Source organism: Sander lucioperca, chromosome 19 (genome assembly GCF_008315115.2).
Source record: "Sander lucioperca isolate FBNREF2018 chromosome 19, SLUC_FBN_1.2, whole genome shotgun sequence".
Lineage (NCBI taxonomy): Eukaryota > Metazoa > Chordata > Actinopteri > Perciformes > Percidae > Sander > Sander lucioperca.
Window position 1 is genome coordinate 25497383 of NC_050191.1, and position 57414 is coordinate 25554796.

Consider the following 57414-nt stretch of genomic DNA (forward strand, 5'->3'; position numbering starts at 1 on the left):
AAACTCTATTATGTACTCTATTGTAGACCTTTATATACTCTATTAATTATGAAAACAAAAGCTCCAGTTGCAGCTGTCGCCGTGGTCCTGCTGCACTCCCTGCTACGCCCTGCAGTGTCCTGCTGCGTCCTGCTACGTCCAGCTATGCTCTGCTGTGCCACGCTACATCCTGTAACGCCCTGCAGTGTCCTGCTATGACATGAACTACTACGACTACTATTTGTAGTCACTCTTCCATTATCTTTATTGTGACTATTATTGCCACTGTTCATCACATCCCCAACCGGCACTGTTAGACACCGCCTACCAAGAGCCTGGGTCTGTCCAAGGTTTCTCCCTAAAAGGAAGTTTTTCCTCACCACTGTTGCACTAAATGCTTGCTCTTGGGGGAATTACTAGAATTAGGGATGTCCCGATCAGGTTTTTTTGCCCCCGAGTCCGAGTCATTTGATTTTGAGTATCTACCAATACCGAGTCCCGATCCGATACTTATATAATAATTCAACTTTATAATACCTCCAGACCGCAGACATACTCGCGCTTTCCGCTTCAAGCTGCTTCCGTGTTCTACTTTGCTGGCATTTAACCAATAGCGTCTCTGCAACAAAGTGATGTCATGCCGCACGCGTTGCTGTTTCTGTGTGGAGTCAAAAGGGTCTAACTCTGGGCCACCGCATAACTATAGATGTGTTAAAAAATAATGAGAATATATATACATATATATCCGAGTCCTGATCGGGAGGTAACGTCCGATTCCGATCGAGTCTGAAACCACGTGATCGGGCCCGATTTCCGATCACGTGATCGGATCTGGACATCCCTAACTAGAATTGTTGGGTCTTTGTAAACTATAGAGTGTGGTCTAGACCTACTCTATCTGTAAAGTGTCTCGAAATAACTCCTGTTATGATTTGATACTATAAATAAAATTGAATTGAATTGAATCCACTGAGAGATACCTCCATGTGATGTCACAACATATATTAGGTGGTCTTCAAAGTTTTTATCAACTCACCGGTGAAACCATCAACTAAAGGGAACTTTTATTGATTATCATTATCTAGAACATGAATTGTCATTAGTTTCTGTTGTTTGGACCAGAGTAACATTGTATTGCTCCTAAATGAATCAGATCATTTGAATTTTTTGACTGCAAACATTATGACTCGTCATAGCAAGAGAAGCACAGATGATCGTGTTTTTAGTTTCACCTGTTGATAAGACAAAATGTCTGCTGTGACAAAGGTGGTCAGTTTGAGAACCACTGATCTGTGATCAGAACAGTTAAAGGATAATACCGCTTTTTTAGAACTACAATTTAATTTTTTTTGTTTGGTCCATCATTTTAATCATTAACAAGAACATTGTCAAGTCTGACAAGGCAAGAAACATGAGCAAGCAGGAAGTGGCTTTGTAAACTGTGATAGATGTTTGGGGAATTATTTTACCTTCATTTTCTCCTCCAAGTTCGTCTAACCTGGAGTTTGTTTCCAACCTGTCTGATCGTCTGACTTCTTCTCACTGAGTATGTTTCCATGCACACCAATATTCCACTATTATTCAGAATTTGACAATATTCCGAATTTGATACAGGACATGTAAACAGCATATTCCGGTTGTATATTCTGAATAAGGCCTTTTTCCGAATATAGCATTTTCCGATTAAGACGTGGGATATTCCGGTATTATTCTGGTTTTAGAGGCAATCTGGGTTTTTACCGCAGTTTACGGCCTCTTGTCTGCAGAGTTGTCAAGTAACGAAGTACAAATACTTTGTCACCTTACTTAAGTAGACATTTTGGGTATCTATACTTTACTGGAGTAATTATTTTACAGCAGACTTTTTACTTCTACTCCTTACATTTTCACACAATTATCTGTACTTTCTACTCCTTACATTTTTAAAAATCGCCTCGTTACTCCTATTTCAGTTCAGCTTGTTTTCATTCCGGCTTGTCATCGTTCAAAAAACACCCCAAAAAACAAAAACCTATTCAGATAGATCGCGCCATCCGGATAGAGTGAATTTGATTGTGGTTGGATGAGAGGTATAAACATATACCATTCCGACACCCTATTGGTTTGTACGCGATCCATCGCACCTGCACACGACACAAATCACACTCACGGTCACACTCCAGCAAGGAACTAGCAGACATTTGTAGCCTAGTACGAACATCTGTGGCATAGACTCAAGAGAACTCGAGCGAAATGTCCCAACCAAGCACCAGCGAGGAGGTTGGTAGCCGGGAAGACCAGCCAACCCTTCTACGTACCTGGAAGAATTTTTCAAAATGGTTGGATGCAAAAACAACTCCATACGAAAACTCGCCGTGTAATTTGAAAAAGCATAATGATATTATTTTTTTACTTTTATACTTTAAGTAGTTTTGAAACCAGTACTTTTACACTTTTACTTGGGTAAAAAGCTTGAGAAACCCTAGTATCTATACTTCTACCTGAGTAATGAATGTGAATACTTTTGACACCTCTGCTTGTATGGCTTATGGTCAGTTCTGTGCGTTGCTATGATTTCTGTACACAAACCAACCAGCCAACGGTTTGCAAGGCTGGAGACCCGATAAGAAGGAGAAACACAGCACTTTTAAACATGTTCAAAGACCTGGATATCTACAGGTTTATGGATATGAGCACACATCGCTACACCGACCTTTTCAAGAAGCTGGTTGAAGGAATGAAAGAGAAGCTGTGTTCACACTCTCCAACAAGTCCGCCAAATCGTATTTTGCACGGTCGGAATATCGTCTTTTCGGAATAAGGGCAAAAAACAGAATATTATGTGCATGTAAACATAGTCAGTGATGTCACTGTGTTCCCAGATCATCTCATTTAGTAACTCGGTGAGGACAAAGTTATTATTACTGATAGAAAAGAGAAGACCCGTCGCACACCAATGTCACGTCAAAATGACGTAGATCTCGCTGGCGCGCCAGGATTTAAAGTGCACAACCAGAGGGCGTGCACCACTCTATTTTTTTCAGCGGTGCACAACAAATGGAAACAGGAAGCCTGAATGAGTTCAAGGGTAACCGGATGCCAGGGCTCTCAGAGTGACTGCAAGTCTCTCTTGTAAACTTACTGGGTTAAGATGAGTTCTTTTATGGTGAATGAAAGGCTTGATCCCACCAAGTAGCTCATCCAATCAAATCGAAACATTGACGTCAATGCTGCTGCCAGTTCTGCCGTTGTTTACCTTTTTCTTCTTCTTCTTCTAGTCCGTAGAAATAGTCGGAAGCCTTTCCTCATTAGCGCCACCTCTGTTCAGGAGAAGACTGCTGTGACGGCGCTCCTATGAAGTCACACTGTCGCGAGACAGGTCGGCTGCGGCGAGTATATCGCACGTTTAAGACCCAAGTAGAGTGTGGAATCTGTTCTAATAGCAGTTTGACGAAATTATCGAAACTCAAAGTTTTTGGTTTAAATATTTATCAGACATGATCTCATGGTCTTCATGAGCGGATGGAGAGAAGTAAATGTCATTATGAGACCCGAATATGGACCTCGGTTACGTGACAAGCAGGCCCACACCTCTGTAGATTTTCCAAAGATTTTAAACAATCGATCCATTCATCCATCTTCTCCAGCCCAAGTAAAAAAAAAAAAAAAACCCAATGCTGATTAATTCAGCAAATTTTCACTCTGGATGACTGCTGGGGAAAAAAAAACAAATAATAATCGGCAGATGTCATTTGGGTCTGGTGAGAAGTGACAGAAGTTAATGAAACTATGTCAGTCAGGATGAGTTAATATTAGGAGCTATGTCGGTAACACTTTACTTGAAGGTATCTACATAAGAGTGACATGACACTGTCATGAACACGACACAGTCATGACACATGAACCCTAACCCTAACTCTAACCCCAACCTAACTTAGGCTGGCTACTCACTGACTGTGTGGCGTTTTCTATGTCTTTACACACCAGAAACGTGTCTGACGCGGCGCTGCTGCTGCTGGCCTTGTCTGTACACATGGATGTTTCCCACTGATAAAATGAAATACCATGTTAAACATAAATATATACTGATCTGATCACAGCAAAGACAATGTCGGCAGTATTGACACAAAGTAGGCTCCAGAATATTTCGTTCTGTATTGACAGGTGCAGTATTAGAAAATGATCTATCTAATCTATATCTGCATTTATATCAAAACCTAGAGACTTTAGAGAACATGTCATTTATTAATATGTATTTGTGTCAAAATGACATATAAACATCTTTTTCTATTCTATTTTACCTGGAAACGCTTCCAACACGCTTGCATGTGGCGTGAAAAATAGGTGTCGGTCCTATTCTAGCATGCACGCGTTTTCTGAGACGTGCGTCTCACGCAGGCAGCGTGCAAGCTCTAACCCATTAACATGGGAGCCGAAATAAAAACGGACACGCCACGCAGCTGACACGCTCACGCCACGCAGGCAGTGTGTAACCGGCCTTATCATGAGAAAAACCGAATGACACTTACTAAAAGAAGCGTTATGTCATGAACGTTTATGACTTGTTTATAATGTTTTATGACACATTCATGACCGTGTCATGTCACTCTTATGTACACTACCGGTCAAAAATTTGGGGTCACTTAGAAATGTCCATTCCATTCCATTATAGACACAATACCAGCTGAGATCAGTTGCATTGTTTTTTTTTTTAACCCGGGCAGCAGTTTTCAGATTACATTATGTGCTTACATAATTTCAAAATGGTTCTCCAATGTTTTCTCAGTTAGCCTTTTAAAATGATATCAGATGAGTAAACAGAAATGTGCCTTTGGAACATTGGATGGTTTCTGATAATGGGCAATGTAGATATTGCATTAAGATCAGCCACCCACTCAGATCAGCTGGTATTGTGTCTATAATGGAGTGGAATGGACCCAAACTTTTGACCGGTAGTTTACTTCAAGTAAAGTGTAACCGTTATGTCCTTTAAAAGTGACAGAAAATGGACTTTTCTATAAGAGCTGTCAGGAGACACAGACAGACAATCAGACAGTGCATGTCTTTATTTCAGAGCTCGCTCAGTCTTACAGGAGCCTCGAAGAAACCTCTGCATGTGTCTGAAGCAACACTACACATGAATACAACTGCAAGCTGGAGGCCACGGGGACAAACACAGAGCCACAAGAATTTCTCATATTTACACATTATTAATTAACCACTCTATCCCTCAGCTCAACTTCCGCTTCCCCGGCTCATGTGTTGTTGGGAGTTGAGCTTCTCCCTGAAATGGCAGCTGGATTTCCCAGCGTGTCTCCAGAAGACGGGCACAAAGCCTCGTTTCTTCTTTGTTATCTGCTGAGTGAAGGCGAGTCATTTTCTAAGTCTTGAGCAGACAACAGCAGCTGGAGACTGAATGGCAAACAGTGAGCCAGAGGGTTTGAGAGGACAGAACAGGGCTTGTGTCTTCTCATGTCAGTGTGTGTCTCTGATGTGCTATTTTCTCTTGGCTTGAAGAGCATGTTCCAGAAGTCCTGGAATGCGAGTTTATTATAAGACAAGAGCTGGTGGCAGGAAGTGAGTCGGCTGGTTATGTCTTCTGGTTTCCCCCGTCTTTGAGCTGTCTTTTTGAGTCTATCGGAGATCCAGGAGATGGACAGAGTTGGGGAGAGGAGTAGTGAGGGACACACACGAAGCATGGAGGGGGGGGCACCACCTTTTCAAAACTCTCCTCTGACTGTGTTAACCCCCCCCACACTTCATCCTGTTTATAGAGCCTGACGCGGGCCTGCAGATCATTGGCCCAGCCGCTGCTGACAAACACCGAACCGCTGCAGGGCGCCCAGCAGGTCCTCGTAGGAGATGTTTCTGTGGGAGGGCAGGGAGCTGAGGACACACACACACACACACACACACACACACACACACACACACACACACTCTTCAAACACAGGAAATATCAAACTGTACACAGCTGAACACATCATCAGACTACTGAGCGCTCCACAGTGCCATCAACTGTTCATGCTGGAAGGGTTTTTTTTTGTACTATCCATATTACAGACCTGAATCTGCACTTATGTAGGGCTGAGTATGGTTCGATACCGGTACCGATATCAGTACCGTGGCTTACGATACTGGTTCCTAAACGATACTTTTTTTGATACCAGCATTTAGAGCTGCAAAGATTTATCGATTAGTTGTCAACTCTTAAATTAATCGCCAACTATTTTGATATTCGATTACCCGGTTTGAGTAATTCTTTTTAAGACAAAAGTAAAAATCCTCCGATTCCAGCTTGTTGAATGTGAATATCTTCTAGTTTCTTCTCTCCTCTGTGACAGTAAACTGAATATCTTTGAGTTGTGGACAAAACAAGACATTTGAGGATGTCATCTTGGGCTTTTTGGGAAACACTGATCCACATTTTAGAGACCAAACAACTAATCGATTAATCGAGAAAAAAAATCAACAGATTACTCGACTATGAAAATAATCGTTAGTTGCAGCCCTACCAACATTGTAAAAAAAAAAGAAAAAAAGAAAAAAAGAAATTACATTACGGCACAAATCTTGATTTATTTTTCAGCCCCGTCTGTGTGTGTAATGTAGAGTTTCTCCTGCGTGTCTCTACGGCGTGTGACGTTAGACAGCCAATCACAGACATTATTAGATCTCGGTAGAAGCATGCTGCGTGCTTATTGGCTCACTCACGCTGATGAGATTTACTGCTTAGGTATTAAACTTGACCGCCGGCTCGCGGTGCTCTGTACCCACTCACGGTCACCTATCCTCGGGTAACTGAACCACCAACTACCGCTGACCTGACGGAGCCCCATGCGGAGCCCCGTAGCCGGTGTCGCGGAGCTCTGAAGTGGCTCAACACATCTACTAACTGCCGCTGATACGACGAGCTGTGACAGAGGTCTTTAGCCGGCGTCACGTAGCTCTGTGGCAGCTTAAACAAATGGCAACCGCCGCTCATTTATTTATTTATTTTATTTTAAGATTATTTTTTGGGGCTTTTCCGCTATTAATGGATAGGACAGCTAGGTGAGAAAGGGGAGAGAGAGGGGGAAGACATGCAGGAAATCGTCACAGATCGGATTTGAACCCTGGACCTCTGCGTCGAGGCATAGACCTCTATGTTTATGTGCGCCTGCTCTACCCACTATTCCAACCCGGCCGCTGCCGCTCATTGTTTTACCGCTATTTACTACAAAAGGAGCTTGCTACAGTTATGCAACATTCACGAGACCACGGAGCGCTAATGTATGTTACTTGGCAACAGGTGAAAATAGGGGCAAGGTTGCGCGACTGAAGTTAAAATTAATTTAACTTTTAAGGCGAGAATTGCCTGTATGTGTGAAAACAGTCTTTTTTTTTTTAATATATACCATAATTATATAATTTTGTTATTCTTTCAGTGGGCTGTCCCCCCCCCCCCAAAAAAAAAAAACAATAGTAGGGGAAACACTGATCTTGGGTATTAAATGACAAGGCAATTCAGTCCGTGCCTAAAAAGTACTGAATTCGTTACCCAGCCCTACTCTTGTGTATGTCATTATATTTAAGTGAGACCTCTAAACACACAGGCAGACGGTAGCTTACATGAACTCCGTGAGTCGTATGTGCCAGGGCAGGAAGCCCAGTGTGCTGTTCACAGGACCAAACTTCACCACCAGCTCAGGGTCGGGGGTGTTCTTGGACTCTGGAACGAGCACAAAGACATATTTATCCATGTGAACCCATCAACAAGAAAATCAACAAGCACCAGCAGTAGGCAATAATCGATTATGGTCTGTCACCGCGTCGATGCAGAATCGCCGATGCAATGGTTCACTTCAACGCGCCGACTACTGCCACGCGTTTGTTTTCTGCCCTTCTGTCTGGCTCATTACTTGACCTCCTTCATCCAGAGCAGCTCTCACTGAGGACTACAGGCTGCTGGATGAAGAATCTCTTTACAGTAATACTGATAACGGGCTAGGCAGAGAAGCCAGGACTCATCACTTCACTGCTCAACTCACTGAGAGGACAAAGGGAAACTACACACTGTGTTGAGGTGACGGTATTCAACTATTTCAAGTATTTTTGAAGAACAAATGTCATCCCTTGTATTCCCTACAAATGTTGTTTCTACTTATTTATTTTAATAATAAAGAAATGTGAATGTTATTTCATTTAAAGTTGCAAAAACAAACAAACAATCTACATACAGATCCCTCAGTTTCTTTTCTTCTTATTTTTCTTTTAACAATTGTGACCAAGAGACGTACTAAGTGGGACATCAATCTCACAGTAACATGCTACTGTAGCGCTCTCTGGTGGACTGTTATGGTGACACTGTTTCTCAATGACCTCAAACCTAGTTAAGAGCAGATAAGTGTGTATTAGGGCTGGGCAATATATCAATATTATATTGATATCGTGATACCAGACTAGATATCGTCTTAGATTTTGGATATCATAAAATGACTTAAAGGTCCCCTGACATGCTGCCTTCTGGATGCTTTTATATAGACCTTAGTGGTCCCCTAATACTGTATCTGAAGTCTCTTTTATAGAGACCTTAGTGGTCCCCTAATACTGTATCTGAAGTCTCTTTTATAGAGACCTTAGTGGTCCCCTAATACTGTATCTGAAGTCTCTTTTATAGAGACCTTAGTGGTCCCCTAATACTGTATCTGAAGTCTCTTTTATATAGACCTTAGTGGTCCCCTAATACTGTATCTGAAGTCTCTTTTATAGAGACCTTAGTGGTCCCCTAATACTGTATCTGAAGTCTCTTTATATAGACCTTAGTGGTCCCCTAATACTGTATCTGAAGTCTCTTTTATATAGACCTTAGTGGTCCCCTAATACTGTATCTGAAGTCTCTTTTATATAGACCTTAGTGGTCCCCTAATACTGTATCTGAAGTCTCTTTTATATAGACCTTAGTGGTCCCCTAATACTGTATCTGAAGTCTCTTTTATATAGACCTTAGTGGTCCCCTAATACTGTATCTGAAGTCTCTTTTATATACAGTGAGGAAAATAAGTATTTGAACACCCTGCTATTTTGCAAGTTCTCCCACTTAGAAATCATGGAGGGGTCTGAAATTGTCATCGTAGGTGCATGTCCACTGTGAGAGACATAATCTAAAAAAAAAAATCCAGAAATCACAATATATGATTTTTTAACTATTTATTTGTATGATACAGCTGCAAATAAGTATTTGAACACCTGTCTATCAGCTAGAATTCTGACCCTCAAAGACCTGTTAGTCTGCCTTTAAAATGTCCACCTCCACTCCATTTATTATCCTAAATTAGATGCACCTGTTTGAGGTCGTTAGCTACATAAAGACACCTGTCCACCCCATACAATCAGTAAGAATCCAACTACTAACATGGCCAAGACCAAAGCGCTGTCCAAAGACACTAGAGACAAAATTGTACACCTCCACAAGGCTGGAAAGGGCTACGGGGAAATTGCCAAGCAGCTTGGTGAAAAAAGGTCCACTGTTGGAGCAATCATTAGAAAATGGAAGCAGCTAAACATGACTGTCAATCTCCCTCGGACTGGGGCTCCATGCAAGATCTCACCTCGTGGGGTCTCAATGATCCTAAGAAAGGTGAGAAATCAGCCCAGAACTACACGGGAGGAGCTGGTCAATGACCTGAAAAGAGCTGGGACCACCGTTTCCAAGGTTACTGTTGGTAATACACTAAGACGTCATGGTTTGAAATCATGCATGGCACGGAAGGTTCCCCTGCTTAAACCAGCACATGTCAAGGCCCGTCTTAAGTTCACCAATGACCATTTGGATGATCCAGAGGAGTCATGGGAGAAAGTCATGTGGTCAGATGAGACCAAAATAGAACTTTTTGGTCATAATTCCACTAACTGTGTTTGGAGGAAGAAGAATGATGAGTACCATCCCTACTGTGAAGCATGGGGGTGGTAGCATCATGCTTTGGGGGTGTTTTTCTGCACATGGGACAGGGCGACTGCACTGTATTAAGGAGAGGATGACCGGGGCCACGTATTGCGAGATTTTGGGGAACAACCTCCTTCCCTCAGTTAGAGCATTGAAGATGGGTCGAGGCTGGGTCTTCCAACATGACAATGACCCGAAGCACACAGCCAGGATAACCAAGGAGTGGCTCTGTAAGAAGCATATCAAGGTTCTGGCGTGGCCTAGCCAGTCTCCAGACCTGAACCCAATAGAGAATCTTTGGAGGGAGCTCAAACTCCGTGTTTCTCAGCGACAGCCCAGAAACCTGACTGATCTAGAGAAGATCTGTGTGGAGGAGTGGGCCAAAATCCCTCCTGCAGTGTGTGCAAACCTGGTGAAAAACTAGAGGAAATGTTTGACCTCTGTAATTGCAAACAAAGGCTACTGTACCAAATATTAACATTGATTTTCTCAGGTGTTCAAATACTTATTTGCAGCTGTATCATACAAATAAAGAGTTAAAAAAATCATACATTGTGATTTCTGGATTTTTTTTTTTTAGATTATGTCTCTCACAGTGGACATGCACCTACGATGACAATTTCAGAACCCTCCATGATTTCTGTGGGAGAACTTGTAAAATAGCAGGGTGTTCAAATACTTATTTTCCTCACTGTAGGCCTTAGTGGTCCCCTAATACTGTATCTGAAGTCTCTTTTATATAGGCCTTAGTGGTCCCCTAATACTGTATCTGAAGTCTTTTATATAGACCTTAGTGGTCTCCTAATACTGTATCTGAAGTCTCTTTTATATAGACCTTAGTGGTCTCCTAATACTGTATCTGAAGTCTCTTTTATATAGACCTTAGTGGTCCCCTAATACTGTATCTGAAGTCTCTTTTATATAGACCTTAATGGTCCCCTAATACTGTATCTGAAGTCTCTTTCCCTAAATTCAGCCTTGGTGCAGAATTACAGCCACTAGAGCCAGTCCCACAATGAGCTTTCCTTAGGATGTGCCATTTCTGTGTTTGTAGCTTTAAATGCTATTGAGGAGGAGGGGGGGGGGCAAGGTGGAGGGTGGGGGTGTGGCCTTGATCAACTGCCATGCTTTGCTTGTTTGCAAGCCATGATGTCTCTCTCTCATGGGCGGGACAAATTCTCTGGGCGGGCAAAACAGAGAAAGGGAAGGTAACCTTTCCCCTTATGACGTCATAAAGGGAAGATTCCAGATCGGCCCATCTGAGCTTTCATTTTCTCAAAGGCAGAGCAGGATACCCAGGGCTCGGTTTACACCTATCGCCATTTCTAGCCACTGGGGGACCATAGGCAGGCTGGGGGAACGTATATTAACATATAATACAGACCAGCAGTCACTTCTTTTAATCAACCCAGCTGTGTCCAGGCCGGTGTTCCTCTCAGGCTATAGGCGTGTCAACATGACCTGAGGCTATTTTTATGCTTCAGGTCTATGTTTTTCCACTTTACGCGTTTAATTACAGTAACTGTGCTGCCAAAACACTGCTGACCCACACTCAATGCTGTGCCTGAACACATCCTGTGCTCACACAATGCCTCCCATGTAGACAGTGTTCATGTGAAGAATAGAGTCACAGCTGTGACTGGTGCAGCTGTGTGCTCTGGTGCCTGTGGGTACATCTAGTTGGCTGGGAAGCTGCAGTGCAGCATGTCATGTTTTCAAGATGGGGATTTCATTTGTTTTGTGTAGGTTTTTGCAGCAAGAAACTTTTGATATCAAGAATGTAAAAGAACACATAAAGCTGATACCGTTACATGTCTGACGCACTGCATCCCTAACACAAGACACATTTTTCTGTGTTCCTTTTTGTTTTTGTTTTTATGTATTAGGACAATGCACATTAACATCTCTGTAGATGCGCCAGTGTTTGCTAGTTGGCTAATTTTCAACTGTAGTCCTAGTTACCTACAACGTATGTTTTATTCTTTATGGTGGGAGGAAACCCACTCACACATGGGGAGAGCATGCTTACTCCACACAGAAAGGCCTGGACCGGACCGGTAATCGAACTCTGCAGTGCCTACTCGCTGTGAGGCAGCAGTGAGAACCACTGAGCCACAGTTCCTGCCCCATTCATTGTAAGAGAGATGTGACCACCAGACCATTTTATGTAACAAAAAGGTCTTAGGAACTTTTACACACAGTCATTAACTGGTACCTCTGAGCATTGTGTCCAGCATGGAGACGCTGATGTCCTTGGAGCTCCTCTCTTGGTTCTCCACCGAGCGACAGAGCTGCTGCGCTGCCTGGACAATGCTCTGCTTCCCGTCCTCCGGAGACAACACCTTCAACGTGGGCCTGCAGGACACCACTGAAAGAAAGAAAAAAAGAAAGAAAGAAAGAAAGAAACACACACACATTAAAAGTGTACTCACTTCTGGTAGACTGTGTAGGAATTTCTCCCATCTAGCGGTGACATTGTATTTTGCATTCAAACGAATAGTGCTCTCTAGTGCCTCGCTTTTTCAAATGCGCGTTGCAACTACATTAGCTGTTATGTACCAAGAAGCTACGACAACATGTCTTCTAATTTTCGTTCTTTCGGCGACGAGGATTCCTTCTCCCGTGGCTCGGCATAAGTATGATCCTCCATTATGAACTAAAGGGAAGTACAGGCTTTCAAATTTGCCGGGGCAGTGACGAGCGCCTCTCACTGACCTCCTTCTCTGTTTCAGCAGGTTTCAGTCTCGTGACGCTGGCCTCTGAACGAAAACGCGTTGTGGATTAACTAGACAGGTAGGCTAGTGCTCTATGTCCCTCTCAGCAATTATAGTTTTTCAAAATGGCGGAGCGATATGGAAGCCTCCTTGGACTTGCCCATCCAATGTAAATACAGATAAGAAATTCTTCGCTTACGAGGATGAGTCAGATCACTGGCAGAGATCATTTTACACCAATGAGGACACATTTATGAATGAAGACATTGATTTTAGCTAATAAAATACTTAAAACACTACACAGTGTACCTTTAAAGTGCTAAAATACAACCTTTTTTTTTAGCAAAAATTATTTCCAAAATTATTTTATTGAACTAAATGAACTCAACACAAAAGACAATAAAAAAATGTATGTGTCTCAGTCTTTTGCAATTCTTTGTTATGGCAATAGAGCCTTTAGCGGTAGCAAATGAGTTGTGTGAATGAATGTTTCTATTTGCCGACAATATGTTACAGCTTTTAAATAACAGACTTATAACGTTTTTCCATTACATGGTACCTGCTCGACTCGCCCCGACCCTACTCTACTCGCCTTTTTTGGTTTCCCATTACGCACCATCCCTGGTACCTGCCAACAGGTACTTTTTTTAGTATCACCTCTGTCGAGGTTCCAAGCGAGCTGAAGCGATACCAAAAGGTGACCTGAAAACCTGCAGACTACTGATTGGTCGGAGAGAATCGTCACTAATCACTGCGTCATCATCGCTAGCGACAGACGGGGGGTGTCCTGAACAAACCCGCCAGGAGGACGGGACACCGCGGCCGAGTAGAGTCGAGTAGAGTCGAGCAGGTACCATGTAGTGGAAAAACGCCATTAGTGATACGACCACTTCTTCATTTGGAACTTTACATGTGCTGTCTACATTCTGCTGAAAAAGAAAAGGCGAAAAACATGCACCAGATAAAACCCCTTTCTATATACACCAAACCATGGAGCTACAGCCTAGAGAAAGTACAAACCTATACAGACCAAAGTGACACTTCTCTAAATTCTTCAGAGTTACCCACATTAAATGAAGAACAAAATGGACGAATGACTGATATAACTGAAGGGGGGATTCAAAATTGCAATAAGTAGGCTCAAATTAAAGAAATCTCCAGGATCAGACGGATATAGAGCTGAGTGGTATAAAGAATTTAAAGATAACTCAACACCTATTATACTTCCCACACTGAACTGGGCTTTAAAAAAGGTGCATATGCCTATACCAAAAGAAGGAAAGGATAAGATGGATTGTGGGTCATCGACCAATATCGGTTCTTAATGTAGATTATCGGTAGAGCTGGGCAATATATTGATATTATATCGATATCGTGATATGAGACTAGATATCGTCTTAGATTTTGGATATCGTAATATCGTATTATGGCATAAGTGTTGTCTGAATTTACCAGACTGTTGTAACTGTTCTATTATTTGCCTTTACCCACTTAGACATTATATCCACATTACCGATGATTATTTATCAAAAATCTCATTGTGTAAATATTTTGTGAAAGCACCAATAGTCAACACTACAATATTGTTGCGGTATCGATATCGAGGTATTTGTTCAAAAATATCGTAATATTAGATTTTCTCCATATCGCCCAGCCCTTATTATCGGTTATTTATTTTTATTTATATATACATTGATTATGTATAGACAATGAGAAGAGTTCCTATCCGCATCGATACATAGTGACTAGAGGTCGATCGATTCATCGGTTTTGCCGATTAATCGGCACCGGTAGTTGATTGGTGGAACTATCGTTATCGGCAAAAATCCATACCGATGGTTGCGTCCGTTGCTGGAGCGGCTGAGAAGCGCGCGCTGTCATTCATTACACAGTACACGAGAGCTGAGAAGGGTCTGCTGGCATCATGCATTACAATAGCGGCCTCTAGAGGCGAAATAAAAACTATCACTGATGCCTCGTGTTGTTTATTTTCGACACGTGTTACTGCGCGCTGCACGGAGAGCACATGCTGTGCGGAGAAGGCTGACATCAGATGCTCGTTTAAAGCATTTTCGGTCATTTCTGCCGCTAACTCCGTGCTACCCATAGACAGTAGGTGCTACCGACAAGGGGATCTCCCATGATGCCTTTGTTTATGTTTTCAACCAATGGGAAGGCAGGTCCGTCACACATTAAGCCTTATATGGGCATCCAAGCGAGAACAAATATATATATATAGTATAAAGTGGGAAAGATAGATCCCTCCAGGTCAGAGATCGTCTGTTACCGTTCTACAGAGAAGAGTGGCGTCACTGTTTTGAGATTGTTTGTCCTTTATATGAATTATAATGCTCATTATGTTTATTTTTGCACTGGATGACTCCAAATATGTAGGAGAACTGTTTAAGACAACACACATGCTTGTGTAGCATTGCTGTGGGTGTAATATCAATAAATATGACATTATTATTTTGATTATTGGCAAAAGCGTCTGAACTTTTTTTGAAACAATGTATGTATTTTGTCAACTGTATGTTATAAATACTATCGGTCGATTAATCGGTTATCGGCAAATACGGCCCAACCTAGCTATCGGTATCGGTAAAATCCACTATCGGTCGCCCTCTAATAGTGACCAGACAGGTTTTATACAACAATGCCAAACACAAGACAATATAAGAAAGACATTACACATCATAGATCATATACAAAAAAATAACACTGAGGCAATAGTGTTGACGCTGAAAAGGTTTTTGATTCGGTCAATTGGAATGGTCTCTATAGGGATTTACACTGGTATGGCTTTCATTATACAATTATTAAAACTATAAAAGGCTCTGTATGACAATCCTACGGGTAGAATTAAAGTCAACAGATATTTGCAATACACCACGCCGCATGCTCCATGAAATAAAGTCTGACTCGTGTGCACAGTGTCCAACGGTCACACAAATGCACCGCCCGACGCACGGGGATGTGCGAGGGCCTGTACATTGCCTGCTTGCCGCTTTAATTCTTAAAGGGTAACACTTTACTTGAAGGTATCGACATAATCGTGACATGACACTGTCATAACTATGACATGACATTGTCGTGAACGTGTCATAAACGTTATAAACAAGTCATAAACATTTATGACTTCAGTCATTAAGTGTCATTCGGTTTTTGTCATGACAAGTTGACATTTGTTTGGGATGTCTTTGTAATGACAACTTGACATTTACCAGGATGACGTTACCAGAAGATGTATTTGTCATGACAACTTCACATAAAATTTCTTTGGAGTGTCCTTGTTAAGACAACTTGACATTAAACAGGATGACATTATGTCAAGTTGTCATGACAAAGACGTCCTCTGGTAATGTCATCCTGGTCAACGTCAAGTTGTCATTACAAAGACATCCCAAACTAATTTAATGTCAACTTCTCATGGCCAAGACGGCTTCTGGTAATGTCACTTTGATTAATGTCAAGTTGTCATAATCAAGACAACCCAAACAATGTCAACTTGTCATGACAACAACCGAATGACACTTAATGTTTATGACGTTTATGACACGCTCATGACAGTGTCATGTAGGGCTGCACGATATGAGGAAAAGCTCCGATGTGCGATAACATTGTTTAATATTGCGATGACGATATGACTTGCGATAAATATTCAAATGTGAATGTTAGCTATACTGTTCCCATGTCTTAGTGCTTTAATAGGTTCTTTGCGAACCTAAACATTGAATAGCCTATTCCCACTGAATAAAGAAATCAAATAATTTTTGACATGCTTTTATTGACCAAATTACACATAAATGAGGCATTATAACTATAAGAAATTAACGTTTGACGTATATCTTTTAAACTGACCTTTGTCAATCTGAAATGAAGACAGATTCAGCAACTGCACGGCCTATTTCTCTCTTAAAATGTTTTCAGAAACACGTTTCGGTGAACTATTTTAGTCCAATATGAGATCGTTTTCTGAACAAGACGCCATGACAGTCTGGCTGTGAATTTCCGGAGAAAAAAGAACCACGTGACGCGTTCGTCCAATCAGCTGCCGGTTTTCATTTTCTGTGAAATAATCAGACTGTTAATGGAAACAATACAGAGCAGCGCCGCCTGCTGCTATGGAGACGTATTACGCTTCGCGTCGTCTCAGTTTGTAAACTGTTTTCCCTTATTCATCGTGTCAGGCTGTCTGTTGCGATGTGTTCATCGCGCTAGTTCATATCGTGATGACGATGAAAATTCGATGCATCGTTCAGCCCTAGTGTCATGTCATAGTTATGACAGTGTCATGTCACGATTATGTTGATACCTTCAAGTAAAGTGTTACCTCTTAAAGCTATAGTGCGTAGTTTATGTCGTCCCCATGAGGAATTCTAAGTAATGACAACACTGTCAGGGCGTCCACATAATACAAGCCTTCCGTGATCACGCACAGCCCCCCCACCCCTCCTCCACGCAGCTACTAGTAGCCAAGGAGGACACGGAGGATTAAAAAAACATGATGGATTCTTCAGAAGAGGTCATTATCTTCTATCTGCATACAAAAGTCACCGGACGCCACAATCTTCTGAACATAGCCATACTGAGAAATACAGAGAGAGTTGTGTGGCGCTGATAGTCTTAATTAGCTTTGTAGCAACTCATTTGGCAATGGTTGTAATGTAACAGACGTTTATTAATATCAAAAAGTTACACACTAAAGCTTTAATGTAATTACTGCAATTATGAATGCGATGAAACCTCCACAAACAACTCTAACATTGTGTTGGAGTACCTGCAGAATCAAATCCAGCATTGAAGCATTGTGATGAATCTTTTGGACTTGTTAACACTGCCTTGAATACCTGTGATAAATAATACCATTTTTAGATACCATTTTTAGATATATCATTGTACTAAACTAGTGTGAGACAGAAACCTGTGGGTGTGGGTTTTAGTGGGCTAGCTGGTAGTGTCAGTTTCTGTCTTTTGTGCCCTGGAAGAATATCCTGGAAAACTAGTCTAAGACCCAGCAGAGGAATGCAATACTCCTGTCCTGGCATTCATCCAATAGGATGACAGTGGACAGGGGAAATAATACACTGAAAACTGAGCCTGTAGTTTGTGCATACAGTCTTCATGACCTTCTTATTCTACAGTCTACAACCAACTCATAGTCGTTTGTTAAAGAAGAAAGATTTGAGGAGCTTTGAGGTCATTTCATCCAAAAAGGTTTTGAGGAGGCGATATCAAACAGATGGTAACCTCATTCTGCCAGCCACTTTATTCAAGCTTGCACATTGCTCTGTAAATGTTTTGGCAATTGTATATGTCTGTGTGGATCTGTGAATCTGAAAGTGAAGCAGGATTTAGCTCTCTATAAAAGCTGCCACTTTGCCAGTTAAACAAGATTACCATATTCTTATACTGTGTATGATGTTGGAGAATACAGTAAGCAAACCAATCAAGAGAGACAAGGAAGTGAGGCTTCAAATGCTTTGCCTTGATTGCAAAGATACATTTGATGTTGCGCCCAGGCCAAGTTAACACAGCTGAGCAACATGTTGCAGTAAATACTGTATCTTACAGTGCTAAGCATAAGTGAATACATCCAAGCTAAAGTTGACTAAAAAGAGGAATAAAAAAAAAATCATCTTTTGGAAATTGATCTTAATGCCTTAATAAAAAAATGAAGAAAAATCCAACCTTTAAGGACACCAATTTTCTTTGTGAATGAATAATGTATCGTAAATAAATAAATGTTCTTCCTTAAAATACAGGGGGCATAAGTGACTACACCCCTATGTTAAAGGCCAGTTATTTCATGGATCCAGGATACTATGCATCCTGATAAAGTTCCCTTGGCCTTTGGAATTAAAATAGCCCCACATCATCACATACCCTTCACCATACCTAGAGATTGGCATGGGGTACTTTCCATAAAATTATCTCTCAATGCAAATCAAACCAGCTATTAGACTAACTGAAATAAAACCATGCCAATCTCTAGGTATCTCTAGGTTCACAAAGAAAATTGGGGGCATTAAGATCAATTTCCAAAAGATGCTTTTTTTATTCCTCTTTTTAGTCAACTTCAGCATGGGTGTATTCCAGGGGTGGCGAACCTGTGGCTCTTGAGCCGTATGCGGCTCTTTGCCTGCTCCTGCGAGGCTCTTACTGTGTGGCTGGGGGCTGTGTCATTGGTTGATTGTTGTTTTTAACTTTTTTTTGAAACATACAGTATTTCAGATAAGTCAAAAAAACCACATTTGAATGCATCTGCCAATACATTTGCCAATTATTTTAAAATGGAAAATAATGCAGCAGAGGTTTGAGGACAGATTCTGCAACCTGAGGAAAAACAGCGGCCACAGATCACCTTCCTCGTTAACCCTTTCACTGCTGAATCCGATTGTTTGAAAGCCCCTCTAGTTACAGATGAGTGAGAGAGTTGCTTCGAGTGGCCACAACTGACTTCAAGCAAGACCTGAAAAGGATTGTGGACAACAAAGACTGTCAGGTTTCCCACTGAGTCAAACTAAGTGAGAAAAAAAAACTATGAAAACTGCTATGTATTATGACTGTCATTAGATCTGGAAGACACCGTTGCTGTTGTAGTGTGGACGTGCATGTGTTGTGTGTAGAGATGTTCCGATACCGACACCAGTATCGGTATCGGCTCCAATACTGCCTAAAACGCTGGTATCGGGAAGTACTGGAGTTTATGCACCGATCCAATACCACGTAATAAAGCCCTAAAGAAAATCTACGTTAAAGTAGTTTATTTATGTTAATTTTCCGTTATAACTGACTGTCAAACTGGAGAATAAAAGAAAGTTCTGGGGCATTCATTGTTTGTGTTTGTTCATGTTTCACAAAGAGTTTAACCTGAGCCAGACCGACAACAAAGATAGAAATCATATCACATCCATACAGGGATAGTAGTATACAGTTGTTAAAACATAATAAAATATATGACACACCGGTATCGGATCGGTACTCGGTATCGGCTGATACGCAAGTTCAGGTATCAGAATCGGTATCGGGAAGCAAAAAATGGTATCGAGCCATCTCTAGTTGTGTGGCTTTTTGCTCTTTATAGTTAACTGGTTGGCCACCCCTGGTGTATTCACTTATGCTTAGCACTGTACATGTATCACAGCTTCAGTGGTTATGGTGACATACTACAGTATCAGGGAGAAAACTGAACAGTCATTACTTTACTAGAGTGATGAACCCAGCAATCTTAGAGGTTTCGTGTCTGTCCACACTCTCGGCTAAAGGGTTAACTCTTACTCAATGTCACAAAAGTGAATATAATGCTAAAGACTTCTGCATGTATTTATTTATATAAACTGCCTATGTGTCTTGAGCCTCCTTACGATGGTAGCAATCTGAAATTTACATTTCATTTTCATTTCATGTGCAGAATTCCAGTCATCCACATGCCGTTTTGGCTGAAGTGGGCACAGAGTTGAGGCAGGCTCAGTCAAAGCTTCTTCCTTCCAATCATTCTCAAACTAAACTGCAGCTGAGTGCGAGTGAGGCAATAAATGACTTATGTCCACATTGACGCAACTATATTGCATTAGTCACTCAGTGCACTAAGGTTACTAGGTTATGAGGGTAATCAGGGTTTACCTCAACGGTAGTAACCAAGTAACTGTAAATGTGTTTACATGCAGCAGGTCAGGTAATCACATTTCTCCCCCTAACCACAAGCTGATTTTGGAACCACAGCTTGCTTATTTTAACTGTAGTAGTAGCGTCCCTCTGACTTTTCCGGATTCAAACCCAGAAGGGTTATCAATTTTATTTGTCAAGTTGTACTTCAGAAATGATCTTCTCTTTAGACTGACTTTGACATTAAGGGCCCTATTTTAACGGTCTAAGCAAACGGCGTGAAGCGCATGGCGCTGGTGCGTTTAGGGTGTGTCCGAATCCACTTTTGCTAGTTTGACGGTGGAAAAAAGGGTCTGTGCGTCAGGCGCATGATTCAAAAGGGTTGTACTTAGTGTCTTCATTAATCAGGTGTGTGTTGGGTGTAACGTGCAATAAACCAATCAGAGATCATCTCCCATTCCCTTTAAAAGCCAGGCGCAGTTGTAGTTTTCACTATTTCACACTGTAATATTTTTATTTAGAATCTTTTGCATGTGTGTGTGCTGCTGCGCGTCCCTCTGTGTGTGTGTAATAAGCATAGTGTGCACGAGCTGTGCACGAGCCTAGGTGCATTTTACTAATGCGCTGTTAAAATAGCAATGAAATGCTGCATATTGACTTTAGACCAGGTTTTTGTTGGTCAATGGCTGGAGTCCTGGACTCTGACTCGAATCCGACTCGAGTCTCTATTCGCTGGACTCGTGACTTGACTTGGACTCGCGGACTGAGGACTTGTACTTGGACTCGAGGATATATAAAATCACACTTGAGCATTCATGGAAAAGGACTCAGGCGTTGGATGAAGTTTCTGACTAAATAGGTTATGGAAATTTGGGTAACACTTTACTTGAAGGTATCTACATAAGAGTGACATGACACTGTCATGAACAGATGACAATGTCATGAACACATGACACAGTCATGACACTGTCATGACACATGAACTCTAACCCTAACCATAACTTGTCATGACAAAAACCGAATGACACTCACTAAAAGAAGCCTTATGTCATAAACGTTTATGACTTGTTTATAATGTTTATGACACGTTCCTGACAGGGCATTGAACATTTTAAATTTAATTTATTATGTATTATGTAGGTGCGCGCCTGTGTTAAGATACGCTAACGTTGCCCCGTGTGCGCTGATGCGCTCATCTGTTGACATTTCCGAATGCCTTCCTACAGTTGCTTAAAGTGGCCATATTATGCTCATTTTCAGGTTCATAATTGTAATTTGAGATTGTACCAGAATAGGTTTACATGGTTTAATTTTCAAATAACACCATCTTTTTGTTGTACTGCACATTGCTGCAGCTCCTCTTTTCACCCTGTGTTCAGGTCTCTGTTTTAGCTACAGAGTGAGACCTCTCACTGCTGTAACATCTTTGTTGGCAGTTGCACATGCTCAGTAGCTAGGTAAGATCACATGCTCAGTAGCTAGGTAAGGATTACATGAGCTAGCTAGCTGTTTCTGCAACTTTGGCCTGTACAAGACAGGATTAAGCGGGAGACTTCTTCTAAACGAGGGCACACTTCCAACTTTGCGTGGAATACCTGCAGAACAGGGACATGTATGACATGAATTTGTGTGTGTTGTAGCAGTGTTTTGCCATTGAGAACGAGCTAGCATGCTAACGGTTAGCCCCCTAGGCCCCTCGTCTCGTCTAGTGACGTAGAAAGCCGTGCAGATTTTGAACAGCTCACCTGGAGACTGAAGGCAGGACTCAGTCAGAAACCTGTATCTCACTCAAGACAGCATGGATGTTTTTTTTCAAAGTTTGTATGCGTGTGGAAGCACCAGAGACACAAAATAACACCCCAAATCCCAGAAAAAGTGATTTTTTTCATAATATGGGCACTTTAAGCTTGTATACAGACCCTGCTCTGTTGGACGCGGGCCGTGCTCGGATGCGGCCCAATCCGCACTCTAGTGCCCAGGCGTATTTGTAAAAAGCTGATCAGAAACCTGGTTACGTGCATACATAGCAAAGAAATCTGCGTTCTCCAGGCAAAATCTATTTTGGCAAACAGGTTTCCATAATCCCCCATCCAGATTAGGGAGACCACGTTTCTCATTTACATTAGGCCTGCAGCGACGCGTCGATTACGTCGACGCATCGACGTCAAAATTACGTCGACGTCGTATTTTTGCGTCGACGCTTCGCCACACACACATGTGGGAGACCAAAACATTGCAGGAAACAGCAACCTCCTCACAGAATTCCCAACAAAGCCCTGCAAAAAGCCCCATGAAAAGAAGAAGTCCTAAAAAAACAGCTCGCCCTTAATCATCGAGGGTATGGGAATACTTAAAATATAGTCCCAAGTACTAACGTTAGCTAAATTAATTTCATGTTTGTGTAGTGTGTTGTGTAGCCTGCGCACTTAGGTGGTGCTAGCTAACTATCTTAGCTCTCCGTGCAGTTTGTTCGTGCTAGGTTAGTAGCTAACGTTAACGTTAGCTAGCTACTGGCGCCTAGGCAGCTGTGTTTAGCTAACGTTGGTTATCATCTAATGTTGGCTTGAATGGTAGCTAGCTTACAGCTGCAGAACACAGCTATCTATAGTAGCTAACGTTAGCTAACGTGAACGTTAGCTACTAACCTAGCACGAACAAACTGCACAGAGAGCTAAGATGCGTTGGTTAGCCTAGCACCACCAAAGTGCACAGCTGCATTAGCATGTAAACCTACAGAATAGCAGTTAAGAGAGTCAGTTTGATTATGCATCAGGTTTTATGTTGGGACTGTTATGTTGTGTTAAACAATCCAAGGAATGTCTGTACTGTGCACTGCACAGTGTTTTTCTTTTTTGCACTACAACTTGATTTTTTTGAACAAGAGAGTTATGTTGGTACTGTAAAAGAGTAAACAGGCTGGCCTTTCATTTTGTATAACAGTAAAATTATTATTTTATTTTGTGTAAAGCAGAAGATTTTTTGCTGTGCAAAATTGTTTAATAAAATATATTATTAAGAATTTTTTGGTATATTTTTGAGATGCATTATGGTTTTTATTAATCGAGCAACAGAAAAATAATCGTTATATTAATCGTCCAATTAGTCGTTAGATTAGTCGACTAATCGATAAAATAATCGCCCGATTAATCGTTTAATAAATAATCGTTTACCCCCAGCTCTAATTTACATGACAATGAAGAAATCAGTTTAGTGAAGAAAGACGACTGTGACCCGATTATACTCAAGTGTATGTAACATACTGAGTAAAAGAGTCCTTACCATGGTGCTGGTGTTTATCACTGCCATTGCTAAGGAACTCCACGTTGTATTTGGATCCGTCTGCACCCAGCAAGTCCTGCTGCTGCCTTACTATCTCCTCCATCAGACGGGAGTTATTCTTCCGAAAAATACCTGAGTGAAGATACCGATGTGGATGATGAGTACATCATTCAATCCAGAAAAAAATAAAAAAAAAGACATTTTTATTCATTTCACTAAGATGCTGGAGGAGAAAGGAGGCTACAAGAGGAGGATGAAACATTGCAGCTCTGACTCTGTGGTTAGATTTTTCGTTCCTTCATAATGAAACAATAGAAGTAACAGTTCCAAGAAAAGTATGTTAAGTGCTAAATCAAAAGATCAGGTGTTTGGTTTATCCAAAATCCGAAAGAACAGCTCTGTGCAGCACCGACTCCAAGTCTCCAGTACTTAATGACAGTATCACATATTCAAAGATGGTTCCCCTGAGAGAGATGCATCACTTGGAAAAGAGAAAACAGGGTCATGCTACAAAGGAGTCTTTTACGTCATTCAAAGGGGTGAGCATGCAGAAGAGAGGATATAGATAAGTAACAAAGCCAGTAGCACCGAGATTGAAAAGTGGCTGATGGCGTGCCACTGTGGTACAGCGGCATAAACTGATCCCCTGGCGACACTGGCCGCTCACTACACCGACCTGTGGCGGTCGGCAGAGTTGCATGCCGCTTGTGTTCCACCAGCACAACATTTAACGGCAGGTGGAAGTGGTAACGTTAGGCAACGCTCAGTGACAAACAGTAAATATCCTTGCTGACCATCAGCCGCTGTTCGATCTCGGCATCATTCAATAAAGCAGGGGTTTACATCACCAATTTGCATCATTTAGTCAGATTAAAACTGGATTTTGAAGCAGGATAAATTTATTTTGGGATGAATCACTTTATTATGTTGGAGGGGTTTATTGGGGGAATTTTTATTCTGTTTGAGCGCAGCTAATGGATCCCTGTTTAAAACACAGCTGGTGAACAGTCTGAGTTCTAAACTGGGATCATGGCCTTACATCTGATATGAGCCTCTAGAAGAGGCTGGCATAAGTCACACTGGTCCATGGAAAATAATGCTGACCCAAACAATAAGTAGGCCTATTAGATTTTCAACAGGCTAGGCCTAATAATATAAAATCTAATTTCTGTTTTTTTCTGAGAGACTTCAACATGAGTGTAATCTCTGCTTTACTTTAAAACTAAGGCGCATAATGTGGAACAAGCCAATATAACCTCTACAGTCATATGACATGACTGAAATAAGACGGGGGAAGGGAGGTATAAACTATGCTCGGTTATGAAACATTATGAAAGTCAAACCAACTTATCAAATCAAACAGAGGGTGCCTTAAAATGATGACATAAGATAATTATTCTTCTAGACATTACTGTAGTGTGTTCAGTGACAGGGAACCTCATTAAATCGCAGTTAGTCACAAGTTAGCATATTTAGAGAGAGCTGAATTTACATAAAAACAGCAGGACAGTCCAAAAAAACATGGATTTTGAATAGGGGGAATGGAGAGTGAGAGATTAACGTTAACGTTGACTTAGTTAGCAGCAGTTGAGATATTGTAGAAAGTTAAATTAAATAACGTCATGGTATAACCAGCAGAGACCCCGAAAAGAGCCGGATAGTAAAGGTTAAAGTGTTTACCGTGATGATCATAGACGCTGACATATGATATACCAACAGCCATACACCAGACCACCAGGTTTGCTATGTCCGTGTAGCTGGGCTCTTCTTCCGCTACCAATAGGCCGATGTGGACCGGCAGTTTCTCCAGAGACCTGCCGTCAGACAGCCACCGGGACCGACGACCAGCGGTGCGGTTTCCTGGGTTAGCGTTAGCATTAGGGTTCTGAATTAACTTCTTCTGATGGCCCGGGAACCCAGCCAAGGCTACCGGCAGCAGTAGAGCGGCCACCACCCGCTCCCACAGCCGACCCTTCCAGCTCCGGAGCCGGACACGAAACCAGGAGACGAGCGCTCTGTTAATGTGCACCAGAACCAGCAAGAGCCGCCATAACAAGCTGTACAGCAGCGCCATTAGTGTCCGAATTCCTTGTGAGTGAAGTCGTAATGACAGTTGTCAGAATGTGCAAGACAGGCGCTTACTCGTCAGTATTATCTGCCTGCTAAACCTGTTCCGTCGTCACCGTTGCCTACAGTGCACTCTGCCTGCCGCCATCTTCCTCTTTCGTTGGCAACCCCTCAACCCCTGACCTGTGAACCCTCAGCGTCAGGCCTCAACGTGATACACGTAGCTCGCTCATTGGACGAGATCAGCGTGACGCACTATTATAGCCGCCCAGGCCATGACACAGGCCGTATATGACAAGTCGTTGCCGTTTTAACCTTTTATATATGTCAATGGTTGACTGGAAATTACCGTGCGTTCATGGGCATCGGAAAAACATTTTCCCAGTGAAAGGAAGTTTTTTTAAAAAAATTTTTTTTTAAGCACACAACAGGTATACAGCCACAAGTGTATACAATACAAACAGTTCAAGTACGCCAGGGGAGATACAAAAAATAAAACAATAATAAAAAGAAAGAAAACAACTCAATTTACATAAAGCATTTGAAAAGTACAAAAAGTGTGTGTGTTCTAACAGCCTTCTTATTACTGCGACAGGATATAGATATATAGTGTTTAATGTGAATGGACAGCTCTATGAAGTTAGGTGTTTAAATCAGGTTGATTAAATAAAATTGAAAGGTGAGATTTGTGTCAAAGTTAATGAAACCAAAAAGTACATTTTCCCAGCACAAGGAGAATTCAGGGTAAATAAGATCAGCTAAGTATCGAGACAGTTTACTCCAAAGTAATTTAGTATGAGCGCATTACCAAAATAAATGCACAAGAGTTTATCTTTGATTCCCACAGAATGTACAGTTTACATTGTCTTTTTTGAGCGTCTGTAAACAATGGTTGGTTGGGTAAAACCTATGAAGTATCTTAAAAGAAATATCTTTGACTTTATTAGTCAGAAAAAACTTCTGTGGTAGAAACCAGACCTTGTCCCAACATATATCTCCAACAAAGCTGGACCAGTGTGAAAAAGAAGAGGGTGTACTAATGATGTCATGTTGAAAAAGTTGACGAATTATTTTGTTGATATTCTCACAGTGTGGAGAGAAGCAACTTCTACTGGGGCTAGATTTTGCTAACAGAGTTTCCCAGTTGGTGACGCGTTGTTGACAACTGACTTTGGTTCACTGAAAATATTTCAACGACAATAAAGTTATTTATTGTGAACAAATGCCTCTGCCAAGAAACATACACAGACATAACATGTTTCAAATTATTCATAAATAGGCCCATGTATAATAAACACCACCTTATCCGTGTCCTTTCCCGTCCGTTGTCCTGCAGATAACACAAACAAACACCTGTCCATGTGCTGTCTGTATGCTTGCATATGAAAACAGCAGCAAGTCTTTTGTTATTATGGCCTCCATGTTTTCACACACCTGCTCTAGGCTACGGCCAACAGTTGGTGGCAGTCATGCAACAAGTTGTTATGCCAAACGGCAATATAACAGAAGACGAAGAACACGCATCCTAACCATGTGAACGCTGGTAGTCGGAAAAACAACATAATCATGGGGGCGGTCCCTGATATTCCCAGGTGGAATGAACGCGCCATAAATTGCAGATATCCGAAATTCAATTCTCCCTATGAAAAATTAACATTTCAAATATCCACACTGACATTCTTTTTATCCACAATTGGCATTTCAGATCCACAATTTGTCTCGGATTAATTAGATCAATATTAGATTTTGTGTGTGTGTGTGTGTGTGTGTGTGTGTGTGTGTGTGTGTGTGTGTGTGTGTGTGTGTGGTGTATGTGTGGTGTATGTGTGTTTGGATTGGATAGATTTTACATTAGTCCAAAACAAAATTATTTTGAATTGTCGAACAATAAAGCCATACAAAAAGTCAATAACACTTATTTTTAGATACAGATGCTTCAATAAATGTAATCAACAACATAGGAAAAACATTAATTGTTTTAGAGTTTAACGTTAAAGTCTGGAAATGAGTTAGTGACGAGTTTATCAGTCTTGTTAGCCTTACAGTGACCTGAAGAGACGAGCCCATTGAGAGCAGTGGTTTGATCAGATTCAAGTTAATGAAGCCACTTTAAGTTGATTTTGCAAAGATATAAACAGAGCAGCGCACAGCAGTAACAACACATCTAAAAACACAGAAAAAGTACGACGTATACAGAAATAAAAATAAAGATAACCAACAACAGTTGACTAGGAATATTACAATATTCACTAGAAAATGCATTTCCTGCAGAAAATGCGTGTGAATGCTGAATAGCTAAATTGCTAAAGCTAAACTGGATTAATTGCTTAAATCTGTAAAAAGAAGTTGAAGTAGTGAGGACAGTTGGAAAAGTGGGAATGGTTTTAATTGGTATGAATTTCATTGACAAGTTGAATAACACAACTAATGTAAAAAAGATGTGGAATAATGAAATGTTTTTTTGAAAAGCTAATGCTAAATCTAAACTGGATTGCTGGTTAAAATGTGTAAGAAGAAGGTGAAGTTGTAAGAAATGTGGAAAAGTGATAATTGTTTTAATTAATATATCTTTAAAGGTCCAATGTGTGGGAATTTCTCCCATCTAGCGTTGAGATCATATATCGCAATCAACTCTCTCGCACCACGCAGTTCAAAGTACATATTACAGCTACGGTAGCCTTCACGCTTCAAAAAGACGGTCTCTTGCTCTTTTCAATATCCTTTTTATTTTTCTGGGCAAAGAAGAAGACTCCTGTTTTTGAAATTTGGAATTTGAATACATGTGGTCCTCCATGTTTCCTTCTTCAAACTTACCACCGGGGCCGGGAAGCTACGATACCCATTAGCAGCATTAGCAGCACCTGTGAGTTTATCATGTGACAGAGAAAACGTGAAAGGCGGAGCAGTATGTCCTGTATGTCCCTTACCGGCTAACGTATTTCAAGATGGAGCATGAATATGGAGCGTCTACCCCAGTTCATGGAAACGCAAATGTAAAATTTCAAGCCAATAGGGATACTTGGAATTGATGGTGGTGGTGAATATTCATGAAAAAGGACAAGTTTGTGAACGGGCAACACAGATTGTGATAATGAACAACTAAAAATGTTACACACTGGACCTTTAAAAGTTGAATAATAGCCATATTGTATGAAAGTTGTGTTACAACAGTGGCAAAGCAGTGGCAAGCGAGCGACATATTACTGTCTGTAGCTGCAATTTGATCTCTGGCAAAAATGCTGCGTCATGCTTACTAATCAGTGGCCATGTTTGTAAACACAGAGGAGATCCCTTTGATCTCTGTAATCAGCTAACGACCTGTCACCAGTGTCAGACTGCTGCCATTAAGGGACACTGAGAGCGCCCTGTGAAAGAAAGGCTCAGACAGCCTAAACTATAGGTGGCATAAGTGAAATGACCTCATCTTCAGCACTGCAAGTCCTTTGGGAACACATTGATATAAAGTTTATGTGGAAAAATCAAAAAATGTGGGCATATCAGCGATTCAAAAAAGTGGTTCGCTGTGCCTTTGCGTGGAAATGTCAAGGAAGATTGGAACTGTTCAGCTCACCGAGCAAAATATATAAGTGCTTTTTGGCTTTTTCCCTTTCCTTTATTGTGTTATATATCTTTTTTGTGCACCTTATAGGTTTACAAAATGAAAAAGCCCAAAGTCCACCCCAAAGGGACTTACCATCTCCAACAGAAAACACTGTTCACAAACTGCTCCAAACAGCTCTATTGTAGTCCAGCCTTTACTTACGTGACGAACAAGCGTCACTTTGTAACACATGTTATAATGCTCGCCTAGCTGCTAGTGTGGCACGCCCTCATACTCTGCTTCTGACTGGCTAGTAGTCCTTACCTAGGTACTGTCAGGGCACGCCCTCATACTCTGCTTCTGACTGGCTAGTAGTCCTTACCTAGGTACTGTCAGGGCACGCCCTCATACTCTGCTTCTGACTGGCTAGTAGTCCTTACCTAGGTACTGTCAGGGCACCCCCTCATACTCTGCTTCTGACTGGCTAGTAGTCCTTACCTAGGTACTGTCAGGGCACCCCCTCATACTCTGCTTCTGACTGGCTAGTAGTCCTTACCTAGGTACTGTCAGGGCACCCCCTCATACTCTGCTTCTGACTGGCTAGTAGTCCTTACCTAGGTACTGTGCATGCATGACTCCCAACAAAGATGGAACAGAAGTGAGATGTCTCACTCTGTAGCTAAAACAGAGAGCTCAACACACAGGGTGAAAAGAGGAGCTGCAGCAATGTGCAGTACAACAAAAATATGGTGTTTTTTGAAAATTAAACCATGTAAACCTATTCTGATATAACCTCTAAATACAATTATGAACCTGGAAATGAGCATAATATGAGCACTTTAAATGAGCACATTGGCTGAAAGTAGACAAGCATACCTATGTTTTGATGTATATATGTTGTATGACAAGGAAAAATTGTGGGCGTGAGATCAAGTTATAGAGAAGGGACTTAGATGATTTTTTTAACATCACCCACTGTAAGTCACGCAATACACACCCATTATAAACTTCCTTAAAGGAACACTGAACTTACACTTAATTTTCACAAAAACTGTTAAAGATATCAAACAAAGTTTGATTGGTATCTGTAGGTGAAATTATCTAGTAGGAGTAGCATTTTAAAGTAGAAGAGGATTTGAAGGATTTGAAGCCTGCTGTCATTGACTTTAATTGTAAAAAATATTTTTAAAATCACCATTTAAGGTATGGTTTTCATCAGGTATTAATTTAGTTGGTGTTATGCCTCATATAAATATTCAGTTTTTTTCCAGTTCCTTATTTATTGTTTTGAAGCAAAGTAACAAACTTAATGAAAACAAATAGAGAGAAATATTTCAAAACTTTTAGAAAAAACATGAAATCCTTAAGCCATTTAGAGATGGATTATTTAGAAGACGACGTTGTGCTAATAAAGATGTAAACGCTAAAGTGTCTAACTATTTAGAGGTAACCAGACTACAGTCCTGAGGGCCACCAAATATCGCGATAAAGGGGCAGATGTCGATTTTTATCTTCAATATTTTAGACAATCAAAATATTCCTGCCAGAAATCGCATACCTTTGAGCATGAGTAAAACATGTGACTTAAGTTGCATGGCGATGTGTGGCACCTATCACATCTATCCTCCACTCCAGGAAACATTTTAGACAACCAGGTTTTAGAAAAGTGAACCCTATGAAGGACTCTGAATTGTATGAATTCCAGTCAGGCACACAGAGAGCTTGTATATGTCCCTTTGATAGCCCCCTTTCCACCCTTGCTCTGTGAATGTAATGCCCAGTTCTTGCTCCCACACAATCCAGTCTCATGGCAGTTTGTGAAATGGTTTCGTAATTTATTTGATTCGTGTACACAAACACGTTTATCTCGTTTTTTTCGTGATGGTCAGCACGTTTTTTTAAACTAATGTATTTCAATGGGAAGCATCTTTTGTGATCACAGCACGATTCTCAATGAGATGATGACGTAGCATTAAGAGCGACTACGGTAGCGAGTAGTATGAAACCCCGAAAAGCCGCGTAGAGAGGTTGGTTGGGGTGGTGGATGGTTTCAAACAACACAGGACTTTCACCCAGGAGGCCGGGGATCGTGTCCCATGTGTCACGTTTCCTAAACCCAACCCAACTTTCTTCTTATACTAAACCCAACCGTCCTGTTATTCTTTTACTAAACCCAACCGTCCTGTTATTCTTTTACTAAACCCAACCGTCCTGTTAGTCGTATACTAAACCCAACCGTCCTGTTCTTCTTTTACTAAACCCAACCATCCTGTTATTCTTATACTAAACCCAACCGTCCTGTTCTTCTTTTACTAAACCCAACCATCCTGTTATTCTTATACTAAACCCAACCGTCCTGTTCTTCTTTTACTAAACCCAACCGTCCTGTTCTTCTTTTACTAAACCCAACCGTCCTGTTCTTCTTTTACTAAACCCAACCATCCTGTTATTCTTATACTAAACCCAACCGTCCTGTTCTTCTTTTACTAAACCCAACCATCCTGTTATTCTTATACTAAACCCAACCGTCCTGTTCTTCTTTTACTAAACCCAACCGTCCTGTTCTTCTTTTACTAAACCCAACCGTCCTGTTAGTCTTATACTAAACCCAACCGTCCTGTTCTTCTTTTACTAAACCCAACCGTCCTGTTATTCTTTTACTAAACCCAACTATCCTGTTCTTCTTATACTAAACCCAACCGTCCTGTTATTCTTATACTAAACCCAACCGTCCTGTTCTTCTTTTACTAAACCCAACCGTCCGGTTAGTCTTATACTAAACCCAACCATCCTGTTATTCTTATACTAAACCCAACCATCCTGTTATTCTTTTACTAAACCCAACCATCCTGTTATTCTTATACTAAACCCAACCATCCTGTTATTCTTTTACTAAACCCAACCATCCTGTTATTCTTATACTAAACCCAACCATCCTGTTATTCTTTTACTAAACCCAACCATCCTGTTCTTCTTTTCCTAAAGCCAACCGCCCCGTTTTTCTTTTCCCATACCCAACCCGTCTCGCTGTATACAGCTATGCAATTGTTGGTATTGTTAAAAAATGTGCTGACCATCACGAAAAAAACGAGATAAACGTGTTTGTGTACACGAATCAAATAGATTAAAGTACGTGACCATTTCACAAACTGCCGTGAGACTGTGTTGTTCCACACCACCCTAGTCACATTCATGCATTGATAAAAGTTCACTGTAAATCCCAGAGATCTGTGGCCCCTAACTACTGTCATTTTGAGGTACTTCAGTTTCCATTTTATTCTTCTTTATGCTTCTACTCCGCTACATTTTGGAGGCAAATATTATATTATATAATACCAGCTGCAACATCAGAGTGATGAACACATTAATGCATGAATAACCATAAGTCAGTTATATATCATACAGTTATATATTAGGGCTGTCAAATGATTCATTTTTTTTTAATGGCGATTAATCGCATATTTTATCACATGATTAAAATTCTATTATTTTGCATTTCAGAACAGTTTTTAAGTACATATTAACAATCAAAAGCAATTCTTACCAGTGTATCTTGATTGGGAATCAAATGAATGCAAAGAAAGTTACTTTATGAACTTGATTTTAAGATTTGTAATTATTTATTTACTGTAAACAAAAGAAAAATATGTGAATCTGTAATTATTGCACAATTTCTCCAAGTACCTAACTAAAAAACTAAAAATCCCTATCCTTACTAGAGTCAATATAGTGTTTAGTAACTCCTAAATGATGTTGATTACTCACTGACGTCCAGTGATCACCGGTTAATGAGACAGCGTTTGCAGCACCTTGCAGCTGTTCCAGTGTGGCTGCTTTCTCCGTGTCATACAGGTTGTGTATGGTGAAACTACTGTCTCCCTCGACGGCAACGAGACAGGTCAGAACATGCCAACCGTAGTACGTCTTTAAGACCCGAGTCCTCTACAATGTTGACAGGTCTGCAGTTAGTTGCCTCAAGAGCTGTAGTCATTTTTTGGGATTTGGTTTTATCCACAGGATTAGCTCCGTAGGTGGTAGCTCAAGCTTGACGTGCTTCGGTGATATTTTAATTCGGCTTTACACAATGTGCATATGGCTTTCGACTTGTCTACGAGCCGTCCGGGAGTTTTGGAAAATAAAAAGCGGCATTCAGGATTTCATTGCTGCTGTCTTTCTCCATCATGCCTGCAGCCTGCAGCAGCAGGATGTGTTAGGAGGAAGTGGCAGCTTGATGATAAGTAACGGTGCTGCAAAGGGTCAAAATAGTAGCCTGTTAGGCACGACGCGAAGCCGAGTGAAGTGTAAAATAAATTAATAAATGCCGGCATGTGATTAATGCGATTAAAAAAAATTAATCGCATCGCGTCGGCCCTTAATCGCATCGCGATTAACGCGTTAACGCTGACAGCCCTATTATATATATATATATATATATATTTGTAATTTTACTTGAGTGCAATTTTGAATGGAGAACTTTTGCTTGTAAGTATTTTTACAAGGTAAGTCACTTTCAGTAAAATATCTGAATACTTCTTCCACCACTTTGCCAGACCTTCCTCCACAGCGCTGCGGAGGAGGGTCTGGCTAGTCCACACAGCATTCTGGGATGGGAGAAAAACGTGCTCTGGTTTATTGGCATTTCTTTAAACCAATCACGTCGTCTTGGGCGGCACTAAGCGCCGTATGAAGCAACACACCTCTGTAAAATAACATCGGGAAGGAACTTGTTTTGGTGGAACATGTGTACGTTCAAAAGTAGTTTTCGTTGTGCAACAGAAAACTCAGATTGGACAGATAGTCTAGCTAGCTGTCTGGATTTACCCTGCAGAGATCGGAGAAAAGGTTAACAATAGTCCTCAGAAATGGACCGGAGTTTAAAATGCCAACACAAAGGAAGACCAAGGCAACGGATATCCGGCCTAAATGCGTGAAATCCTGCAGAATTTCCGGTGGCAACGGAGCAATCCCGTAAGTTGAACGTCGAGGATATAGACTAACCGTGAGATACAACCCTTCAGAGAGCACATCATTTATTTAGAAATAGAAATATAGAAATAGATAGAATTATAACAAACATTATACAGAATTCAAATGATGATAAAAGAAAATATGGTGACTGACGTCTGTCCCTCAATGAAAGATAAACATGTAGCAAAGGTTTTAGTCTTCATGTAGTGGTTTTAGTAGTTTCAGGGCGTTTTCACACTGACGGCCTTTAGTTCGGTTGAATCGAACTACAGTTTGTTTGCCCTGCTGGTGCGGTTTGTTTGGGCAGGTGAGCACACGGCAATCAAACTGTGGTGCGCACCAAAAGTGGACCAAACAAGCGTACCGAGACCTGCTTGAAGAGGTATTCTCGGTACGCTTTCAATCGAACTCTGGAGCAGTTCATTTGTGGTGAGAACGTGACTCCTGTAGTCAGGTGTGTTTAGCAATCTGCGATGCAGCAGAGCAGCAAACTGTAGCAGCTTGCAGTGTTTCTATCACAGAAATAGACTGCAGTCAAGCTTGCCGTCTATCACTCGTATCTCCGTGGTCAAACCAGCTGTCGCTAAAATTGGAGACAGATGCCGGCAGAGCAGAGGGAAGTCTCGGTGACCAGAGCAGACGTAGTCACGTCTCTCGCGAAATAATGTCTGATAATTTTAATGAAATGAGCTGGTTTGACCACTAGACCAGAACACAGGACCTTCTTCCTATATTTACTTCCTTGCTCCCGCCCCCAGACATATCCGACCAATAAGAGGAGTGCACGTTCTTGCCTGATTTGTAATGACGCATTTTGGTACACTTGGATTTTTCCAGGTGTGAAACCAAACCAAACCAACCGAGGGCAAATCGCTCCAAGTTTACAAACTCACCAACTGATTTGGACCAAAGCAAACCAACTACAGGTGTGAAAACGCCCTCAGGCTTAATTTTTTGAGTAGTTTTAGTCCTCATGTAGTGGTTCCATGGTGTAATGGTTAGTTCTCTGGACTCTGAATCCAGTGATCTGAGTTCAAATCTCAGTGGAACCTATAGACCTTCTTCATGGCAGACATGTTGACATGTCATGGTAGGAAAAGCACAGGTGTATTCAAAACCATTAATGATTCCACTTAGGAGAGGTCCTGGTATTATGCATGCTGACTCACTGAAATAGCTTACTGGGACACTTGATGGAATTGAGCCATCGTTAAGGTTATCAATTTCAGCTGTGCTTTTCCTACTATGACAAGTCAAAATGTCTGCTGTGAAAAAAGGTCCATTGTTAAGTGATCAACAGGTTAAAGACTTCATGAGGGGTACAGTGAAAATAAAGGGCACTTGGAGTAATTCATGCATTTAAAAGGTTAATCGGATGCCAAAGCACTGCACAACACTCTGTGGTATTCAGACAGGATTATCATGGATCAGAGTTCATATTGGACAAAAATGGCTTTAATTCTTTAAACTGTTCACTTCACTGAGAGTTGAACTCAGATCACTGGATGAAGTCCCGAGTGCTAACCATTACACCATGGAACCACTACACAGGGTTGACAGTTTCTTATATAATATCATGGTATAGTGTAAATTCAAAGTGCTGCCTTTCAAAAAACACTATTTAATGGACACATATTCAAAATAAGATCAACTAAAGTCCCTAAAAAAACAGACCCTGTTTTTACAGCTGGGCAGCATTAGAGCAGGGATATTCAACAGGGGGCCCAGGACCCTTAGGGGGTCCTCAGAGTTACTGCAGGGGGCCCACTGAGTTACTGTTTAAGGGGAGACACGGCAGGCAAAAACATCGTTTTTTTTTTTTCACTGGTCAATTTTGAGATTTTGGGCTATTTGTCTTCAATAACATATCTTCTTTCAGACTTGTGGTGAAATAAAGTCCAAAAAGTTGGCGTTCTAAATCATCCCGCTGCTGTCTGCACCCTGTCATCACATATACCGTTGGAAAGCTCTCTCTCTCTCCCCGAAAATCACCTCAGATAAGACGAAAACAGTTGTTATTAGCAAGAAGACACACAGGATTACAAACTAAGACAGCAGATGATGAAATGCCTTCACATAGTACGTCGATGTTTAAACTGTCGTTCAGAAAACAGGAGTGTTCAGACAGCGGAGGTAATCAGACACTCTCTCTCTCTCTCTCTCTCTCTCTCTCTCAAAGCAGTTTACAGAAAGTCATAGCCTACATGTCATATATTAAATATTTGTCACATATGTACCACACTGTACTGATCGCGATACAACACACTATATTACAAAACAATTACATTACACAACAGTTACAGTTTTGTATAATATAATTACTATATAATAGGCTACTAAACAAATCTGTAATTTTGGGATCCTAAGTGGTGTGAGTCCCTCAGGCTGTAGCAGGCAGATCCAGCTGTCAGGAGAACTACCAGCTTCTCTTCTGGTGTTAACTTTTTTTGGCTATTTTTCCAAGGTGTAATTCTCTTGGTCAGCGTGGGTTTTGTCTGCAACTTTGTGCATGATACGCCAATATTAATTCATTGAGTTACTGCAGTTGTAGGCCTTATATGCCTGCCATTTTATTAAATAATCAATTTTCATGAGCTTGAAATATTCTATATTATTATAACTAAGGGCCTGGGCATTTATTCTGTTTTTGAGCAATTTTTCCAATAGAAATGTATTAAATTCCACTATTTAAATCTTTAAATGCCGTTTTCTCAAAATGAGTTTTTTGTCATTCTCCAGTATAAACATCTCAGCCTATGTAGCACCTATGTACACCAAACTTTCCAGTTATACACTTAGTAGTATTCTGAAGATATTTACAGAGGGATTTGTTAATAAATCATTCCTTCCCTGATTTATGTGAAAGTTTAAGCTAAAAACATGGCGAAAATCGATTTTTTTTAGGGCTATGGACAGTATATTTTGATTTCATAGGTAATGAAAGCAGATATCCTGAAATCGCTCTGTAATTTTGTTTTCATCTTGTGTGTAAACAAAATGAAAAAATAATTTTGCACCTGGCTTTATCATATGTTCAGATCTATCTACCGAAAATATATTCAAAATCGCGCATATTTAATGAGAAAATGCCTAATTTGCATAATTAAACATAAACATTTCAAAAACTTGTAATACATTTTTTTATATACTTGTGTAAGTAATCAACTGAGGAAGTTTCATGGAGATATCTATTATTTAAAAATTGTAGCCTATTCACCTGTAGTGTCTCGCCTTAATTATTTTAAAAAAGAAAGGAAAAAAAGGCTGTATCTCTGAAAATATACATAAACATGGGTCCAACATATTAATAGCAAAGATAAAATTGTTGTGAGAGTGAGGAATAGTGGACCCAAATGCAGGGAGAGGCAGGCAGGCAGGAGATGGCTTGAGTTAGGATTTATTAATAACAAAAAACGACAGCGCAGAGGCTGGAAAAAACACTCCAAGAAACTAAGACAAAAATACAAAAGCAACAGGAAAAACTCAGGCTGACGGCAACTCGGGCAGGGAACAAAGGAGCAAATTTACAGGGACAGGAAACAACGGAATACAAACAGACATCACGATACAAAACGATCTGACAAGAGACAAAGGGAACACAGGGGTTAAATACAAGAGATAATGAACAAATGAGGGACAGGTGACACGACAGGTGAAACACATCAGGGCGGGGCAGGACAATCAACAAAGGCAAAAAGTAAAACTAGACATGACAGGACAGAAAACGGACTATCAAAATAAAACAGGAAACCAGAACAACAGACAGGACACATGAAATAACCTAAACACAGAGACTTGACACAATATACAACAACACAACGGGGAACAGAAATATACAGAATGTACAAAAAACAGAAAATGTACAATGCAAAAAACAGAAAATGTACAAAACCATAACAAAAATGGCCTATTTGTGATTCTTATTTTATTTACATAACATTGATGACTACTGGCCTGTAGGTAAGGTAGCCTTCCACAGATACAGTTTAGCTTAAGGATTAACTGTGCTACATGTATGTTTAACATTAAAACATGATGTATAAATATATGAATATGTATATTGTATTGTATATATCTTAATACCTTAGCATTGTATGCCCCATAAAAAAGGTATGTGTAAAGGCTTTAGGTCGGCCTACACGTTATTGTAGGCCCAGTTTAATTTGCAACTCAATTTTTTTTTACAACATTAGTAGGGGGTCCCTGCTCCCTCTCTCTTTCAGCTAAGGGGTCCTTAGCCTAAAAAACATTGAAGACCCCTGTAATAGAGAAACAAAAGAGCATACCTACACTAACCCTTAAAAAAATATTCAGCCCAGACATGAAGTTGCATACATGGTACCCTGGAGCTCTGTCACACCACCTGTTAACCATCTGTTAAAACACACATAACAACTCTTTATATAATAAAATGATATAGTTGTTGTCTGGCTTGGTTTGCCAGTCTTGTACTAAGAAAATCCACTAGATGGTAGGAAAGTGCAGGCCTACATGTGAAAGTCTATTTACTGTGAGTGCTGCTTAGGTGGTATGCTAAACAGCCCCAACATTTTAAGGAAGTGATGATATTATTGACTGATCAATAAAGAATAACTTGCATACATAACATACATGTTTGATTGTACACAATGATGTATGTATGTGTGTGTACAGGTACTTAAAGCTATAGTGCATACATTTTTTTATATTATTATGAACATCTGTAACATTCAAGTTATTGCAAAATGAGTTGATACAAAGCCAATTAAGCCTATCAGCTCCACAAAACTCTCTGTATTTCTCAGTACGGCTCTGTCAGTGATAAGAAAAGACCTACACGTTCAGCAGAAAGACTAAAATACAAAAAGAAAGTGGCCGACGGTAAAGACAAACACGGATGACCATTGGTGTGGCTTTTCCTAGTTGGAGAGTGCTGAAAAAAGAAAAGGGACCGAGGTCAGACACAGAAGTCGCCTTACTGCTTTTGAACAGGTTAGTAATGGGTTTTGTAACATATTAGGAATAATTGCGATTTCCTTTACTCGACCTAAGTGATGTGCTATTGTCTTGAAATGGGGGATATTTCTCTGTGTTATATTGGGGTAACCTGGGTAACCTTAGATGGCCCGATGTTTCAACCCGTCACCACGTCACCAGAAACCCCTCAAAGACAAATCAGGGACAACATGTTTGTTTGCATCTTAACCCTCCATGAGGAGATGAAAGAGACACAAAACATCCAAGGGAGGATGCTATAAATGCTTCTACAACAGTGTGGCAACATTGGCACCACCGTCTCTTCTACCCCACAGGGTTTCCCCCTAAAGACACTTAGTGATGTGGAAATCATCAACTGTTGATGAGGCCACAAGAAGGATGATGACCTTCCTCCTAGACCATGGCCTACCCAGGCAGCACAACTTTGTGGGCCGAAACGGGAAGAGAGAGTTCAAGGCCTTAAAACTGTATGAAGTAATAGTGCACATGGATAATGTTTTAAGTTGTACCGATACTAGAAAGGTGTCACAATACCCTAACGTTATAAACATGTCGATTTTAAATATTGTGTATGGAGCGTTTGTTGTTCTGGCTGGGCAGTGTGTTCGCACATGTCTCTCAGTTGCCTAACTTTTGTGTTCAAGAGTATGTGTGTAGTTCTAATAATAATCTTAATTTATATAGCGCTTTCCTTAACATAGTTGCCTTTACAGTCCTGGCTGAGAGTTGTGTTGGCACATATGAAGTGACCGTTATATTTGTTTCTTGCAGGAGGCTTAAAGAAAAACGCCATGACCAGCCAAATCACTCGTAAAGATGCCGAGAAGGCGGTCTCCAAGTGGCTCATTGGTGCTAGGGACCGGGGTGGGTAATAGACAGGCCCGACAGGCAACCCTTCAACAAGGACTTCGGGCTTCAGGCTCATTTGAGGTGGAAAGTAACTAATTCTGTCTGTGACAGTGAGGGAATACTGAGCAAAAGCATGTTTTCTTAATTTTACTTAAATGAAAAGGTAATTCATTGTATTACTGGTCTCTTTCTTATTGTAGCTTGTTTAAAGAACTGTATGGGCTGACTGTAAAATAAGCCCCAAAAATGAATTTGTTAGCTCATAATAATAATGGTTATTACCCTTGGGGGTAGAATAGCAGGGACCCATAATCAGCCCACATGGGGCCCAGCTAGTGTGGGCCCCAGATGGGAGAAACCTGGGTTGCCCATTTGGGTTTTAGCTAGGGCCCATGTGAAGCCCACCTTCAGCCCATCTGGGCTTGCCCACATGGGGCCACCATGGAACCCCCGGACAAAATTAACTGGGACCCATCTGGGCTGCCCAGATGGGGCCCATTCACCAGCCCATATCCAACCCATATGGGCCCCACATGGGTGTGTTGATAGGGGTGTATCTGTTATTGTTATATAGTGAACTAAAGTAGGGCTTTGCCTGACTTGTTAATGTGATGTTTGCTTTACACCCATTATCTCCCAAGATACCAAAAGGTATACAACGAAGAGTCCTAGAATAATAGCCTGTACACCATCAAGAGCTAGAAAACCTACGCTGCACTAGATGTCTATCTGATAGTGCTATAGAGCAGCTTACTAGCAGAATATTACCCCTTAATAGAAGAAAATAAGAACAACCCAAGGTTTCTTTTTACCACTGTAGCCAGGCTGACAGAGAGTCACAGCTCTATTGAGCCATGTATTCCTATAGCTCTCAGTAGTGACGACCTCATAAGCAGCAGCTGGAGAGTTTGCTTACTGACAAAATTATAACAATTAGAGATACAATTCATCACCTCTTGCGCTCAATTTGTTCCAGTTTACCTTTGGATCTCATCATTTCCTACGGGTTTTCAGTTTCTCTGGGAGAAATAACAGAAACTGGTATCTCAGATCACTTCCCCATCAGGTTTGAGATCAGTGTTCCACCACCCGCTATTAAGCCTGTCTCCTCAGCTTCTAGGCGCCGCTGCATCACCTCCTCTTCAGCTGGAGAGTTTGCTTCTGCGTTTGTGGGCTCACAGTTTTATGTAAAGAATGGTCTGGTATCTCCCTCTTCCCCAGATAACATTCTCTCTGTGTTCAACTCCACATGCACTGAAATCCTAGACTCTATTGCCCCTCATCGGATTAAATCTATTAAACCTAAGGCGGACCCCTGGCTAAATGACACCACAAGGGCCCTTAGGCAACACTGCAGAAAAGCTGAACGAAGATGGAAGAAGGACAATTTACATGTATCACTGGGTTTACTAAGGGACAGTCTAGCAGCATACCAGAAGGCTGTGAAGGTGGCAAAGATGCACCATCTCTCTTCCGTCATAGCTAGCAGCTGCCATGAACCTAGAGTGTTATTTAATACTATTAACTCTGTTGTAAATCCATGCACCTCTGCTCCGACAGATGTTTCAATCAGTACATGTGAGAAATTTCTCTGTTATTTTATCAACAAAGTAGCATCTGTCAGGAAAAATGCCAGTGCTAATTTTAAAGTGTTTGTACCTGCTTCTCCTGCACACTTAGCTGTGTTTGAGGAATTTAAACCACTTTCACTGACGTTACTTAGTGAGGTTGTACAACAAATGAAACCCACTAATGGTCCCCTAGACATTGTTCCCGCCAGAATGGTGAAGGAGGTTTTTAATAGCACCATTGGGTCGAGTCTTCTTACTTTTTTTAATTCTTGTCTTAGTTTAGGTTCTGTCCCAGCTGCCTTCAAACATGCTGTGGTCAGACCCCTACTTAAGAAGCCTAATCTTGACCCCACAGTGTTGTCAAATTTTAGACCAGTCTCTCATCTGCCTTTTCTTTCTAAGGTTTTGGAAAAAGTTGTTTTCATACAGTTACAAGCCTTTCTACAGCAGAACTCTGTGTTTGAAAAATTTCAATCTGGTTTCAGATCACGCCACAGTACTGAGTCTGCACTGTTGAGAGTACATAATGACATTGCCTTGTCTGCGGCTTTTGACACTGTGGACCATGCAGTCCTCCTCTCTCGCCTTGAGCATTGTGTAGGCATCAGAGGCACGGCACTTGAATGGTTTAGCTCCTATTTGGCTAATAGGAGCTTTTCTATCATGATTGGTGACCTCTTCTCGTCAGCTGCTCCTCTCTCTTGTGGGGTTCCCCAGGGCTCAATTCTTGGCCCCATTCTGTTCTCTTTATATATGCTGCCTTTAGGGGCTATTATAGGAAAGCATAAACTGTCATTTCATTGTTACGCAGATGATTTGCAAATCTATTTGCCTATTAAAGCAAATGACAGTGTCGCACTAAACTCCCTGCTTAGTTGCATCACTGATATTAAGCTGTGGCTTTCAGAAAACTTTCTTAATTTGAATGAAGATAAAACGGAGTGTATTATTTTCAGTACTTCAGGCACGCAAAATGGTCCAGCTTTGAGTTTGGGAGCTCTAGCATCCTACACTAGGTCAGCTGTCAAAAATTTGGGGGTTACTTTTGATTGCAGCATGAAATTTGACAAGCAGATCAGTGATGTTGTTAGAATGAGCTTTTTCCAGCTTCGTCTCCTGGCTAAAGTTAAGCCTTTCCTCAACAGGCACGATCTAGAAAAGGCAATTCATGCTTTTATTAGTTCTAGGTTGGATTATTGTAATGCTCTTTACGTTGGTCTGAATCAGACCTCCATCGCACGTCTTCAACTTGTGCAAAATGCAGCTGCTCGCTTTTTAACAAACACATCTAGACGTGCACATATCACTCCTGTTCTCTACACCCTTCATTGGCTCCCTGTGCGTTTTAGAATCGATTTTAAGATTTTATTGTTTGCTTTCAAGGCCTTAAATGGTCTGGCCCCGGAGTATTTGTCCGAAATTTTAACTTTGCGGGAGCACAACCGGTCATTGCGGTCTTCAAACCAGCGACTTTTAGAAGTGCCAAGGTCTAGATATAAACGGTGGGGTGACCAGGCTTTTGCAGTTGCTGCTCCGAGACTCTGGAACAAGTTACCCCCTGATATCCGCACTATTACAGATGTCGCTCTTTTTAGGTCCAAACTTAAAACGCATCTGTTTAGTCAGGCTTTTAATACGTAGCAGTAGTGTGACGATTTCATTCTTCTGTTTCTCTGTAACTATTTCTGATTTTACATGTTCTTTCTTTATATTGTATGATATGTGTTTTTATTCTTGGTTTCGATGTTAAGCACTTTGGATACCTGCTGGTTGCTGTAAAGTGCTATATAAATAAAGTTTGATTGATTGATTGATTGATTGATTGATTGATTTGAACGCAGGAACATTAGAAACAGCTTTAAGACCTAACATATATTTTGACCGCTTTTCTCCTATCGACCTTCACAAATTAACGCTAAAGGAAGGACTTGTCTTCGTGCTTGTCTTTTAAGATCTTAGTGCTGTATGGTGCTAAAACAGTCTCATAAGTATTTGCAACTTGTAAAACACAATTCACAAATGAATACAGAGTGATTTGTATTTGTAAATCTGTTGTATCTGTGCCTCTAATTTGTGACTTGTGAAACACAATGCAGAAATGAATGCAGAGCGATTTGTATCCACAAACACAATTCACAAATGAATGCAGAGTGATTTGTATCTGCAAATGTGTATCTGTGTCCATGCGTCTAATTTGTAACTCGTATTTCATCATTTGTAAATGAACTTAGTATTTTTCAATGTGAATATATTTGTAAATCTCCTTCTATTTGTGTGCGTAATTTTGAGACTGTTTTTCCGCGTCTCAAGTAACGATCCCAGCACTCTCCAGTAGATGGCGGTAATGCGACACTTATGGATGCCAACCGCTGTTAAACTACATGAAGAAGCCTTGTCAAATGTTTCAGGACGGTTGGCAGAAACTACGACGTGCCTCCGGGTAAATTGATATCATTAGGACTTTGTCGTCAAATAAATTACATTTATGTTTTCATCATCATTGTTGCAGTGCATTTACAATTTTCTTAATGTTGTTTTGGGGTGGTAGTATCTCAGTCCGTAGGGAGTTGGGTTGGGAACCGGAGGGTAGCTGGTTCAAATCCCAGTACGGACCAAAGTACAGAGTGTGGATTGGTAGCTGGAGAGATGCCAGTTCACCTCCTGGGCACAGTACTCCCCCCCACCGCTCAGGGCGCTGGTCCAGCACTGGCAGCCCACTCACTCTGACATCTCTCCATTTGTGCATGAATAGGTCCTGAGTGTGTGTGTGTATTTCAGGCCTGTGTGTAGTGATTTCTAACGAACAGAGTGTAAATTGTAATTTCCTCACTGGGGATCAATAAACAGTATAAATTAAATTATAGCGGCAGTGAGTTTGCTACATTTTGGAGCGTGCTAACGTTCAACCTTCTTGTACAGCTTGAACAGCGATGCTAGCAAGCTAGTGAAAATATTTGGTATCATATGAAACTAGACGATCTAATCAAAAATACTAAGTTCATTTACAAATGATGAAATACGAGTTACAAACTAGACGCACGGACACAGATACGCATTTGTGGATATGAATCACTCTGCATTCATTTGTGCATTGTGTTTTACAAGTTGCAAATACTTATGAGACTTATGAGAGTTTTAGCACCATAGTGCTGCATTTGACACTCTTGACCGTAAATCATAAATCCTAATCAGAATCAGCTTTATTTGCCAGGTATGAGGACACATACGAGGAATTTTGCTTTGGATTATACATTGCTCACAATGTGCTTACTCATACAAAACAAACAACAAAAACAATATATACACACTATAAACAGAAACAATATAGACAGGTTGAGGCAGTAGTGCAATGAAGAGTGCAAAGTGTGCAGGAGTAAATTATTTTTATGATAAATTATTATTATTTTAATTATGGAGCACAGTGCAAAGGATGCTGGAATAAATAAGTATTATGTTATTATATAAGTATTATATTACAATATGAACAGTATGAACAGCTCTGAAATAGAGAATGATACTGAGACTGGTACATTTAATTGGCATTAAGGAACCGCACTAAGCTGGTTTGAGTCCTATTTATCAGATCAATCTCAGCTTGTTCATGTTAACGACAAATCCTCCAGGCAAGGTAAAGTTGGTGTTCCACAAGGCTTGGTGCTTGGACCAATTCTATTCACCTTATATATGCTTCCTATGATGATACCCAATTATATCTATCAATCAAGCCAGATGAAACCAATTAGTTAAACTTCAAACATGCATTAAGGACAAAATCCTGGATGACCTACAAATTCCTGATGTTAAACTCAGACAAAACTGAAGTAATTGTACTTGGCCCTAAACCCCTCCGAAGGTCATTATCTAAAGATATAGCTACTCTGGATGGCATTGCCCTTGCCTCCAGCACTACTGTCAGAAATCTCGGAATTATTTCAGGATATATCCCTCAACACCCACAAAAAACAAATACCAACAACTAAATTGTTTCACCTGTGTAACATTGCCTAAATAAGGCACATTCTGTCTCAAAACGATGCAGAAAAAAATAGTCCATGCATTTGTTACTTTGAGGCTGGACTATTGTATATACTACTGTAATTCCTTATTATGAGGTTGCTCAAACAAGTCCCTTAAACGTACAATATGTAGTGTTTGGCCGCTAGGGGTCTCTCAATCAAAACAATAACAAAAGACGTACTTTGATGACGTCAGAAAGTAGTGTGGGATCATGGGATTTGTTGTCATCGTCAATGTCAACCAGCCACCAATTTAGTTATGGTTATTCACTTTATATAATGCCATTCTAATGAAATAACCGCAAGGTAACGTTAGCTAACACAACGTTAACTTGCTAACTTATCAGTAACGTTAGCTAATGTAAGATGAGTCGACTAACGTTAACGTTACCCATCTACTGAAGAGCTAACGTTACTGTAGCTAACATCATGTGGTGAATTTAATAGTAGGTTAGCCCAGTGCTGTATTCTGGCATCAAAACAATCAAACTAAAATTAAATTAAAATAACTTTATGAGCGTGTTATAACATAGCTAGCTGTAGCTAGTTGGCTGGCATGAGCCACTTGTCATCGTAGCACAATGTAGTGAGCTGGATCGATATTCAAATTTTATATTGGGTGTTTGTGCGGTAGAAAAATGCTTTATTTATTTATTTAATTTATTTATTATTTCCGAACAATCTACATTTGATGAACATGTACAGCAGTACACGTAAAAGTGCCAGATTTTAACCCAAGGGATAATTTCCATCTGTAGTCCATTAATAAGTATTAATGCTACTGAGTATAATTCTGTGACATTGTATGATTTACACCTAACGTTACCCCTGGGGCATGTGTGCTAACTACTGCGTTGCTATCAGGATTCAAAATTAAATTTTTCATCCACCAGCCAAATGTATAGTGAAGGTTCAAATATTACCAGCCACCATTGTTTTTTTGGGCTGGTGAGTGAAGCTAATCTTACCTTATTCTAGCAGTATTAGATTGTACTTACTTTGAACAATGGTTGTTACTTAGAGTAATCTAACTGTCTGTGGTGCTGCAACATGCGAGTAATAACTTGCTAAGAACTATGTTAAGTTTGAACTAAATTACAGCTGGTGCATTTGGTTGACCTCCTAATTAGGTATATTGTATTGTGCTCCTGAAGTCATTGCCATAGACATGTTTTTAAAATAAACAACTGTAATTGCATAAGCACAAAACCATTGCAATAAACCATATGGTCACATCAGATGCACACAGGACGCACCACAAAATTTGGACCCTTGAAATCCTCTCTGTATCTCAAGATTTGTGTGTTTCTGTTCACATGTGAATATGTTGCAGGAAGAGATGGATGGCTTCTCACCGGATGCCTCATTAGCAATTAATGATGAGACCTGATGATGAGTCCCTTGGAAGAGTGACTGCAAGAGGAAGAAGGAAAGGGACAGGAAGGGCAAGTAGAGCAGCTGGAGTGAGTGGAAGAGGAAGACCACTGGGTAGAGGAAGGGGAATGGCAAGAGCAGGCAGAACAGCAGTGTAGCAGAAGCAAGTGGAACGATGCAGCAAGAGGAAGGACGGCGGGTGGAAGGAGAGGGATGACAAGAGCGGGCAGAACTGCAGGAGCCAGCAGTGCAACAAGGGGTAGACAGGCAGCTAGAGGAAGAGGGACTAGAGCAGCACTTGGAATGTCTGAAGAGGTTGTGTGTGTGTGTTTTAAACGTTGGTTTTACTTCCGCCATCGGACATGTAGCCTAATTATGATTAAGGACTTGCACCTGGGGACCAGAGAGGAAATTGACTGTTTTAGATATAAAAGGGGCAGAAAGGCAACAGGAGAGGTGCACACGACGGAGGACACAGAGAGCACAACGGCACAACGGGACAACGGGACAACGGGGCAGACAGAACGGAGCAGACAGAGAGACAGACAGAACAGGATTCCAGTGAGAACAGCATCGTCCCCGGTCAGGAGGAGGCCTGTGAATGCAGGAAAATGCAAACACCGACCGCTAGCGGCTACAGTGGGAGAAGGTGAAACTTCTCCCTTCCACGTAAATCTCTTTTAAGACCGATGTTAGTTGTAGGTGTGGTAGTTTAAAGGACGTTTGACTGGCCCTGAGTTCTCCTCTGCAGGCTTCGCCCGAGGAGAGGAGCCAGGCGAGAAGAAGGTAGTCGCCAGCGGAGACCCGTGGACTGTCATTTTAACCTCCTACTCCTGTTCTGCCGCATTATTTTAGCTTGATTTTAGTTGGTTGTGCTTTTTGCTTTTAATTTCTTTTAAGGAGGAACTCTAATTGTTTCATTCCTCTTAAAATAAATTTGGTTATCCCTCTAACTGGTTGTACTCACTGTTTTAAATACCACTGGTTTTAACTGCTCTCCCCCGACATAAAGGACCTGTTAATCTTTTATCTCAAATTTGAAACTTGGTAGTTTTAAGAGGTCCTAGGCCTCAGTTAAACCTAGGTGGCGTTGTCGGCCCCTGTTTCAACTTATCCATGCCTAGCACGTCTCACATATATATAAAGTAAAACTAAGTGATATTATTCCTTACTGCCTTCTTAAAGGACAATTCCGGCGCAAAATGAACCTAGGGGTTAATAACGTGTGTACCGAGTCGACCGTTCTCTGGGATATGTTTTCATGCTAATCGAATGTGTCTCTAGCTTGAAACAAGATACTGCAAACTGCTGATTAGCTTATAAAGCTAGCCTTTCGGGCAGAGGGTAAGTCGCTATTTCTACACCACTGACAAGGCTCAAAATAGCACCACAATTCAACGGTAGCAAAATGAGGGTCCCTACGTGTAAACCGAAGCATTGAGAACTGTAGTGTACAGACAGTTTATTAAAAAGATAGTTTATAAAGACTGTACCGTTTACTTTACAGGCAGGCGCCATCTTGTGAAAACAGTCGTGATCAGTCGAACGACGAACGCCGTGCAACCAGTAACCAGTAACATAGCTCAAGCATGGCGTTTGCTGAAAATGTATTCACAATTGAAACTTTCAGGTGGTCATACCTAGGCCTCTACTTACATGGGACTCAATAATGGTGTCTATGGACAGAGGTTGAACATTTGGAAGGAGGTCGAGTGTCCTAGGCTCATCAGGACGTAGAATTCTCTGCCTTGGCAACCCCCTCAGAATGCAGTCTTTTCCTCAAAATGGCAATGAAAACAAAGAAAATGGCTGCTGCTGCTGCTAGTGAACAGCGGTCTTTCGAATCGGCTTTGGCCGCGACTGTAAGACTTGGAGTTAAGCTTTTCTTTGAGGAAAAAAACAAAGAACCGCACTGAAGTCCTTCTTAAAAAAGGAAGATGTGTTCGAAGTTTTGCCGACTGGATACGGCAAAAGTTTAATCTATCAACTAGCTCTGCTGGTGATAAAACGCATGATTGTTGTCTCACCACTGATAGCGCTTTTGGAGGACCAGTTAAAGGAGGCTACAAAATTTGGACTCAAGGCCATGCAACTTAGCAAAGGCAACCAGGAGGACATTCAAAGTGGCCGGTGCCAGTTGGTATACAGGAGTCCTGGCTTCTGTCCCAAAACCTGACACAGTTGTTTGTGACAAAGATGGAAATGAACTGGACTTTGTTCATTGTGACAAATGTGCAAAAATACCAGTCTACAACGGATACAAATCCGGCACCTCTGGGTTGAGGCGACACACCTGCTCTGTTCTCCCCAGTCAAAGTAAGCTGCTTTTCAAGGATAAACAACATCTCCCTACACACATTAAACAAGAAACTACTGAGAAATGTATGTGTGTGTGTGTGTGTGTGTGTGAGAAAAGTGTGCTGTCTAGACATACGGCCATATGACTTCGTCGCCGGGAAAGGCTTTGTTGACATATCGCAACACTTTGTTAATGTGGCCGCTAAATATGGCAAATTTGATGTAAAAGATGTTTTACCTCATCCAACCACTGTATCCAGACATCCATGTCAAGGGGCGAGACAAGCAGTGCAGGCGTCAGTGGCAGCGGAGATAAAGCCCATCATCGAAACATATGGATGTGCCATCACAACAGATATACGGACGGAGGATTTTGCGGGTGCGGGCAGGAGTGGACATACACATTGCGGGAGCGGGCGGGAGTGTAACACACGAGTTGCGGGTAGGGGAGGTAATGGTCAGAAATTTGGCGGGAGTGGGCGGGAGCAGGATGAAGAAAACTAGTCTCTAGTCTCATGTTCCATTACAGCTGTGACATCACAGAACAATTAACTAATGGATAGTTTGATCAGACCTAAACATGTTTTATTGTAGAATGTATTGTGCTATTTCTGTAGTCATTGATGTTGTCACACTGGTTATGTTTTTACATTTAAATGTATGCTGATGTCTACCAGGGGAAAGGCTGCTATAGGAGAGAAGGCCTTCAGAGAGAGTTTTGCCAGGCTGGGAGAACTGCGATCCATTGTAAAACAGGGTGAGTATGGAAGTTGTGAGACCCATGCCCATGATCCTGTCTTCAGCCTAGTATAAAAAAGAGCACTTAGGCTTATATGTGAAGGCTTATATGTGGCTGGTGCAATAGCCACTGAAGACTTATTGGTTATCAGTATCACCCCTTTCCTCAAGAAAGCCTCCATCTTGTTTAATAATAATAATAATAATAATTTATACTTTATTAATCCCGCAAGGGAAATTACAATGTTTACCTGCCCTTCTCTGATAACACTTGGCGCCATGCTGAAATTAACTCAATTCTTCACTGAGAATGGCAAAGGTTGATACACCAAGAACAATGATTGTCTATGGACTATAATTAACTAAAAATCTGTTTTGTTACATTACTGAACGCTTATCAATACAGAAATCTATAATGACAACGTATTGTAGGTGTTAATGCACTTGCCTTTGTCCTTCAGGTACACCTATTCTGGCCTTGACAACAACAGCGGACCTGGATTCCCGAGCAATTATCAAAAGGCAGTTGCATTTGGAGAATGCCACTCACGTCACCATAAGCCCAAACTGAACAAATATTAGGCTTGGACTGTCTGAACTGGGTTGTGAGGAAACTGAAAGAGAACGGCCCGAGAATGTCGCCAGTAATCATCTACTGCCGTACACTGACAACTTGCGGAAAGATGTTCTGTCACCTAAAAGAGGAACTTGGTGAGGACTGCTGGGTTGATAGTGATCCAGAACACAGGGTAGTAAACTTACTTATCGGTATGTTTCATAGCCAAACACTTCCCCATCACAAGAGTAGAGTACTCGCTTCATTAGGCGGTGATGGTGCATGCAAAGTGGTTGTAGCCACCACAGCTCTCGGAATGGGACTGAACTTTCCCAACATATCCCATGTCATAATGTATGGCTCACCTGAGGATGTGGAGGCCGTTGTACAGGAGGTTGGCAGGGCTGGGCGAGATGGGTCTCCATCACATACCATTATTTACAGAGTAAAGCAGGACATAAGAATGGATAAGGTTGTGAAAACACTGTTAAAAAAGGGCACCACTAGCTGCCTTAGGAAGACGTTATACTCACACTTTAAGCACCACACTGAAAGTGTTCTACCAGGACATTTGTGCTGCTCATACTGCAACTCATTTTGTTTGTGCAGCTCTGCAGGTTGTGACATGGCAACACCTGAATACGAACTGTCTCAACAAGACGTTCATGCCACAGTCAAAATCAGGGAAGTTACATAGGATCAAAAAGAGTTGATTAGAGATCTTCTGTACAGGTGCAAGCTCAGCTTAGTCCAGCACATACATCTGTACACTAACAGCACAGATTGCACTGGTTTTAGTAACGAGCTGATCAACTGTGTTCTTGAGCGCAGCGCAGAAATATTTGATCTTACTTTCATAATAGACAACCGACCCGCGTTTAGTAAAAGGCATGGACAGAAAATTCTCAGTTTTTTTTTTTATATCTTTGGAGATTTTGAATACGCTGAAGTTGATCTGCCTGCGGAGGACATAGTGGTGCCTGACCAAGATTACACAGGCTACTTTGATGATGAGTCTGAGCCAGACACCCTATCACTATGTAGCAGCTTAGAATCTGAGTTTTCACTTCTGAGGAGTTCAGACTGATGCCTAAAAGCAATATGGAAACATTTGTATATAGTTGTACATATGACCACCGACCTGTTTTTGAATGATCTCCAAATTTATGTCAAATGACTGCATATAAATAAAGTTGGAGATTGATATATTTGCAATTGTTGTCAAAGTGTTTATTTCACATTTCCATCCAACAGAAAATGAAAATAACAAACAAGCATGGACAACATTGCAAAAATAAGCAAAGAATAATATAGGCCTTGGTAATCATTAAGCATCTTAATCACGAGTATTATCGTTACATTTCTATTACATTTTGGGTGTTTTTGAGGGTTTATTTTACAGTCTCTAACATGGGGCTACAGGGAGCCAGCATAAAATACAAGCTCACCGTTAGTAGAGCCAGCCAGTTTCTGCTACCATATCAGGCGCTGTTGAAAGTTCTTATTTTACCTGAGAACAAGCGTGCAGGAAACGTTTTCAGGACAATTTGATTTGGTTTCTCAACACCGAGACCCCTTGGTTCTGCCGCCTGTGATGAAGACCCTTGCTTTGGGTTACCGTGTCGGCTAGCAGGACCGATGTGGTGGCTAATGCTAGCTTCGGCAGTGACAACTTCAGACAACTACACTTGTACTTTCGCCGTCTTTGTCACTTTCTTCCAACCTTGGTGGTCGTTGATTAACATTGAGGAAACACCATATATCAGTAGCCTAATTCTCTTCAGATCTTTAGTTTACATTAAGCTACCTATTCCCGATACCTGCCGTTTTAAACCGCATGTTTTGACAAACCAATCAAATCCATTTACAATTATTTTAATAAAATTAAAAACAAACACCCTTTTTTTAATTGATGATTTATGTATATTCAAAAAGATATATATTTTTTTATTATGGTAGCCTATGGATAAAAAATGTACAAAACAAAAGGTGGGATTGGTGACAGGCTCGTCAATTAAAAAAAAAAAAAAAGAAGGAAAAAAGGCGGGCACAGCTGACTGTGGGGGCGGGCCCGGTCCCCTACAGCCCGCCCATAACGCCGGGACTGTCTGCATGTTACATTGTTTTGTAAGCAGTTGTCAGCATTTTTAAAAGTTCATCACATCTTCTGACTGTAAAATATTTTTTTAGGGGGTGGGGGTCTGTTTGCAGAAGCAAACAAACTGAGGATTACGGCTTCACTGGAAAACCTGGATACTCTGACTGAGATCAAAAGTGCAACTGCAGCCATGTGAGATGATGTGGTGGAGAAATTTGACAGCATTATTGTTGATGTTAGTCAAATGAAGGATAGTCTTAATCAGGCTGTTTTGAAACTGTAGGCATTAGACACAATGAACCAAACAATGAGTGCATTGTAAGTGTCTGAGTGAATGAGTGTCTGTGACCTGCAGAATGTGCATGCAGATCCCTGATACTTTCTTGCTGGTGACAGCTTCATGTGGCCAGGTGTGAAGAATGTGTGCAGAGATACCTCAATGACAATGATGTGTGTCTTTATTGTAAGGCCATCTCCTTCTCTACCAAACTTGTTCAGTTTAGGGGCCTGACTGAAGTCCTTTCCAAACTAGTTTAATGTCGGCACCCTCCGGCTTCCCTGGTTAGAGTCTCATAATGGAAACATAGGGGAAAAGATTTCAGTTGTGTTCAGTTGTTTGTTATTATTTGTTTACTGCAAATTAGGCATTTTCAGACAAATACCTATTTTAGCCAGGTCAGAGGTAAAAACACAAGTCAATTTTACCAGGGGTATAAATAAATGTAGAGGGCACTGTACATGTTTTAAGATTCACTTTTGTAATACTGCAGTTAATGAAGTTGTTGCCATGTTGTAATAAAGGCACATCAATGTCACATTCTCACTTTATTTTTTAAATCCAAAAGTTTGTAAGTTTGTAATTTCAATTTTTTTTACAGCAGTACTATATTTTGTCAGTCTAGGAAATGGATGTCTTTCATTAAGTTAACATTGCTACTTGGTTGCCTCTATAAACTTGACTCACATCATCTCTTCACAAAAGTCTAAAGCTAGTATCTACATAGGTAATAACAGCGTCTTTGAACAGGTCTGCACGACCAATAACTGCACAGCAAAATATATCTTCAAAGTTATATCTGTTTGAGAACAGTGCTTCCCTTTGCTCTTGCAGTTCAGTTTGTCCCTCAAGAGGATCAGTTCCATATGCTGTTGGATGTGTAAGGCATCCTCCATACATTGTGTACTCTGCAGCCACAACCTCCGCAGGTGGGAGAAGACCTTCAGGAACGGAAGTTGTTGCCTTGTGAACTTGGAATAATACATCAGGAATGCCTTTCTGAGGAATTGTATGGGCATTCCATGCAGACACAAACTTCTGTATGCCAATTCTGCAACAGCTCTGTGCAAATTTGGAGATGCAGAATTTAGTACATTGATCATCCATGTCAATCAGGTCTTCATTTGCCATCTCTGATTTATGGGATAATTAACTCTAGAATTAACTTCTACCCACTTGCGCTCTGCTGTATGATTTTGCTTTGACTGGCTCTGTATATATGGTGGTCTGGTAGTGTTTCTTCTGTATGCCTGCAGATTGTCCTGCTGATACAAACAAAGGTAAAATTCTCTGCCGTAGTCCACTCTAAGTTGGTCAAACAACCCACGCCTGAGACATAGGTCATGGTATACCTCATCATATATTATCAAATTGTTTTTTATGGGCATCACTGAATAACCCATTATCTTACTACTGAAACCATCAGTTGCAAGCACCTCTGTGATCCCAAAGTCTATCAGTTTTTCATTTTGGTCCATATGCAGTTTATGACCTGCATACTCCGCATAGTACACATGAGGGTTAATCTGCCTCGCTGTGCCTTCTCTCCTCATTTCAGTCTACACTAGGGTTATCTGTGCAAGTGCATGTCTGACACTTCTCTCACCTAACCGGAACCCTGCCGCTACACCGGTCGTCATCCTCCGCCCATACACAGGACCACTTGAGGCTGCCGCAGACGCAACAAGTTGATGTGTCCCTTCCCTTCCTAGTCTTGCATAATCAAGCCTGTGTATGTTGCGCTTTGTGCAGAACTTGTATAATGACGAGATGCTTTCCCCCCTGTTCAGTCCAAAGTTTGTCTGTAAGAAGTTTTGCACTTGCCCGCAAGTATAACCTAAATTCTCAAAAAGATTCCGAATTATATTCTCGTAATTATCCAGCGTCGACATGACTGCCTCGAGTCTTTTTGAATGTCGGCCTAAACATATCCAGACACACCCACGATAATAGTCAACCAATCGTTGGTAACTAGGTGGAACGAGGGAGAGAATATCATTGCAGTAGCCCAGACGCAATTTTGCAATTTTCAAAATGTCTGGTCCTCTGAATAAAAACAGGTTAAAGATCCAATTTTTTTATTTGTCAAGGTGGAAAAAAATGACAAATTGGATATTTGAACCCATTTTTCTGTTTTTCCAAATGTCTGTTTGTGCTTAGAAAATTGAACTGATAAGCGTTACACGGACCCCACCTGAAGACCTGAACATAAACCAAATTGATATTAAATCAAAATTAGACAATCTTGAATCAGCCATCAAAACTAACCAAAATCCATTAGATTATCCAATTACACAAAAAGAGTTAACAGACAAACTGAAATCTCTTAAATCAAGAAAAGCCTATGGCACAGATTGCATAAAAAACTGAAATGCTGAAAAACAGTACCCCCGAGTTACAAATTGCAATTGTTAAACTGTTCAACATGGTGCTGACATCTGGCTGCTTTCCTGATGCCTGGAACCAGGGGCTGATCACCCCAATCCACAAAAATAGAAATAAATCAGACCCTAATAACTACAGAGGGATCTGTGTCAACAACAACCTTGGGAAAATATTCTGTAGTATCCTAAATTCAAGGATACTAACCTTTCTTCCAAGTTACAGAACCTCCGATCATATATACACCTTACATTCTTTAATTAACAAAACATGTTCACCAAAAAAACAGAGGGAAAATATTTGCTTGTTTCATCGACTTTAAAAAAGCCTTTGACTCCATTTGGCATGAAGGACTTTTCTTCAAAATTCTTCAAAGTGGAATAGGTGGCAAGGTATATGACCTTATCAAATGTATGTACAAGCACAACCAATGTGCTGAGGAAATTAATAATCAAAGAACAGAATATTTTACACAAGGACGCGGTGTTAAGCAAGGATGCTGTATAAGTCCTGCATTATTCAACCTGTACATAAATGAACTAGCAGACCAGTTGGACCGATCAGCAGCTCCAGGCCTCACACTCTTAGACACAGAGATTAAACACCTGCTTTATGCAGATGACCTTATTTTGTTGTCTCCAACCAGAGATGGTCTTCAACATAACCTGTCCATCCTGGAACAATACTGCCATAACTGGGCATTGGAGGTCAATTTCAAGAAAACTCAAATTATGATCTTTCAAAAAAAAAGCCAGATGTCTTGAAACCAAACCCCATTTTACTTTGAATAACACCCAAATTAAACACACACAAACTAATACTTACCTTGGTCTGACCCTATCTGACTCAGGGAATTTCTATAAAGCCATACATTCACTCAAAGAAAAAGCTTGCAGGGCAATGTATGCATTAAAAACCAAGCTGTTCAGCATTAACATTCCAATTAGATTCTGGACTAAAATATTTGATAGTGTAATTGTACCGATAGCTAGCCTGACGTGGTCATACTCAGATTCTAGTCAGAATGTGTATCTTGTCATCCTCATGCTCTTCATCAAAGTAAACAGTGTAGTCCATGTCAACTTGAACAACACTGTCATCAAACAAAATAGTGTGACTCTGCTCGATGTCATCAAAAACCTCATACATAATTCTTAGTATTTCTTTTGCATGTTCCACTTTAAATACAGGGAGATTATGGATAATGAAGTTCAGGTCAAATATGTGTGTGCAGTGTTCTAAAACTGCATCAATGAGTTCATCTCCAAAACCAGTACAGGCTGTGTCGACTGTGTAAAGATTTGTATGGCCCTGAAGTAAACTACTCCTGTAATCATGTAACGGGTCCCTGATAAAAAGTGTGTCCTCAGGAGTGACCCTTCTGCATTTGTCAGGTGAAGAAACCTCCCCTTGAAAGTGTTCATATTTGGGGGTTGGCTCCCCACAACCTTCAGGTTCACAAGAACAAACAGAATGGCAGTAGGTGCAGCACAGATGTCCTGAATCGACAGATGTGGTGTGTTCCTCGAAATGGCTGTACAAAGCTTTCCGCAGACAACAAGTGATTCCAGTCTCAAGTACTGTCTTAACTGCTGGGTCAGCTTTGTATGCTGTTTGACAGCATAAACAATCACATGGGCCTGCAACCCACATCTGCCTGCACTGCATTACCCTGGCTCTGGATTCCCAATCAGCAGAAGCAGTCAGTGCCAACACAGGTGTACCTGGAATATATGGAAGTACGATAAGCAACCAATAAGTAACAGTTAAATAAGAAATTATGAGTAGTACCATCTATTACTTTTTAATGACCGTACTGACATCTAAAAAGAATACATCACTTATAAGGGGTACAGTGACTACCAGTATGGGTAGAGTGTGTGAGTACATACAAAGCAACACCCTAGTTTGATGCCAACTCAGAGATGGCTTTAAACAATAGATAGATAGATAGATAGATAGCTTACAGACATCACACACAACATACACATACATCATAAACAGGATGATAAAATAACAAATCCACATGAATAATATGGACAATAAAAAAAAAAAAAAAACTAAATAAAAAATTCACATGAATGTACTAAGGGATGTAAGCATGGTATGAGAGTGTGTGTCATGGTGGTAATGCAAATAAGTCCAATAGTGCAAGGATAAAGTTTAGAGACCAGCATTAAATATGGGCATTACAAGGGAATAAAGTAGACAGTAGGAT

General features: G+C 40.9%; 1 protein-coding gene, 1 long non-coding RNA gene and 1 other non-coding gene across 3 annotated transcripts; 2 read left to right on the plus strand and 1 right to left on the minus strand.

Moving 5' to 3' along the window:
* Positions 1-5001: 5001 nt before the first annotated feature.
* On the minus strand, positions 5002-25761 carry nus1 (NUS1 dehydrodolichyl diphosphate synthase subunit). Its single transcript, XM_031285613.2, has 5 exons — positions 25165-25761; positions 23485-23616; positions 12099-12251; positions 7570-7669; positions 5002-5844 (listed from the first exon to the last, which is right to left on the minus strand). The coding sequence occupies exons 1-5, from the start codon at positions 25556-25558 to the stop codon at positions 5754-5756; spliced, it is 870 nt and encodes a 289-aa protein (XP_031141473.1). The 5' UTR covers positions 25559-25761; the 3' UTR covers positions 5002-5753.
* A 1589-nt stretch (positions 25762-27350) lies between these two features.
* Positions 27351-47800, plus strand: LOC116040306. Its single transcript, XR_004102634.2, has 3 exons — positions 27351-27364; positions 39556-39559; positions 47550-47800. It is a non-coding gene; the product is annotated as an uncharacterized LOC116040306 (long non-coding RNA).
* Positions 35041-35112, plus strand: trnaq-cug. Its single transcript has one exon. It is a non-coding gene; the product is annotated as a tRNA-Gln (tRNA).
* Positions 47801-57414: the final 9614 nt, after the last annotated feature.

Coding starts and splice junctions, on each gene's coding strand:
- nus1 (XM_031285613.2), bottom strand. CDS start 25,558: ATGGCGCTGCTGTACAGCTTGTTATGGCGGCTCTTGCTGGTTCTGGTG. Junction 12,252..23,484: donor TGATAAACACCAGCACCATG/GTAAGGACTCTT, acceptor TCTTTCTTTCAG/TGGTGTCCTGCAGGCCCACG. Junction 5,845..7,569: donor ATACGACTCACGGAGTTCAT/GTAAGCTACCGT, acceptor GTGTGTCCTCAG/CTCCCTGCCCTCCCACAGAA.